At 42.8% G+C, this 72089-nt stretch overlaps 1 protein-coding gene and 1 long non-coding RNA gene across 3 annotated transcripts; both read right to left on the bottom strand.

Annotated features, from left to right (window-relative positions):
- Positions 1-36917: 36917 nt before the first annotated feature.
- LOC122464914 lies at positions 36918-56294 on the bottom strand. 2 transcript variants are annotated; one of them, XR_006289349.1, is made up of 3 exons: positions 56091-56294; positions 47268-47273; positions 36918-36929 (listed from the first exon to the last, which is right to left on the bottom strand). It is a non-coding gene; the product is annotated as an uncharacterized LOC122464914 (long non-coding RNA). The 2 variants fall into 2 exon arrangements; XR_006289350.1 differs by lacking the exons at positions 36918-36929; positions 47268-47273 and adding exons at positions 40213-40224; positions 46483-46488.
- A 6360-nt stretch (positions 56295-62654) lies between these two features.
- RDH14 (retinol dehydrogenase 14) lies at positions 62655-68563 on the bottom strand. The gene is made up of 2 exons (XM_037894023.2): positions 68107-68563; positions 62655-63565 (listed from the first exon to the last, which is right to left on the bottom strand). The coding sequence occupies exons 1-2, from the start codon at positions 68461-68463 to the stop codon at positions 62948-62950; spliced, it is 975 nt and encodes a 324-aa protein (XP_037749951.1). The 5' UTR covers positions 68464-68563; the 3' UTR covers positions 62655-62947.
- Positions 68564-72089: the final 3526 nt, after the last annotated feature.

Raw genomic sequence — 72089 nt, 5'->3', positions numbered from 1 at the left:
TGCTGACGGGAGAGCGCTCTCCCATTGGCATAATTACTTTCCCTCTGCAAAAGGCAGAAGCTATGTCGGTGGGAGAGTGTCTCCTGCTGACATAGCACTGGTATGGACAGCACTTAGGTCGCGTCGCTCAGGGGGTGTCCTTTTCACACATCTGAGCTATGTAAATTAGATTGACTTTAGTACTAATGTGGAACTACCCTTAGAGTGAGAGAAGAGTTCAATCTGGTTTGCCTATCAAAATGAAGATTGAGAGGTGACTTGCTTACACTGTCTAAGTACCTTAATGGAGAGAAAACACAGGGTACTACAGAGCTCTTTCATCTAGCAGAGGACCGAACAAAAGGAACCAATGGCTGAAAGCTGAAGCCAGACAAATTCAAATTAGAAATAAGGCACACAGTGCACACAGGCTCCCACTGAATGTTGTTAGTAATGAAGGTTATTAGCCTTTGGAATAATTTGGAATCCACCACTACCAAGAGAAGTGGTGGATTCCCCATCTCTTGATGTCTTCAGATCAAGACTGGAGGCATACTTTCCAGAAAGGCATTAGGCAAACACAAGTTATTGAGCTCAATGCAGGGTAACTGAGTGAAATCTAATGGCCTGTAATATACAGGAGATCAGACTAGATGATCTAACGGTCTCTTCTGACCTTAAACTATGAATCTATGATAAAGAAACTGACAGTAATAAGTGAAAACTAGCTAGCTAAAGCTTTGCCACTGATTATATATTTAAAGAACATAAATAGAAAAAAATGCTATTAAATATATTAAATTAAAAGGACCAGGTGCCCAATATTAGGTTCCTATTAGGTCGATGGGACCTTGGCCATTCACTTCAGTAGAAGCAGGAATAGCCCCTAAACCACAAACAACTTGTAACACTAACTTCAATTTCCCACTTGAAACATTTATTGAATTCCAACATGTAGTTTGTTAATGGCCAGATTCTGATCCCCTTATTCACTTGAATATTACTTTACTCCTTGAATGGTTCCATTGAAGTCAATGAGTACTTAAGTAAAAGGATCAGACTCTGGCCCAACATGAATAGTGGTATCTAGCCCCAAATTATTAGATAATAGCAAACTGGCCATTGGGCTAACGGGAAGTGTCACACACGCAATATTTGCACGATTAGGGCTAATGGTTCTGACAGCTGATCCTACAGGATGCAATGGTAATCTAGATTTTAAATGTAAAATTATTAGAATACCACTGAGAGAGACTTCAAGACATCATACTAGCCAAACGCAGGGGGCATTAATTCTCCAGAAGTGTCCTGTCAAATCTGCATCATCATCAACAAAAATTATACTACGCCCATACTTTTTAAGCTTATAATAGCAATAATGACCCTGGCACAGAGCATTTTGTGTGGGGTGGGGGGAATTAATGGCTAGTTGAGCTAATGGCTCTCGGCTGAATCCTAGGCCCCAACTACTCTCAGGCAGTCATTAATCTTCAGGAAATAACCTGTTCTTCAGTCGTGATTGCTTAAATATCTCTGCATTTTTAACTGCATTTTCTGTGCCATATCTAACTTCAGCTATACAGCAAAACATCTGGTCAGAAACTGACTGGAAAAAAATTCTAAAACTCCAACATTAACTCATTCCATACTCACTTTTGTACTTGTAAGACTGTTCTCTTAAGGCCCTGCCCTGCAGTCCTTACTCCTGAAGAATTCTCATTGAACCTTCAGTGATTGGCCCCTTGGTGGAGTTCTCAAAAATTAAGCTTTCAAAATGCTCCCAGAATTGGTCTAAGTCTGTTCTCACTGAATTCAATGGGAAAACTTCTATTGCCTTCTGTGGGAGCAAAGTTGGGCCACTGCTGAACACTTTGGGAGAGAGGGGGGAACCAAAATAATGCCCACAATAAATCATAGACTACTCATATGAAACCGCTAACATTCACTGATGTTAATCATGGGGTATGCTACGCTCTCCCCATCATTACCCCTATGAAATCAGATGATTGACTCAAACAACACTTCCACAAAAAATACCCAAATCCAACAGCCATGCTTTTTGTCTCATTTGTCATGGCCCTCAGCAGAACACACAGGGACTTCAGGGACATAAGAGAACCATAAAGTGTTATTTTTCCATCCAGCATAGTGCTCTGAAAATAAGTTTTGGGAGTTAAGGAGAATCAGGAATTTATCATAAGGCAGAAGAGGCATTTTTGAAAATTTGCCATTTAAAAGAGAAATAATAAATGAAACTGTGAATTTTTGATACAAGTTTGACAAAAAAGTTTCCTAAATGGAAATGTTTTATATATAAATTAAATTAAAAAGGGGCTTTTTTTCTTCTTCCTTTTTTTTTTTTTTTTTTTTTGGAGAAGGAAGCATTTTCCATTTGAAATATTTCAACCGGCTAGTATTATTTGCTTTGTCACTTTATACATTGAAAATTCATAAAATAAAGGATTTACTTAAATAGAAAGAGAATGGTTATACTGAAATCTGCTGAAAGTAGCCATCTTATATGCATCATACTGTAACTTAAAAGTGAATGCTCAAGGCATCACCAGATATCACCGTGCAGCCTACCGTGGCCACCTCTATCTGTCTTGTCTACTTAGATTGTAAGCTTTTCAGGGCAAGGACCGCCTACTATTGGGTTTGTACAGTGCCTAGCACAATGGGGACCCACTCTTGGTTGGCCCTTAGGCAAATAATAAAATTGCACTAGTGAAGAATGAATGTCCTGTAGCAGCAGTATTATTAGAGCACATGGTACACCTGAGAAGATCTGATGTTCTAGGCAGCAGAAAGGCCAATAATGCATGTAACCAGGTTCTTGTAAAAGGAAAGAAGTATTGGAGAGGGAAGGGCAGAGGAATTTCAAAGGCACAAGTGACAGGCATTTAACTGTCATTGACTTTCAATGACAGGTAGGCACCTAACTGCCAGTGATAGTTTTGAAAAACTCCCCATAAGTAACCACTTGGTGCATATTAGTCATATTAATTCTTAAAAGAAGATAAATTGAGTTTTTTTCCTGTGGCTGTTAATGTACTGTTCCTTACACAACTAACTATTTGAGAGGAGGGCTCACAGAAGAGAGATTGCCTCCTAGTCTCAAACCTCCAGCCTAGAAAGTTTGAGCGAAGTATAACTAACAGCATATATCAGTTCAGTATTTATTTTTGCTTCTTCCAAAATTATACATGGTTCTCAGGGCAGCTCCCACTGAATGACAAACCCATTCATTAGTCCAGGCAATGGCCAATTTTAAGGGAATTACCCCTATCAAAAACAGTAATCCATGGTTTACAACAGCAATATTTTTTAAAGGTTGTGGAGGGAACAGCTGCTTCATAAAGTTATTAATTTCCTGAAGAGAATACTGAACACTGAGCAATCAAAATACAAGACAGGATGTAGTTATAGAATCATATTATGTACATAAATGCTGTATGGAACTCCCATTCCTTTTAAATGGTAGATATTAGTTCTGCTATCAGGACCCGTATTTTGGCTTAACTGGACCCTGTATATTTTATGTCTGTACTGCACAAGTCCATATTATATCACAGCCCATGGTAGTTAGTTTGGGGTGGGGGAAATATTGGCTGAACTGAGCTTTTTATTCAGGTTGGTAAATATGATTGATGAGAACTTGTTTTCACAGCAGTCAGGCCTACAACATGCAGCCATACTATCTCTGACTGATTATTCTCTGATCTCAGAAGCTAAACTGGTGTTGCTGTTCTCAGTTAGGCTCAAATCCTGCCGAGTACCTGGATCAGTGGTCCGGTAGGAATCCTCCCCATCCCCATAAACCATGGAGAGGCTGCAGAGCAGCTTCACAGAGGTCATTTCAGTTTGAAGGTTATTGGAAACCTACACAGACCTTTATGTGGTTTGTAAGATCTGTGCCTCAGCCCTCCCCCTGCATGCTCCCATATGGACCTGTGATGGCAGCCTTCCTCTCTTGAGGCTTGTGCTTGTGTATTCACATCTAGGGTTGAGTCTACACTACTTGGTGGATGCTTATTGATGGGGCACCTGTACATGGCCCACAGTTAATCTTTCCATGGTCTAAATTTAGCATAACAATTCAGTCCTCATCCAAAGTAGTTTCCACAAATCTTGGACACTCTTCCCCATACCATCAGGTACATTCTCTGTCTTCATCTATCTCTTGTAAGGGGACTGTTACCCCCGTACTGGCATTCAGTGGGGGTGTTTTAGTTGCTAGCTCCCAGTACTAAAAGGGGGAAGGGTCGATAAGGAATCAGGACCCTGAGACTGCCAGTCCCTGGGAGCAATGGGGAGAGGCCAATGCTCCAGGTCAGCCTGAATGACAGGGCAAGCAGGCTAATCAGGGAGTCAGGAGGCCAGGGAGGTCCTGTCCTCCGTGTGAGCTGGATTTGGCTGGGTCAGACAGGTGGGGCCGAGCTAAGGAGAAAGCAGGGGCCCAAGCTAAGCTGGGGTGCAGAGCTGTGCCAGGGCCAGAGGGACCAGAAAAGCAGCCCAGAGAGAGCAGACCCTGTGCTGGGAGCAGAGCTGCAGCCCCAAAGCCAGAGGCACAGCCCAGAGAGAGCAGACTTGCCCTGGGAGCAGAGCTGCAGCAACCAGAACCAGAGGGGCCAGAGAAGCAGCCCAGGGAACTGGAGGCAGAGCAGCAGCCGTGCTGAGGCAGAGTGGAGCTGGAGCTAAGACAGAGTGGAGCTGGGGCTGGAGCAGTCCGGGGCCGGGTGTCATGAGCAGCTGGGGAGAGCAAGGGGGGACTCTGGGCAGCGGGCCCAGCACAGGGAGACGCCTCAGCCAGGAGGCTCTGCAGGCCAGATTCGGAACGGGATTGGTAACCCTGACAGGGCGGGGCAACGCTGGGAAGAAGGGCCCTGCCACTTAGAGCCTGAGAGCGTGTGGCCACCACCAGAGCGAGTGTCCAACCTGCAGCATCCCTACAGCACAGCCAGGGCCGGAGAAGGAGGCCTGGGACTTACAAGGAATAGACTGTGAACTGCCCTGACATTCCAGAGACACTGTTTGTGATGTTCCCTGCCACAGAGCGGGTTGATGTGTTTCCTTTAACCTTTCCCATTTTTCCTTATTCTTTTTAAAATTAATTGTTGATTAAATAACTTGCATTTGCTTTAAATTGTATGTAATGATCAGTGGGTCAGAGAAGCGCCCAGTGCAGAGAGAGTACCCCGGAGTGAGGACACCCTAGCCCCTGTCCTAGGTGACCACAGCAGGGTTGGGGGTCGAGCCCCCCAGGAATCCTGGGCCCAGCCTTGTTGGGATTACGAGGACTTTGCCAGACAGGAGAGTGGAAGGGGAGTCCTCAAGGGCAGGGAGGCCACTGGGTAAAGGAAGTGGGAGTGAGGACTCAGATCCTTTCGCTAGCCCACTTCACCGGGGTAGTGCAGAAGCCAGGAAAGTTCCCCACCATAGTGGGACTATCCCCCCGCTTACATATCTCTTTTCCACCACAGAATATTATATGTGAAAATGTGTGCATTTAAATAATACATTCCCCTCACTTGCTGGCCCATTCTCTTTGCAGAGGATTATTGCCAGATGCCTTCATCCTAAATGAGTATGACAGCACTAAAATAAAAGGAGCTCCTATCTCCCCTTGTATATATATGGGGAACTGAGGAAGAAAACATTCCCTTTTGTCCCTCTGATGGGAGATCTGCTCCTCAGCCTTGTAGTAAGTGAGCAGTTCTATTGCAAGGTTCTGTTCCCACCTGATCCACTAATGAGCATTCCACTCCTTTTCCTTCTAGCTCTACTTGCTATTTACAATGGGGGACAGGCAGCACTAGACCACAGCGGAAACAGGTTCAGTAGTGCCTGGGCCAACTACTGAAGGGATATTGCTTATTTGCTGCATTGGTAAGGATGGGCATGTTCTTTCCTGCAGAAGAGAAAGTGTGAGCACTATGAGATGAAAATTACAGCTGGTAAGGACATGGGAAGGGAAGGACAAGTAAGGCAGAGACTCAGATTCAGAGAGGGGGGAAACTGAAAGGGGAAAGTGCTCAAGAACTCGAGGAGTTCTCGACTGAGAACAGAACTTCATACTTTTTAAAAGCTTGAATTGAGTCTGACTGGGAATAATTTCCACACTGTAATGCCCCGTTATTCTTAGCAACAAAGCAGGACTAACTTGTAAACATAACTTTATTGTTTGCATGGGACTGACTTCTGTTTAGCTGGGAAAATATGTGTTAATTAAAATTATATTTCTGATGAAAATAATGGTTTAGATTAAGAGAAGCAGCTAGAGAGATTAATTCAGCCTGTTAAACCACAAATCCTAGATTGCTAAAGTTAAATTCTCCATGGTGTTCCATCTGTTGGGTGGTGTTGTAACAAGACAAAGAAGCTGAAAATCAGTCAGATCTGTCCACTTAACAAATCCTCCCGGTGTGGGAGCTCTCAGTGGGCACAAAGACAGCATATATGGCTCCTGCACCACCATCATCCCACTTAGACCTGGCATAGGGCATGTGCCACAGATGGGGAGGAGGCATAGCTGACTATGCTCAGCTGGCATGTGGTCCATAAGGGATCATAACTAGCTGGGGGAAATAAGATGCCCACAAATGGCTTTAACCCACATTGGGGCAGATCCACCCCAAAACCCAAGGACTTGTAGTTGGTTCTCTGAAAGTCCCCAGCCCTGCAGTTGTGCTGAGCAGAAGCTTAATGAAACAGAGAATTTGGGCCCCAATATCTTTGGCTGGATTGCTCCAGACACTAAGGGAATGCAAGTGTTGTGCTCATTTATCCTTTTTTTCTAGGTTATCCCTAAAAGCATTTTAAATGAAAAGAAGAATCCAAGGCTGGCAGGAGAATGGACACAATACTAAATAGGTCTTATACTTCTTTTACTGCTATAGTTCTGTGACAACCTCCTCTCCTTTCCTCCTCTCCTAGGACTTCATGGATGTTGTTTGTCATTGCCATTAATGTCTCAGCAATTAGCTGGCAAGCAGCCTGCTGCAGTTGAGACATCTTTGATCTGGGAACAAAAAACATCACCACTTGAAAGAACCCACAGTTGGGCCAAAGTCTGCTCTCAACTTCACTTATGTAGCACCACTGACTTTGATGGCAGGGTAAATTCATTAGTGTCATTTGAGGTGCCCAAGTACTATGGCAGCTGATGTGGGCCATAGAAAAGCCTGTAAATATATTGACTACAGTAAGGTGCATGAGGTGAAAGTCAGAGCAGAGTTTAGCATGGATTGTTGGCCTGTGATTGTTTTTGTTTCCCCAAGTAAGTTGAGCCTTTTCTGTGGGGTAGCTGGAATGGAAGGAAGAGTGTTATTGTGCTAGTTTTGGATAAATCAAGCAAGCATGCTGAAATAAGCATTATGCCTGGCCCCTCTGTTTCCAATTTCTCCTTGCAAAACAGAAAGGGGCCCCATAACGTCACAGCACCATAAACATGTTTTAACACCGCACCCATAGCTATCATTGCAAAAACGCCTGGCTCAGAAGGACAGTTCTAAAATGAGAATGGAATTTATTGTAGCCATGGTAGTAAAACACCCCTACTAATCTAACTTGTCAGCCTCCTAGAAGTGCAGCACTCAAATGCACATAGATGAAAAGATATGTGAAACGTGTAAATACGTAAGACTAGTCTAGAAGTGTGAAAGGATATTCAGCATAATTGTATGATTATCTGATCAGGGTAAGTGAAGGAGAGGTGAGGAAAAAAACCCTTAACTTTATTAATATTATGTATTATTATTTAATAGTGACATCTCAAAAGGCCTTTTCCTGTTACCATTGAAGTCCAAGGGAATTTTGCCACTGACTTCACTGGGAGCAGGACTGGTCTCTAATTATGTATAAAAACTAAGGGGTTGCTTTTGAAAAACAGCAGAGCTATTAATCAGTTATTTTCCAGACTGAGAAATGAAGTTGACTTGACATTTAATCAGAATTAGACTCACCCAGTGCTGTTTTTGCACAAATGTTTATGCCTGTGTAACTCACCAAGTTTTTATAATCACTATCTTGGTCAAGTTAAACATCCACAACTTAAAAAAGAAATCTGTGATAGCTTGAGCTAAAAGATTAGCTTCTTTTAGCTGGAAGCTGTAGCAGACTCATATCTTCTGTGGATTGGACACACGACTGGAGGGAAGCATAACACGCAAAACAGAGGGTTACATTTGTGTGATATTTCAAATCCATGTTTTCAAAAGTCCAGAGGGATAGATGGTGTGGTGTCAACCCTGATCAAGAGGTTATGCATTAGCTACACCACTTCAAGAACTGCCCAGGCGGTGTTGTGAGACTTAGAGAGACTACTCTTCCCCTGCTTCCTCCTTGCTTCTGAAGGGTAGTTATGTACTGCTAGGAAACCCCAGCAGTATGTTACTACCCCACCACTTCACTGCACTGGCCCAGCTACATTCAACAGCAAGCACAGGGAAATTGAGCCCTGGTCCACACATTCCTCACCCAGCTGCTCCAAGGAGAGTGAGCAGTCAAGTAATCCTAGTCCTGTGCAACCAGTCTCAAGGACTTGATAGCTCAAAAAAGGGGGCAGAGGATTATGACTTCTGACCCCTATGCAGGTGCATTGTCCGAGTCACAATCTAGTCAGAATTGGACAACCGCAATTTGTGAGAAGCACTGAAGTCTATAGAACCTAGTGCTGTCTTCTGAGTTAGTATGTTCCTGTGTCCAGTATCAACGGGAATGGCCACTTAATCCTTCAAAGCATTAAATATTTTGACTGTAGTATGCATTACTGTGAATAAATGACAGAGTTGCAGGTGTCCTGTGTACATATGTCCCTCTGATGAGGGACTCATAACATGTGGCTCCCAATATTCAAGACGATGTAATCCTTCACTTGTCAGCACCATACTAGAGGTCAGTCTGGTTTTTCTCACTTTACAAATTTCCATCTGTCAAGGGATGCTTAATTCACAGCTTATTTTCACATCTACCCCAAGACTGTCTAAATTTAAAAACAGCCATTTGTTTATCATGATCTGTTTAAAGTGAGCTGATATCTTGTCCATTGGTTTGTCTGAGAAAATTGTTTAAAATAATCATTAAAAGTATAGGAGAAACAGATAGCTACATCACCTTTGTTTGATAGAGGACAGAGCAATTTTGATACATAACACAGAGCAGTGAAAAAAGCCATCAGCCTAAAGTACCTGAAATGTATAATACCTAGCTCTTATGCACTGCAGTGATCTAAGGTGACAAAGGCCTGGCTGATGACAATGACATGTATTTCCGAAATAAAGGATTGAAGCATGCTAGCCAGGAAAAACCATCCTTGCTGGTGCCATTAGCCTGTTCTCTATCAGCAGCAGCTGGGAATCTAACGAGACCCACTAGACTGTGAGCTCAAGTGAGGAAAGAACATGTATCTTCAGTTACAGTCCTTGCAGCAGTGCAAGTAGGGTGGTACCATGCAGTACACCGTCCCAGCAAGATATTTATAGGGGGTACCGCATACTGGAAAGACAGAGGAGGAGCAAAGATTGGGGCCTCTCTGGCCCAGCTGTACCGCCTCCAGCCCTTCCATGTAGGGTCTCCTCCATCTGTACAGCAGCACCGCTGGGAGACAGGGTTGGGGGCAGGGCTGGGGGAGTTACAGCCACACTGCAGGAGCTGTCGGCATGGGGCTGCCTGGTGGAGCCCTGCAGTTCAGGGCTCTCCCAGGGACTGCAGCGGGGAAAGGAGCAGAACGTGGGGCCCCAGCAGCCCCACATTCTGCTTCTTTTGCCTCTGTGGTTTCAAAGTCTCCAGCACAGCAGGAGGAGGACAGAGCCCCCTCACCCCAGGTAACGGGGGTGGATCATGGGGAGGGGACGGGGAGAGCATGGGGACCCCAGGCTGGGGAGGAGTCACGTGAGGAGGTCACGTGTCCCACATGGGGCCCGCCCGTACCGGTAAGAAATGGATTCCACTTGCACCACTGAATCCTTGACATCTTTTGCTTGTTTGTCCTGGACCACCACCAGCACCTCTGACTTACCCAGATCAAGCGACAGACAGTTAGCTTTTGCCTATGACCCTACTTCAACCAGACACGAGGTTAGGCAACCTCTAGCTTTGGCTACCTCCGGTGAAACTAAAATACAGACCTGGGGATAAACACCAAAGACAGGGAATGAATTAGAGTGATCCCAGGGGTATAACTAGAGTGAAGGGATGAAATTAAGACAATAATATTTAGGCTAAATACTGGAGAAAACAGTCCAAGATTGAAATTGACTAGGTTGTATAATAGTCTTTCAAGTGAGCAATGGACATACTCTGCTCTCACTTACACTACTGCAGTGCCAGAGTAAAACCATTGATTTCATAATTTAGCCCATGGAGGTTCCATAAACTATACAAATAACCATTAAACCTTGACCCGATGAAAACCATTTTCATTTTTATACTTTTTTTTCCATACTTTAGTATTTTTCAGACAGGCACCTGGGGCTTGAGAATAGATTTATTCGTCCCTATGGTAGCCATTGATGGCCACCTGCCTATACAGGAAGTCCCTTATCAAAGATACAATGCAGGTCAGAATAAAATGTGTACATGAAACTTCAGAACCATCACTAGTAGATGCCACCCATCTTGTGTAATCACTAAAGAGAATCTTCAAGGTTTGCAGTACAAGTTCCTGCACTGATCTCACCAAAGCCTGGTCTGAGTTTTATTCAACCTTTATTTAAAATCCTTCTATAATGGGCAACTATTTGTCTTGCTCTAATCTCCATCACATCCTCATAAACGCCTACATTTAGGTACAAAACACTGCCCCGCACAGCAGCAGGCCCTATTTTAAATTAAGGAACTGTCAAGGAAAGTCATGTTTTCACGTTTTATAGTCCCTGGGACTTGACCCAGCTGAGAAGAAAGAGAAACACAATGACAGTGCCAAGAATATACTGAGTAAGAGTCTCCATGAGAGGTTTCTATTAATCATGGGCAGAGCATTGCAACAAAATAAAGAACATCTTTTTTATGTTCTCTTTTGTTTAAATCTCCAGAGAATTTCTACAACTCTTCTGCCGAGCATGAACCAAAAAGACATATTCTTAAAAGGTCACTACCCCATCTGCAGTTAAGCACACATATAAAAATATGTAAATTAAAACTATCTTATGTTAATTTCAAGTGTTGTAAAAGAGTGCCATAAACTCCATTTCAAAGGATATTTTTTGAAAAAAAAAAACTTTCCATTTTTTGCAATACTTTCTATAGTTGTAAACAAAATGCTCTCTCCCTGATTTCATTCTTTTCCATTTGGCAAACACTGATAGCTCTGGGCTCCTCAGCTTTATGCCAAATGGGCTCATTTTATGTCCTTGCTTGTGGGTTAAAATCTGCAGTAATAAAGCTGTTTATGCTCTTGTATTCATGCAGCAGTGCCTCCTTCATACAAGTGGATTCCTTTACAAGCTTACTTGCCAACCCCAAGAGTTCAAAAGGAATTAGCCCAATTTACATGAGCTGAGGATCCTTCACTTTGTATGGGGAAAATTCACCCCTGTGAAAAGGGCCAGTACCACTTATATCCTACTTAAGCACTTAAGAGGTGGCAAATTTCACCCAATGGGACAAATTCTCCTGGAGTAGCTCTGTGTTCTTCAGGCTGAAGTGAAACTGATTATTCAGACCTAACTCTCTACGTTTTACCTCAATGTTTATTTTTTAAAGTTATACATGAAGGAAGATGTATAATAATAGCTGTTAAAGAGGAATATTAAACACCAACTCGACAAAAAAAAAAACGAGGAAGAATTTTCGCTGTGTAAGGTTGCATCCCAGGCTAGGCTCAGCTGCTGGAGTCGCACAGCAGAAAGGTGTTGTGTTAGCTAATTTAGGAACATTGTTGAAAGATCTTTAAATCCTGGTTTCGGATGGATTGTTCAGTGCTGAAACTGGTATGTGCTTCTTGAATAAGCTCTCTCCACTGATCTGGTGGTCCTTTCTGGTGCTAAACTCTATGAATCCTTTATTTACATATTCACTCCCTCCCCAAATAATTCTGTTCTTATACCACAATGAGAGCCCTAGAATCTAGGCACTTTCAAAATGCCTGTGAGCCTAGAAACTACAATGATGCAATCCAGCACTGCAGTATTATTTAGAGTAGATGGTAACCTTCCATTCTGTGTAGTTTCTTCAGACGAACCAGAGGACCTGAAGATTAATCCAGGTTAGCAACAGTAAAGTTAGAAGAAGTATCAAAGCACTTATGATGTGTTCAGCCCTTCCTAAATGAGATAAGGTCTTTGTACAAGACTCACCGTCCTGCAGTAGCCTTTCTCAGCAAGACCTGGCATTGTGACACTTCTGTCTCAGCTTCAACACCGTGCTCTTCGGCGTACTCCAGCTGTCAATATGACTTGGCCCTCTGGAGCGTTCAACCCTTTCTGTGGTAATAGAATCCTTCAGACAAAGTCCAACAACAGCATAAAACCAAAGAATCTTTGGCCCAGCTGAACTCAGTATCCAGCCCCCTTCCTTACAGGAAGGCCCCAGCTTCAACAGCCTGTCTCAACACCCACCAACAGGTACCTGGACTCTGGTCCGCTCAACAATCCAACCCAGATTCACCCTTCTACAAAGAGCTCTGGCTGGCAGCTCCTAGCCCTGAACTAGGCTTCTTGCTCTCAGGTAACAGGAGCTTGTCCACTCTCCTCCCCAGTCACCCCTCAACTGTAGAGCTTTCCTCCTCAGTCCCTAAACCTCTGACTGCCAGAAGCTGAGATTGACGACAGGTGATGGATCACTCAATAGTAGCCCTGTTCTGTTCATTCCCTCTGAAGCATTTGGCACTGGCCACTGTTGGAAGACAGGATACTGGGCTAGATAGATCATTGGTCCGACTTATTATAACAGTTCTTATATTCTTGTGTAGATGAGGAGAAGTGTCAAGTTACTAATTCAGAAGTGGTTATTCAAATGTAATGTTAGTTTGTGAAGGACTCTGCTAATGCCTGTGTTAAGCTACTGAGCATGCCTAACATGAACTAGATATTTGTGTCTGGAACACATGACCTATGAGGAGAGGCTGAGGGAACTGGGATTGTTTAGTCTGCAGAAGAGAAGAATGAGGGGGGATTTGATAGCTGCTTTCAACTACCTGAGAGGTGGTTCCAGAGAGGATGGTTCTAGACTATTCTCAGTGGTAGAAGAGGACAGGACAAGGAGTAATGGTCTCAAGTTGCAGTGGGGGAGGTTTAGGTTGGATATTAGAAAAAACTTTTTCACTAGGAGGGTGATGAAACACTGGACTGCGTTACCTAGGGAGGTGGTAGAATCTCCTTCCTTGGAAGTTTTTAAGGTCAGGCTTGACAAAGCCCTGGCTGGGATGATTTGATTGGGGATTGGTCCTGCTTTGAGCAGGGGGTTGGACTAGATGACCTCCTGAGGTCCCTTCCAACCCTCATATTCTATGATTCTATGATTCTATGATTTCCAGAAGCTTGAGTGAGCTCTCACTGATAGAGTTTGAGCAGTTAGTAAAAGTGTTTGCTCTTCTTCCTCGCAAACATGACTGTACTTGTTGATTATTTGGCACAGCTTCCGGTGTTGCTAATTCTTGTGAATTTACTGGGAGTCTGACAATATTTTGGTGGCTTATTTAAAGACCCAGCTCCTGGGGTCATTACTAGAGCTGCGTGGGAATGTGCTGACAAAACAGGTTTTCACTAGAAATGATGATGTATTGAAACCAAAATGTTTTCATGAAAACGTATCAGTTTTGATAAAATTCTGATGGAATGCTGCCTGGTTTCGTGTAGCTTGCCTGGCAGACGGCTGGGGACTGGACTTCCAGGGCCTATTGCTGTGGGGCAGGCCTGCCATGTAAACTTATTTGGGGCTGGGGCTCTCAAGCACCTTGTCACAGACCCAGGAGCCTGGAAGCCCTGGCTTTCAAGCTCCAAGTTCCTGGATCAGCTGTGGTTCCCAGGACTTCTAAGCTCCTGACTCCATCAGTCCACTAGGGCTTTATAGAAACCGTGCCAGGAGCCTTGAAGTGAGGGGGCCCAAGGCTCAATATCATTTAGAAACTTTCAAAATGATTTTTAAAAATTTTTCCTTCTACTGAATATTCCAAAATTTCTCCTTTGAGTTAGTACATTCCAAGGCCAGAAGGGACCATAGCAATCATCTAGTCTGACCTGTTCAGAAATTGCACCCTTTTTGTTTTATTTTCTCGCAAAACAAAAATTCCAACTTTGGACCAGGTCTAGTTCTAACAACTCCAGTTACACTTTTAAAAAAATGGTATCTAACCCTCCTGCTTGTGTAAAGAAACTGAAAAAATGTGAATCCTGAAAGCAAATAAAAAGCACCCAAAATTAGTATTTTTCCTGAAACTTCATATATATTTTAAGCCAATCACATGACTTGGGGGCCAAATGGAGGGGAAAAGGTTTGGTTTCATAGTGGTGAAATCCAAGGCCATCTTCACTGGTTCTGCACCAAATGAATGAGGACAGGTGTCTCAGATGGGGGAAAAGATGATCTTATGTTGTAAGTTGTAGCCCTGTTCTTTATTATTTCTTCCTCACTGGGATCTTGGAGTGCTGCCAAAACACAGTCAGGTCCCACTGCACTAGGCATGGTACAAAATACATGACCCCAGAGACTGTCCTTGCCCTGAAGAGCTTACAGTCTGAAAAACGAATTGAGAAAGGGAGCAGGATAAACTAAAGTGGTGAGGGTGATGAGAAGCCAAGTCTTCCTAATCCCCCTAAGACATTTAACTTTGAATTAGCAACACTTCAGTAATGAATAGATTTTGCAGATTTTTAGGGGATGATCTACACAGCATACTGTTTTAATTATAACTGGTTTAAAAACCTGTAATGTATCAGAATAAGGTTTAAAGACTTTTAGTCCTATAGTGACACGGTGCTGTATATCCTACAATTTTCCAGAAGCTACACAGTTATTTGGACCCAACTGTGCCTCTGTGGATCCTTCATATAACCTTCTGTTGCAAAAAGCAAGAGATGTAACAAAACCATTAGTTAAATCAGCTTAAGCGCCTAACATGAATGCAATTAAACCAATATGAAAGAAAGTATCAGAGGGGTAGTCGTGTTAGTCTGGATCTGTAAAACCGGCAAAGAGTCCTGTGGCACCTTATAGACTAACAGACATATCGGAGCATAAGCTTTCCTGGGTGAATACCCACTTCATCAGGTGCATGTCATCTGACGAAGCGGGTATTCACCCACGAAAGCTTATGCTCCAATACGTCTGTTAGTCTATAAGGTGGCACAGGACTCTTTGCCGCAAGATGAAAGAGTTAAGGTATAAACACATTTATATCTATATAGCTGCACCCACACTAGGAGTTGTACCAATTTAAAATATATCAGTTTCTAAATAAAATTACTGGTATTAGGGCTGGCTGGACAACAAGAATTGTTTTTCATGAAAAAAACTGAGATTTCTGAAATTCTTTGTATTCTGAGGCAGAATAAAAGAGACCTTCTGCATTTTTTTTGTGAAAAACAAAATGAGATAGAGACACTGGCAAGTTAGCCAGTAGCTTCTGGTGGTCAGGGCATTTATCCGGGATGTAGAAAGCCCAGATTCGAGTCCCTACTCTACTTGATTCAGGAAGTGGGGAGACTGAACCAAAGTAGTCTTTCCTGGTTTCACACTAAATAAGAGGACACTATTTCCTCCTCTTCCAATGTATTCAGAGAATCAGGCTCCTCCTTCCTCCATGTTTTAGGCCAATCCATTTCTACAACTGCATCCTATGCTATTTCCTGGATCATTAGGCTCTTTTGATACCTCATTTGAGGCTCTTTCCATTCATGTAACATATATGATCAGATATCCTTTTTCAGTGTTTTTTTTTCTGGTATAGCTGTCTCATGTGTCACTGGTCTAGCTTTCCTCAGGATTTCATAGGGTCTGGCCATTTAGCCAATGATTTGCTTTCCTGAGATGGTAACGGGGGCAACACTTTTTGTCCTGCTGCAAATCCTTTGTTTTTGCTTTTCAATTGTATTGTATCTTCTGCTTTCGCTGGGCCTCCCTTAAGTTTTGGTGGACTAGTTCTCTCCTGATTGAAGTCCTTCACTGGAATTTGTTGATTATAGACTAGTGTCTGAGAGCTTCTGGTATCCAGTAGTGCTTTTACTACGTTGCCATCAAGGTAATGAAACACATTTGCTTACCCTCCCTCTGAGGACAACCCTCCTCCCAGGATATAAAACAAAGTGGTGGGTGGGGGCCCCTTGAGTCCCCACCAGACCACGATTTGGGTTGCTTTCATTCTCTGGCACTCACAGCATCCTTCCTCCGGTCAGGATATACCAGAGTCTCTCCAAACAAAAAAAAAGCTCTTTCCTGGCTCCCTGAGGACAAGGAAGATCAAACTAAAGAAAGGAAATGTAGGTGCTCAGTCTCTTGGGCAGTACCTAGGTCACGCCTTTGGGGCCTGGCTTGTCTGTAGGTTTTTGAATATCCTGATCAGGGTTAGAGTCTGTCCTTAGACCCATCAAACCCTGCAACCAGCTGTCTCTGAGCCACAGCAGTCTTACCCCTAGTTGCCACCCTTTCTGTGGCAGGCTTTCCCTTTCTAAGCTTCCTTCCGCAAGGCAAAGCAAGCCCTCAAGGTGTGTCTGGTTATTGCTGGCTGAGCCCAGAAGACTTCTTTTGCTTCCTTCTTAATAAGGTGAGGGTATGCCCCCTCACAAACGTAGGTTAAGCAACCTTTAATTTCTTTAAGGGGCAGCCCAAGGCTTTTTGCCCCATCTGACTACAGTAATAGCACTTTTTGCCTTCTCTACTGATTTTGTCATTTTCAGTTCAACCATAAATGCTTCACCCCCTTTTCCTTTGGTCCACCACTAGCTCATAGTCTTACTTCCCTTATCACCCCCAAGGTCTGAAGAGGAACTGAAAGATTCGTAAGTGGTGGTGTTGCTTGGTGGATTTCCAAAGATGTCTCTGCCAACATCTGCACATCTGTACTGGACTGTGGCTGTTGTTCTCCACCTACTGACTGCCTTCCCCAGTATGGTCAGGAACTGTTTCTGGATCGGTTTATTGAGGATCTCTGCTTGATTCTGAGCAGGGACTTGAATCTGGATCTCCCACAAGCCAGGTAAATGCCCAAGCCACTGGGTTATTGGCTCCTGAAAAACAGATACATTTCTACAAAAAGTTTTCGTTTGGATGAATAGGCATTTTCTCATGAAAAAATGTGCCATCAAATGGTTCCTGACCCTCTCTAATTGGTACAAAAATTGTGCTTAGACAAGCCCTCAGTTACTTAACTAGTCAACTATACCTTAAATTCCTGTGTGTATCTGGCTCGTTTTCCAAGGCCACAGCTGCTACCAGAACTCACTCCATACTAATTCAATGGTGGTTTCATTTCAAGAATAGCTTGATCATGCAATGTTGGTCATAGCAGATTGCAAACTATTCTATTCTCTTTCCTCTCATTATCATCTTACTTCGGACATCCATATTCACTCCCAAACACATTAACCTAATTTTATATATAGATAGGGGGCAGAGAGCACTTCTGGTACAACTATGCTTGTTCAGATGCAAATATGCCATAAGAACTTAACCCTAGATATTCATGAAAGCAAAAATCAGCATAAGGATTTGTGTGAAAGTTAATGAAAGAGGATAGGAATTTAGTCAGACTGAAAGACAGTTTTTGCATTTCAAGGAGTTTCTCCATGAATCCATTCTCCCCACTATTTACCCACTCTAAGTATTTCCTTTTTCTCTTTTTATATATTAAACTAATCAGTCTAATTGCTATTTAAATAAAGAGATGTGTATCCTTTTAATTCTAATCCTACTCACTTCAAATCCTGTTTCCAACTATGGAATAATGAACAGAGAAATGCTGAGTATGTTTGAAGTTGTTCTAACATTCTTTCCCCCTTTGTAAGAAAAGTTATGTTTAACAGTAGCTTTAACTTTTGTGGATGCACAAAGGGATCAGCAAGTCAGCAGAAGACTTATAGCCGGTCCGAACAATATCAACGACATTAGCATCCTACTATTGACAGAGCCTTAGAGTTTAACACTAAAGATAGCGCATGCATGCTTCATGGAAGTAGCACTACTGAAATATAAACAAAACCCCTTCATCCAGACATTTTTGGTTATGTTTACAGATTAAATCTCAGGATGTGTATATTAGATGTTCTTGTTTCAGGATATTAATGGCAAAATGAACCTGTTTTTGATGTTTAAGTCACATTAATGTCTGATGGACTGTTAAAATGTTAAAGGGTACATCAGACATGCTGTAGTATGTGACATATGTTAGTCATACCATACTAGCTAGGAATTTGGATTTGTTTATAATGAACATAAATTGACTAAATTTAAACCCCCAATGGTTAAATCATATTAAGTTACATTTCCTCTGAAAGACAGTCTTGAAAAATTAAATGATACATGAAGAGGAGCTGTATTATAATTTCAAAGTAGTATATAAAATATAATCTGGTTACTGTTCCATGTGGATTTGTATTTTCTACATACAATAATAGGATGACATTAGAACACTCAAAATGTAACTTCGTCTTCTTCAAGAAACTTGAAGTGCCAGCCTTCTTAACCCTTTCATGCAATTTTGGGACTAGTAATAAATAATTAGAATAAACAATAGTTTTAATCCTATATGTGCACACACACACCCATGACTCTCAAGGGTGCCATTAAACACTTAGTATTACAATTATTAGAAAACAACAAATATTCACTAAACTGAAGTCTACAGAAGAAAGAAATGCAGGGCGTATTAAAGGGAGGAAGAAAAGGTTCTGTTGAAGGATCTAGTGCTGAGATGGCAGCCTATCATGCAGGCTATCATGCCTTACTGTTTCCTTGTTACCTCCTCCACACCCTTCTCTGGTTTGTCTGTGTCCATGTGTTGTCTCTTGTCTTATACTTAGATTGTAACTCTTTGGGGCAGGGACTGTCTTTTTGTTCTGTGTTTATACAGCACCTCGCACAGTGGGGTCCTGGTCCGTGATTATGACACCTAGTTATATTTAATAATAAAGATTGAAAATTATCTGATAAAAAAAAACCCACATCTTTGAAAAAGGTAATTTTTAAGATGTTTCTAGGAAGGGATGACCAAGACAGCTCTCAAGGGGCAGGGAGTCCCACACATTAGAGCTACTGTAGGAAAGGGATTGTAACTTGCTCTGTTAAGGCCCTGATTCTATAGGTCTACACAGAGGGACAACAGTATCTTATCAAAGTTAATGGCATTCAGCACGGGTCCAGGAGTCCAACCTACATGGCTCCAAATACAAGAACACGACCTAAGATCCAAAGTTGGGATCAGTAAGACGTAGGTCACGTCTAGGCACATGGAGGGGATCCTGAGCTCAATTCTCCATTGTGTCTAAGTTAAAGCTGTGCACAGTGGAGAAAAGGGTTCACAGAGAGCCCTTCCCAGCTCCCTGCACCTCAGCTGCCCTGCCCTGGTGCAAGCAAAACCTGCAGGGACAAGCGTTATTATGCCACTGATATAAACTCTTATGCTGGTAAGGCTAAGGCATAGTGGAGCCTTGTTCTGCCACACCCCATGCCTTTCTCTACATGGAGACATCCCTGCCCTATGCCAGGCAGTGCAATGGAGGCCGTTACAGGTCGTGGATACAGCAAAGCCGACTCTGCTAACTCGATGCCAGCCAGAGATTCCCCCTACATAGAAGGAATACTCCAGGTGGATTCTCCAGCCAGTATATGTTCACTTTGCATTGTATAATAAACAATGAGCTATGAAGTAGTGCAAAGTTTGCTCAGTGGACTAGAGAATCCGGCCCCTTGAATCTCGTTTATATTTTCATGCACAATTGCACAACACATTAACTATTAAATGCATCTGCCCTGATACCTCAGAATGCATAGCTCTATACATGCTACTTATGTAGTCTTCCATTCAGTTTCTAATACCATGCCCATCACATGGCATGCAAGGACCTCCATGGTATTTACATGCTCAGAAATTTTAATGATGAAAACCAGCAATGCAGTAACCAACAATTGGAGCAGTAACGTCCCATTCCATTCTCTGTATCCCTTTACATTTTACAAGGTACTGCACAAAAGACATAAACAATTAATCCTCAACATCTCTAGGATGAAGGTATATTAAGTATTCATATTCCCATTTTACGGATGATGAAACAGACTTCAAGTTTTGGCCCAGTAAAAGTAAAAGTCTTATTGCTCCTGAGAGAAGGTTTTTTTAAAAAAACTTGCTAACAGATCATGCCTGGCACACTTTGGGTGTTATATCTATGATTAGCAGAGATGTACACTAAATGGAATTTGTGTAACAAAAGGTTTCATTCTTTTTTTTTTTGTTCTGCTCAGAAATGAAACCCAAAAGTTTCAAAACCTTCTGTTAAAGAAAAGTCTTATTTTTTTCTTAATTGAAATGTTTACAAAATTGAAAAGTTGCATTTTGATTTTGACTTTATTTTATATTTTAATGTAACACAAACATTCAAGACAAAAAGCCACTTTGAAATGAAAAAAAAATCAACATGTTTCATTCTGAAAAATAAAATGGAATGTTTCAATGCTGTTGGAACTCTCCCCCCTCCCCACCGCGCTTTCTCCAAAATGAAGTTTCTGTGAAATCAACACAATTTTGTGAAGTGTTTCTGATTCAATGGAACTGGATTCTCCAATAAAAAGTAGTTCTCCTGAAGTTTTTCAGACCAGCTCTAATGATCCTAAGAATTAATGATGAAGTCATATGCGCCTGCATGTATCACTAGTGACCTCTAAGCTAATATTTCTGAAATACTTCTAGTCACATTTGTCTTAGGCATTGACATACAAATAGTTTGCATTTTTTTTTAAATTGTAGCAATTGAAACTCTATGGTAAGAATGTCAATAAGAACATGACTGCCAACATCTGCACATCAAAGTTGCCAAACAAGTTGAACATTAGATCAATAGCATCAAAATACAGGTCAAATAACAGCTAGGTCTAGATGCATCAGAATTTGCAGTGCTGGAAGGTTTCTATAAGGCTATGAGAGAGAATTTCCCTAGCCCCTCTTCCCTGCCTCTCCTCCTTCCCTCCATAAGCAAACTTTTCCTTTAAACTTCACTTCAAGGAAGAAACTGGGTAAATAAATACATTTGAAAATAAGCTTGAGATCATAAACCGTAGCATTCCGCGTGCAATATCATGGCCTTGATCCTGTAATGAGATGCCCCGTGCATACATGAAGTTCTACCGATTTCATTGGTGGTCTGCCTGCATCTGATTGCAGGAGCAGGGCCTAAGAACATATACGTACTTAGTTCTATGTGGACCTAAAGGTAGCTCAAAGAAAAGAAAAAAAAAAAAAGGCAGGATTAACCAAGAGTAGCAAAGCAAAGTATGTGCCAAGTTTCCAAATAAACACATCCGGGACTGGTATTAGAAAATAGACAAAACACAGTATAACCTTTTCCTTGATGTGCTCACAGTTGTTTAACTGTTCTCAGGTCACAAGCTAATGTGCCAGAGAGAGGTTAACTTCAGTGCACAGAGAGATCATTTCAGAAACAGGTTTCAAAAATTCCAAATGTGCACCGTCCAAGCTGTCTCCAAACTATGACATTCAAGTGAGTGCATTTTAAGTCTTTGTGATTTAAATGAAGTGGTGATTCCCTCTAAAATCATGGGGTGTTTGGATTCAGGATTCATTTTGTCAAACTCTGAATAGACTGCCAGGAATAGAGGTAAAATAACACACAGGCTCTATATACACTGGTATTTTTTCAGGACATCTCAGGGGAGCTCTCCTCGCAGTGCCGTTCAACCGTAGTAGTAACAGAAACACTAGTGGAAACTTAAGACAGGTGTTTTTACCACCAGCTCATCTCACCCTGCTCAGAGCTGATCTAGATTACGCAGCAGTAGAAATGTCTGTGCCACTAGTGTTTCCATCATTGATCAAGCTGCATTTTTTGTAGGCAACAATGGGAGATTTTTTTGAAAAATCACTAGTGTAGTCAAACCTATAGAGTTTTAGATAAGTTGCCTTTCCTATGTGTTCTCGCCATACATGCACTAAACTCCCCATAATGTTACATACGCTATGTGTAGGGATGAATAGACCTGAATACAAAGACTTTCTGATTTTGATAAAAAATCTGCCCTAAGTTTTATCAGGAAGCATAGTATGAAGAAGAGCCATTTTAAGATCAAGTTCTTTCACAGTGTTTCCCCCAAAAAGGAACAACATAATCCACTATCTGTTAAGACCAGTCCTTTGAAAAGAACTGGATTTAAACATAAATGGTTGTCAAATCACTCTTAGAGTCATACTGGGTATTGTAGGTTCTATGGGGATACAGTGGAAAATTTGTCTTTAAATAAATCTGAGCAGAATTTAGAGACTGTGGATCTCAAATTTGTCTTCAGGGTAAACAGCAGTTCATAAGATTGCTACTTTTTTGTGACATAGCTTTTATGGGGGTAAAGCCAAAATATTAAGCTCATTACTTCCAGATGCAAAGGTTGGACAAGACAAAAATCCTTGGCATTGGAACCATGGACAGAGTGGTGTGATATGAACATGACATATTGAAGTAATCTAGATAGAAGATATGACATTAGCCAAGGTTGTCAGATGGATACTCTTTAAAACGTTATATGGTTTGTAACAAGGTATTGTGTATCCCCTGAAGCAACTCCAGTTTGAAATCCTGGAAAGACTGTGGGGAAAATTGTGATTATTTTGCTTAAGTTACTAGAGTTCATTTTATATATATTAAGAGCTTGGCATTGTTTGCCTGCAAGAAATTTTAGGCCAGCAATTTATACTGTACTAGTAACGTACATCATGCTAGCAGCTCTTAAATGACTCCAGGTGCTCATTTGTAACTCAGGATCTTGTGTGCTCTTTTATTCGTGGGATATACTGATAATAGTGCAGTGCCTCAAATGAGTCTCAAATATATTTAATAAATCAAACTTCTGCTTACAGAGATGACCGTGCATTAAATCCTTAACATTACACTGTAGGATTTTTCCACCAGGGGGCATCTAAAGCCCACAAGATTAATCATTATGCACAGTATATTTTAATCTGGATGTTATGCCAATGGAAAATGCTCAGGGCACTTTTAGAGTTAGAATAACCATTGTAGACATTCAAAATGCAAACTACGGCCATATTATTTAAGGGGAAAAATGGGAAGAAGGAAAAGCTTTCTAAGCACTGCATGAAGGGTAGGATTTGGATCCCTTTTTCTTAACCCCTTTATCCACTCTGTCAATAATGGAACATTACATCTGCTGTGGGACCCAAATCTGCCATTCTTATACCTGAAAGTCTCCCATTTATTTCCATGGGACATTTGCACTCAAAGGCTGCAGATGCAGCCTCAATATGCCCTGTATTAAGCAAATGAGAGCAACTCCTTTGGTGCCAAGTATAAATGAGGACAGAATTTGGCCTTTTGGGTTGAATATGCAAAATATAACATTAACATGAGCAGCTGTGTGCATGTGAATTTTGGTTTAAAGTATAGAATAAGTACTCTGTGGCATTAGTTGTAGTGCTCGTATCTGTTTTATACTTGTACTTCTCTCGGTTTGTATTACATCTTTCTCTCATAGGCTGGTGTTGGCCATAGTATGGTGATTAAGTCTCAGTGAAACAATCTTGGGAAATAACACTTGTATTGAAAATGGCAAGGACAAATGAGAACAGACAGAAGCATTAGATTTCTTCAAATGACTGCAACTTCCTTATGACCTTCATAGCCTAATTGTCTCTTTCAACCCAATGCTCTAGTGGGCCAATGAAAATCCATGACCTAAATCCACAGTTCAGGAATTCATGAACCAATGCCCCAACACACAGGCAAGGACATCAGTCCTTCACCCAATCTATGTGGGATTAGGGGACACAGTCCCTCCTTCTGCCCATATAATTCTACAACCACCAAGGGATGCTAAACCCTGCTGCCAGGACAAGCCACCAGATGCACTCCTGGCCTTGCTCTTAGCTGGGGTACCTCAAATTTTGCAACTATTTCTGGATTCAAGACAGTACATCCGGATTGAAGACATCAGCTCCCACGTCCGAGAGGTGTGCGTCATTCAGATAGAAGCGTCTAGGGTGATCACAGGTAGTACTCTCCTGCTTCAGTCCATGGCCACCAGTGAAATGCACAAGTGTTGTAGTCCCAGATCTTAAAAAGGAATTCATGTGCCTCACAATGATGATAGGTGTTTAGTGGAAGCTACAAATGGACCTAAGTGAGTTAGGTGCCTAACTCTCATTGATTTCCCTGTGCCTGATCTGCCACCTCCAGTGTACAAGCACCTCTCCAAATTCATTGCTCGATCAGCTCAGGTCATGCTAGCTCAGTGGATGGGGAAATTCCTGCATCAGTCCAGTCCAGTCCTGCTTCACTGAGAGAGAACATTTCAGTGTCAGATTGCCTCATTGTTTGGCCTTGGCCTCTCAAAACCACACCAGTAGCTGACTAATGCACATCGTGGAGGGGCTTGTTGCTATTTAGAGTATGACCCGTTCATCTAAAACATTTTGCAACCTACGAATTTTTTTATTTTGCCGGGGGGCAAAAGGGTTATGATGGTTGATGACATTATAATCCTCTCATCGTAGGAAATTGTCCATCAGCAACTGCAGACCTTATTGGCCTGCTGACAAGACTGACTAACAAATTAGTCTCTGCACATTTTCATCCAGGCAAGATAATGGAGCAGCTGATACGGGACTTAATTAATAAAGAATTAAAGGAGGATAATATAATTAATGCCAATCAGCATTGGTTTATAGAAAATAGAGCGTTAGACTAACTTAGTATCTTTTTTTGATGAGATTACAAGTTTGGTCAATATAGGTAATAGAGCTGATGTAATATAAATACACTTCTGTAAGGCTCCAATGAATGTTTACTTATAAAGTGTGGAACAGCTTCAATGGGAGAAATTGAGACAAGCTCACACCAGAATATCCTGTAGCCCAGTGATTAGCTCATTGGGGAGAACCAAGTTCAAATGTCTGTTGCACATTAGGCAGAGAGGGGAACTGAATACTGATGTCCTGCATAGCCCAGGTGAGTGCCCTAATCACTGGCTAAAAGTTAGAAGGGAGGCTGCTGCCACTTTCCATCTGAATCCCCACAAATAAATACCTTTTTTGAGCTAAAACTATGTGGTGAATTAGTGTCGAGTTCATGAATACTTTCAAGTTGACTGATGCTGCATTTTTCAGTCTCTCTGTTTCTCCGCATGGCTTCACTCAGCTCTAACGCAGCGTGTTCCAAGAGTGCTCTGTAAGAGCGAGGTCTGTATATACACACAAACAGTTAACATATAATGTGACGGTAGATGGCGCTCAAAAACATGCAATGTTGTTAGGGGGTTTCATAGCACCAGTAAAAGCTACAGTTGCTGTGCCTTGCAAATGGCTTCTGGTGAGGAGTTCTTGCCCTGGAGCTCTTAACACAAAGAGGAGCAAATGTTCTGTTGCATGGTCTCTGATTCTAAGGATGTCCTTCAGCAGAGCTATCACAGAACTGGGGCTCTGCATTTCAGAGGGGGAGTACTGGTATGTGGGGCAGGAGAAGGCCGGACATTGCAGAGCATTGATAGAACGAGGAGTAATGGTCTCAAGTTGCAGTGGGGGAGGTTTAGGTTGGATATTAGGAAAAACTTTTTCACTATGAGGGTGGTGAAACACTGGAATGTGTTACCTAGGGAGGTGGTGGAATCTCCTTCCCTAGAAGTTTTTAAGGTCAGGCTTGATAAAGCCCTGGCTGGGATGATTTAGTTGGGGATCAGTCTTGCTTTGAGCAGGGGGTTGGACTAGATGACCTCCTGAGGTCCCTTCCAACCCTGATATTCTGTGATTCTATGATTCTATGATTCACGTGGTTTGGGGAAATGTGCTGGAGTCATTTGACTCGTAGTACCCAAGGTTGGTGGACACCAGAGTGTGGCTGGGATGTAACAGGCAGGCTGCTAGAATCAGAGCAGATATTCAGGGTCATGCTTGTCTGCTGGCTGTCAGTGAGCCATAGGAGCAGAGCATTCAAGGCACCCAGGGCTAGAGGGCAGGTGGTCACATGACACTCGCTGATCTGGAGTGCACCCCAGAATGTGACACCCAACTTGTGTCAGTAACCAACACCGATCTCTAAAGCATTCCACTTACAGTAACAAGCACAAGCTATAGCTTTGTCCTGGGGATGCTTTCTGCACACAGAAGGCATTAACAATAGGGATGATTTTATGAGCAGACTGTGCAGATGAGCTATTCCTGCATTTCAAGAATCCACCAAGCTTGATGTCTCCTCTTCTTGGTCTACCAGACACCTTAGGGTCCTTATCACTTGAAATAAACCACATCAAGTGGACATACACATGAGACTAGAGTCAATATTAGTATTAGCCATAAACTAAGAAAAAAGATTGTTACTTACATAGTCATAAAGGTAAGTGTAAATCCTCTCCAAAGTAGATTCTCTATTATGACTACACTGAAAATTAAGGAATCACTACAGCATATTAAAAAGCTAGAGTGAATATCTGTCCACAGCTTCCCTACTGGCACGAGAGCTTTAGCTTATTACCATATTTACATCATTTCATGTGTGACTGTCAGCACAATATGAACTTACAATCTAAACAGATAAGATGGACAAAGGGTGAGTAAGAAGAAATATGCAAACAGATGGACATCATACCAAAAGGACTAAAGGTAAAAAAATCCATTACAATCTCCATATCACACAGCCTATGCTGAGAGATTGTGCCACACACTCTCAAAGAAACTGCAAAACCACCTGATCAACATCCTACACAGCAAACAGGGAAAGATTAAGAATGAGCTCTCAAAACTGGATACTCTCATAAAAAAACAACCTTCCACCAAAATTCCTCATGGATAGATTTTACAAAAACTAGACAAGCCATTTACAACACAAACTTTGCTTCTCTGCAAAGGAAAAAGGACACTAAACTATCTAAACTGCTACATGCCACAAGGAGCCACAACAGTAGTTCCCTTAACCCACCCAACAATATTGTTAGTCTCTCCAGCCATACTCTTCGCCCGGCAGAAGAGTCTGTCCTATCTCAGGGCCTCTTCTTTTGTCCCTCCAGGCCCACAAACATGATACAGTTCTTTGGTGAGCTAGAATCCTACTTTCAACATCTCTGACTCAAAAAATATTTCCAACACACCTCTGAACAACATACTAACCCACAGAATCCTTCCTACCAATACTACAAAAAGAAGGATTCTGCATGGACTCCTCCTGAAGGTCGAAACAACAGACTGGACTTCTACACAGATTGCTTCCGTCGATGTGCATGGGCTGAAATTGTGGAAAAGCAGCATCACTTGCCCCATAATCTCAGCCATGCTGAACACAACGCCATCCACAGCCTCAGGAACAACTCTGATATCATAATCAAAAAGGCTGACAAAGGAGGTGCTGTTGTCATCATGAATAAGTTGGAATATGAACAAGAGGCTGCTAGGCAGCTCTCTAACTCCACATTCTACAGGCCATTATCCTCTGATCCCACTCAGGATTACCAAAAGAAACTACACCATCTGCTCAAGAAACTCCCTGAAAAAGCACAGGAACAGATCTGTGCAGACACACACCTGGAACCCCGACCAGGGGTATTCTATCTGCTTCCCAAGATCCATAAACCTGGGAATCCTGGACGCCCCATCATCTCAGGCATTGGCACCTTGATAGCAGGATTTTCTGGCTATGTAGACTCCCTCCTCAGACCCTACGCTACCAGCACTCCCAGCTATCTTTGAGACACCACTGACTTCCTGAGGAAACTACAATCCATCGGTGATCTTCCAGAAAACACTGTCCTGGGCACTATGGATGTAGAAGCCCTCTACACCAACATTCCACACAAAGATAGACTACAAGCCATCAGGAACAGTATCCCTGATAATATCACGGCTAACCTGGTGGCTGAACTTTGTGACTTTGTCCTCACCCACAACTATTTCACATTTGGGGACAATATATATACCTTCAAGTCAGCGGCACTGCTATGGGTACCCACATGGCCCCACAGTATGCCAACATTTTTATGGCTGACTTAGAACAACGCTTCCTTAGCTCTCCCCTAACACCCCTACTCTACTTGCGCTATATTGATGACATCTTCATCATCTGGACCCATGGAAAAGAAGTCCTTGAGGAATTCCACCATGATTTCAACAATTTCCATCCCGCCATCAACCTCAGCCTTCACCAATCCACACAAGCAGTCCGTTTCCTGGACACTACTGTGCTAATAAGCGATGGTCACATAAACACCACCCTATACCGGAAACCTACTGACTGCTATACTTACCTACATGCTTTCAGCTTCCATCCAGGACACACCACACTATCCATTGTCTACAGTCAAGCTCTAAAATACAACCGCATTTGCTCCAATCCCTCAGACAGAGACAAACACCTACAAGATCGCTATCAAGCATTCTTAAAACTACAATACCCACCTGCTGAAGTGAAAAAACAGATTGACAGAGCCAGAAGAGTACCCAGAAGTCACCTACTATAAGACAGGCCCAACAAAGAAAATAACAGAACGCCACTAGCCATCACCTTCAGCCCCCAACTACAACCTCTCCAGCGCATCATCAAAGATTTACAACCTATCCTGAAAAATGATCCCTCACTCTCACAGATCTTGGGAGACAGACCAGTCCTCAATTACAGACAGCCCCCCAACCTGAAGCAAATACTCTCCAACAACCACACACCACACAACAAAAACACTAACCCAGGAACCTATCCTTGCAACAAAGCCCGATGCCAACTCTGTCCACATATTTATTCAAGTGACACCATCATAGGACCTAATCACATTAGCCACGCCATCAGGGGCTCGTTCACCTGCACCTCTACCAATGTGATATATGCCATCATGTGCCAGCAATGCCCCTCTGCCATGTACATTGGCCAAACCGGACAGTCTCTACGGTAAAGAATAAATGGACACAAATCTGACATCAGGAATCATAACATTCAAAAACCGGTAGGAGAACACTTCAACCTCTCTGGCCACTCACTAAAAGACTTAAGGGTGGCAATTTTGCAACAGAAAAGCTTCAAAAACAGACTCCAATGAGAAACTGCTGAGCTTGAATTAATATGCAAACTAGATACCATTAACTTGGGTTTGAATAGAGACTGGGAGTGGCTGGGTCATTACACATATTGAATATATTTCCCTGAGTTAAGTATCCTCACACCTTCTTGTCAACTGGGCCATCTTGATTCACAAAAGTTTTTTTCTCCTGCTGATAATAGCTCATCTTAACTAATTAGCCTCTCACAGTTTGTATGGCAACTTCCAACTTATCTGTATGTATATATATATATATATCTCTTCTTACTATATGTTCCATTCTATGCATCCGATGCAGTGGGCTGTAGCCCACGAAAGCTTATCCTCTAATAAATTTGTTGGTCTCTAAGGTGCCACAAGTACTCCTGTTCTTTTTGCGGACACAGACTAACACGGCTGCTACTCTGAAAGAAATATTATCCCTACTTTGGGACATGGGGAACAGAAGAACTGGTACATTTTTCAAAAGAGGCTAAGTGATTTATGAAATGAAGACCCATTTTCAAAATTCACTAAAGCACACCAGAACCATTGACTTTCAATGATACTTAAGCACCTATGTCACTTAGGAGCTTCTGAACATTTTATCCGAAGTGACTGGCCCAAGGTCATCCAGAAAATATATGGCAGAGCTGGGGAATAAACCCAGATCTGATTTCCAGTGACAGTCCAATACCTTAACAACAAGACCATCATTCTTTATAAGAGGCCATAAATATGTGATGAGTTCTTTTATAGACAATTTTCTTTCCAATGCCTTAAAAGTATTCTTGCTGCAATCATTGAGCTATTAGCTGTGCACTTTAGCATTTCTGTAGGAATCCTTTCATGTCAAGCTATCTGATAATAGGCATGTATGAGGCTCTAAAGTTACTTTTTCCATATTAACCTTTCATTTACTGATTATATTTTCTCCGAGTCTACATAGCTCTCTTCCCCTCCCAGACCGTATGTTTACAATCACCTAAAACCTCTGAACAATTCCATTAGTTTCTGTTTGCCCTCAGATCAAGTTTACACATGTGGGCTGAGTTCCAGGAGAATTTGGGCAGGATTAAAAAATGGAATTGGCTTCAGTGCTTGGTCCGACATTGCTTTAAAATTTCCCTCCTGTTTTCTTATCCTTCTGTGCGCTGGCAGTCTAGGCTCTGCAGATTGTGATTAGACCCACATTTACCAATGGAGCATTAAATTGAGAGAAAGAGAAATAAAGAGGTATAAGCAAAGCAGCCTGATCCAAAGTTCACTAAAATTACCCCCACTGATGTCAGTATGCTTTGAAGCAGGCCCTATATGCATAAAGGTCAGAAGTGACAATATTTGGTGAGTTAATTAGGTACCGAGTTATAAAAAAAGTTGTTCCAGATAACAGGAGCTGGCTCCTGTTTCCAGGCTCTTGCACTACATGGGGTGAGACTATGTGACAGGACATAGTACTAGTGTGTCTGGTGCTAGACAGATAGGCTAGAGGGAACAAGATGGGGATTATAGAAAGACACAGTCTATCAGTGAAAGAGGAGCAAGTCCTTGAAGAGATTTGAAAACTAGGAAGGAATTTGTAAACTGGCTCCTGAAATGGAAGGAGAGCTAGTGGAATTGTCTGATGATGGGCTGATGTGGCTGCGCTTTATCTATATGTGTGAAGATAGACATAGCTACTGCCACCTTTCTCAGTGAATAAGTGAAACATCTTTGTAGTGCTACCAGCAATCAAACCAAACCACCTGCATTAACACACACACACACACACACACACACACACACACGCACACAGAGTAAAATATGTCCAATTTATCTTTGGCCGAGCTAGGAAAAGCTTTCCAAACACTGCTCTTGCTGTGGAACTCAGTCATCCTTCATACTATTCGTCAGGGCATAAACATATCTGAGCCCAAAATCTTACACATTGTATTTTAAATAATCAGTCAACATACTAAGTCTCCTCCTTGTCTCTAGTGCCCTTTCAGATGAGCTACGTCCTTTAGAAGAAAAACATACACGGCAAAAACAGAGAGAATTACTATCCCGTCTCCTTAATACTACTTTGAAAGAGATATGAGCTCACCCTCATAGGAGGAAGAGTTATGGAAACATGTCCTACTCTGAGACCACTATTTCATGTCACACCACCCCAGGGAAAAGGAAAGATAGTTGAACCTAGGTGAGACTTACATTGTAAGCCTTTGGAAAATTGCTGTTCACACATGCTCAGTAGAGACTTCTTAGATTTTAACAGCTAAACTCCCCAAAGATTCCACCCACACTGGACATGCTCCAGCCCAGAGCTAAGCGCGACTTTCCCTGCAGTTGGCGCTCTGGGCTGCTGTGGGCTGTTCTAGCTCCAGGCACCTGAACTGAAAGCAGAGAGCCTCAATGATCCAAGGCAGGAAACAGGATACATGGAAGAAGCAGATGCCTGATTTGAATGTGGATGGTACAAGAGCTAGGCCTGCATGGGGGGAGTAGATTGGGACAAGAAAGCCTAGAAGGAGACTGTGATTGGCTGGGCAAGGAGATTGGGCCTGGGAGCCAGGGGCAGAGACTGGAACTGGGAGCAGAAATGGGGGGGAAGGATTGGAGGCTAGAAGAAAAGATGAGAGACTGGAAACAGATGAGAAGCCAGAAAGCCAGTGGGGCAGCAGGGTGGAGGTGAAAAAGGAGGAGAAACATATTTGATGAGGAGCTGGGTGAGAGGGGAGAACTGGAATTGGCTGGGCAAAGAGACTGGGATGAGGAATTGCAGGAGGGGACACTGAGACTGGTTGAGGAGTCTGGGAAGGGAGAATGGGACTAAGAATCAGTGGGCATAAGGAACATGGGCAGGGGGAGTGCAAAGGAGGGGGAGAGACCAATCAGATGAGGAGCCAGAGGAGGTAGGGAACTGGGAATGGCTGAGCAAGGAGCCTGGGACTGGGAGTTAAGGGGAGAATGGAACCAGAACAGGGAGTCCAGAGTGATGAGATTAGGACTTGCTGTGCAAGGAGACTGCGACGGAGATGAGAAGCCCGAAGAGTGGAGAGTGGGACTGGGTAGGCAAAGAGAATGGGAATGGAACAAGGATCCAGGGGTGGAGCAGAGACAGTACTGGGGCAATGACAGGTTGGACGGGACAGGCAGAAGGGATCACGCTTGGGGACCAGAGGCAGAAGAGTCTCTGCCCACTTGAACACTCTGCCCTCCATAGCTTGAAATGGAAGCCAAGATCCCTGTGTCTCAGCATTCCTGTGCTGTTGGAAAATATCTCTGAAACCCATGAGCAATGTGTCTGTCTCATCCTCTTCTAGTGCTTGGCTAGAAAGAGGATAACAATCTACTGCTACTGTCAGTTACTCCATTAGCTTAAGTGTCAAAGGTCTTTATGGTGGATCTAAAGGTTCCAATCCTGCTGATGAACCATGTGGTCAGCAGTATGACAGCAGATGGTGGGATTTCTGTTTTTTCTGTTTTCTTTTTCTTTTTTTAAAGCACAAGAAAATTACACACAAAAATTATCTTAAAAGAACATTACGGTTGGTAAATAAAGTACCTCATTCAGCACACAGCATCAACCTACTCTGGGGATGAATCAGGGTTGTGTAGTAAAGGAGGCTGTTGTTTCTAGGACCCCCTGTTTCATTTGTTGCAGAAGCTGGAAGTTTTGTAGTGAAACGGGCTGGGGATTGCAGGAAGACAATGGATGATCTCGTGGTTAAGGCATTTGGATGCTGCCTAGAGAATTAGATTCTGTCCCTGCTTCTGCCACAGAGAGCCTTTATGATGCCAGGCAAGCCACTTAAACCAAACTTCTCAGAGGTGGTCACTAATTGTGAGTTCCTCATTTTCTGGGTGCCAAACTTGAGACCGTGGAGTCTGTTGTAATCATTGGGATCTAGCAAGTTTTTCGCAACTGTAAGCTGAACTGTTGGAAAGTGGATAAACGTGTATAAAGTGTTATAATCACCTATAACAATAAATGCCAAGAGAAAAAGGTATAAAAAGGGGGCAGAAAGACTGTATTAGTCCAAACAAGAAAGTCTACAGCTACAATCCTAAGCTCTGTGTTAAGACCATGTCTGGTAAACAGAAGAACGGAACTGGAAATTAATAGACTAAAATGTTCTGTGTGAAATTAGGCCTAGTTGGTGAACAAAAGGGCTATTCTACCCATTATGTCCTTTTTGGGGCCTTAACACGGAGCCATTGGTGGGAAAGGGAGGGACTAAATAAGGAATGGGCTATTGGGAGATACTGTCAGGGAAAAGCCAACAGGCCTCCACTCCACCCCAGAGACTTGGTGAGCCTCAGTCATTGAGATGTCTAGAGCAACACTCCAGTGAGGATGCCCGCTCATCACTGCTGGGCCAGTGAGGAGTCCAGGCAGATAACATGTGAGATTTTGCTCTGTCTTCCTTTTGCTTGTGGGTTCCTTTCCAACTACCATAGTCCCACATGAGATTCTCTAAAACAAACTAGGGAAATGTGGTCTAGATGAAATTATTGTAAGGTGGGTTGAAAAAATGGCGAAGGAACTTTGAGACATTTTTATTTGTAAGCCAGTGTTCTGAATGAGCTCTCTCCTCCCATCTGCTGGTGAACTGGGGGGAAAGACCTCAGGAGCAGACCATCTGTGCATAATCACGCCTACTTTGCCTAGGTGATTCACAGACATACCTGCTTTGCCAGCGTGATCAGTTTGGTCTGCTTTGGGTTAAAATTCACGTAAGTCTCCAACGCAGGGATAATACAATGTTGTTATCCTTATTGTCTGACTAAAAAGCGGCAGAATTGTAATTAGCATGCCTAACTGAGGGGTCCCCCTATTTCGCTAACCACGGGATAGCGTGCCATACCCAAGTGAAAGACAGAGGGAGTGGGGATTGTGTTTAAAGTGTCCTAGATGCCATTTGAATCTCTCCTTCCAGTGTTTAAAGATGGAGCTCATTGGAGACAATTGAGAGTCCTTGTTTCTTCTCAGCGATCACTAGAGCTGACATCACTGATTAGTGAGTCTAGGGGGCTGAGACTTAGACCTGGTGTGGGGACAGTGTTTTGGTGAAAGGCAATGCTGAGGAGGCAGGAGCAGAGGGGTTCTGTGAAATCACTCAGAGTTGAGATCATTAAGGAGTGGGTTACATGGAGGACAATTGGAACATGGCATCACAGCTAAAGGCATTGGTTTGGGTGAGAAAGCAATGGGAGAGGCATTATTTGACCACGATCTTCCAGGGCCATAAGGTGAACCCATCTGCTCTGGGACTTCACTGACCTTACATAATCAACCATGCGTGGGGTGAAGTGGAAGGAAAAGGGGGAGTAGCACATTAAGGAGACATTTATCCATTAGACTTTTACACCACTAAGTGGAAATCTGAGGGAAAGGACTACTGGGGAGAGGGGTTACTTATTGTTGGCATGCTACTGCATCATTGTTGTTATGTTTTTTCAAATTAATGCTGAGTTCCCTCTCTCCTTAATAAAAGGCTTTTTTTGTGATACACAGACTCAGTGCATGCCAGTGGGGGCTTGAGCTGGTTTTGTTTTGTAATATTAAGAGGAACCCCTAGGTATGGAACCCAGCCCTCATTGCTGCCGACAGCACCTGGCAGAAGGGTTACATATTAATTTTGTTTTAGCCACTCAATTTCAAAATGCTTTATGTTTGTTTTTTTATTTTTTTTTTATCGTGTGTATCCCAATCAATAAATCTCCAAACTTCGGCACGCATTTTTGGGTGTGCTTGCCATGGGACTAAGCAGGTCTCTGTACTCCAAACTCTGAACCATGCTTAACTGCTTAGTGTTGTACACTGACAGGATCACTTTAATACCTTTGACTCTCTGGGCCCACTTAGTCTGTCAAAATTAAAACAACCGGTCTGATTTGCAGAAGATCTGAATTCTTACAGCTACAGCTGAAACTGATGGGAGATATGCTATATAATGCTAAGCTCTCTGAAAAATCAGGTCCTACGCTTCTCACTGAGAAGAATTCTACGCTTCTCGCTGAGCACCCAAAATTAGTGGCTACTTTTCACTGTAATCTTTCTGTGCCTGAGTTCCCATGTGTAAAATGGGAGTAATAACACCTACTCACCTCACATGGAGTTTTCTGAAGATATATTAATTAATGTTTGTGAAACACTCAGAAACTATAGTGATGAGCATCATAGAAAAGCCCACAAGGAAGTTATCTGTATAGCAAAGTTTGAATAGTTTGCAGTAAATAAGCCATGGGGCTGCACACTGAACAAACAGGAGAAAACAAACTATTGAATAGTTGCTTATTAAGTGAGGCCTATCCATTTTATGTACTGAATGAGGCGGGGGTCTTATGGAAAAACAGCATATGAATGCTTGACTTTGCAATGTTAATAATATTTTTAACATAGGTTTTGTGTGTAATTTTATATGACAGTAAATCCTCCATCCATATATTATAAATGTTATACAAACAAAGAAGTACTGATAAAATGTTTTACAGTAGAGATGCTCAGAAAACAAAACATTTTTCCATCAATTTTTTTTTCTAAGAAATTATCCAACTTGATCTAATTTACAGTAACTTCTGCAACTGGATGTTGTAAGATACACGTCTGCAGGGCTATGCAGCTGCTACTTCTCTGTGATGCAGGTTATTCTGTAGGTGATGTGCTGGAGGGTATTGGTGGCTGCCAGCATGTCTTTTGATCTATGAGCAATCACAGACCTCTCTGAAGCTGATGGCAGTGCTAGTCACCTTTCATTCAGGCTGAATGGAAGAAGCAATTAAGCTCTTTTATGGAGTAAGAGTGTTGAAACACTAGAAGCCACTGCCCAAGTTTCTGGACCACATGGGAAGACTTAAACAAGCACTAATTCAGGGATAATAAGGGGTCTCCCTAGACTGATCGACAACGCAGGGGTTGGGACACAGATTGATGCAACCGTGTGTGTCAGAAGAAGAAAGCAATCAGAAAAACCAGGAGAAAATCAGGAGAAGCACTGGCAAGCATGACCCTAACAGGGAGCAGAGACAGAGCTCCTTGGGGCAGGAGACTGACCAGAAAGCAGGCTTAAATAATGAACAAGGAAACTACCTCCTGGTGCTTGTTCCTATTGTGTTTAGGGAAATAGGACTTTGTGTACATTTTTGCAAATAGAGGATTGCACCAAAGGAATACCTGGCTCATGTAGTCAAGGGGAACAACCAGGGGAGGCTCACTTTCTTCTAAGGGGAACAACCAGGCAAGGCTCACTACACATGCCAGTGGTGGCAACAGTAACTCTGAGTAAATATTGACTCAGTAACCTAGTATAATGCTAGGAGCCACTACTCTTGAACATTGAAAGACCCATAGCATTTTTGTAGAGGAGTAGTGGTGTTAACATTGGTGTGCTTGCAAAATTCCAACAAGAAACATCTATTTTTAAAGCTAGTTGAGGTCAATATTAAACTATGAATTTTACTATTGAATTTATAATCAAATATCTACAAGTCAGATAGGTAATGATTACCACATACACAATAATAGGTACAAAGGATGAGAAGTAGGTCCCCTAATCCAGCAGGTTGTAGAGGCCAGGGGCAGGTTGCAAGGTGAGGGAGGGGCAGCCCCTGCTCAGGTATCTATGGATACAATGGGCATGTTCTGATTTTCCCAGACAGCAAAGGTTAGCACAATTTTAGATTTTGGAGTTAGGAAGGAAGTCTCTCAGCTATTATTGCATCAAGGCCCTCTGGGGCCTTGCTACAGTAATGCCAGCCAGGTCACCATTCACTGCCCCTCTTGGACTACGCTGAATTCCCTTGCTCTTCACCCCTTACTCCTGGGCCTCCAGAGTTCTGTTCTCCTTGTGCTGAGCAGTGCCTCCCAGGCTACTTTCCCTGGAGTCCAGGTCTTCCTAGCAGGTTCCCTGCCTGCCTTGCATCCCAGCAACCTTGCTGCTTCCTGCTGTCCCTTCCTCAGGGCCTCCCACAGGAGCCAAGCCTGCTCCCTCTAATTTTGTCACAGCTTCCTCTTAACTGGGCTCTCTCAACCCTTTTTCTGAGGCCCAGGTGTTCACTGTGCTAACATTAGTCTAGCCCCCCAGGCAGTTAATTATGGCACAGATGGGGCTGATTGAACAAGGTGGGTTGGTCCAAGGCCCCCTGGCCATTAAAGCAACAGGCTGCCCTGTTATAGATCCCTTGAATAGGAAACTGAATTTTATAACCTTTTGTCCTCTAATCCATGAATGGAGTCAGTTGCAGGCAATCTATATTGAAAATCATTGTGAGGTGAAACCTTATCCTGTATAAATGAGAAAACAGCATTGGGACTGTCTTTTTCTGTGGCCCATGACTGGAGCTGCAAGACGGTACCACAATACAAATAATTAATAATATGAATATAGCCCAGGCTGTAATGGAATATAACAGAAAAAGTGGTCCTAGAAGGTGAGGAGCCCAGGAAACAAACAAAATACAGCATCCCGCCACTTTAAGGCACACAGAGTGCTCTGTGTAGAACATTTGCCCACCCCAGTGTAATGTACTGGGAGTTTGAACCAGGGTTTTCTTAAAGAAAACAACAACAAGAAGCCATAGAGAGCTGAGCCTCACTTTAGGCAGAGGTAGGAACCAACAGCCTTTTACTTACAAAGCCCCTATTAACCAGCATACAGAGGAGTGGAGCTTTGGGGAAAGAGTAACATTTTCATGGGATTTTCAGAAATGTTATACCTTTTTTTTAAAATGAACATTTTGAGGAAATATTTCGATTGTTTAAAAGATACAACCATTTCTGTAGCCAGTAGAAGCTTCTCCAAAATGGCAACAGAATGTTCCTCAACATTTTTCACAGTTACCCAAAATTGATTTTTAGATTAAAGTTCTAACTGAAAACTTGACATTTGGAAAATAGCATCCACCTCTAGATTATGATTCTTCAGTGTCCCAGTACCTCGCTGCTGACTGACCACGTGAAATGGCTAGGCTGGGACTCGGGTTTTCCATTCAGAATTCACCTCCCAGTGATTCATTAGCAGGAGAAACCGGAAGGGCTTTTGCCAATAAAGTGCTCTGCGTGTATAATTCATATGCTTAGTAATATTAATGAGCAACTATAATGAGCAATTATGAATGTGTTAGGATGCTGGAGTGGAGGGAGTGACTGGATAAATTGTGTCTAAGGAATAACAGTAACCAACTTTCCCCAAGTGTAAGCTTTATATACATATAAGCCCTGTCCTCAACAAGAGCCCCCACAAGGAATACAGCAGATCAATACTCCGGGTATTATAGAAACCAATCCAACCCCGAGTGATATGAAAGGTCAAGTGTATTGGATGTGCTAATATGGAGACAGATGGATGTCCATGGAGAATATCCATCAATTGCAAGAGTGCTGCCACCTGGTGCACATAAGTGGAATAGCAGGGATTGGAGAGAATGACAGAGTGAGGAAGCAGCATTTCATAGAATCATAGAATACCTGGGTTGGAAGGGACCTCAGGAGGTCATCTAGTCCAACCCACTGCTCAAAGCAGGATCCATCCCCAATTTTTGCCCCAGATCTCAAACGGCCTCCTCAAGGATTGAACTCACAACCCTGGGTTTAGCAGGCCAATGCTCAAACCACTGAGCTATTCTTTCACTTAGCTCAAAGAATATTTTACAGTGTTAGTAGATGAATAGACACCGTTAGCCATGGTAACAGAGCAATGTTTTAAGTGCTCCCACTGTAATGGGACTGATGGAGGAGCAACAGTATTTTCTGATGGATGAGTCTCTTCCAAAGGCCTTGCGAGCATCTTGTGTTAAAGACAATCCAAAATCATAATCCATTTGAGATTGTAAACTGGAAGTCTCCGATTCATATGGGTTTTGAAGGTGCCTGCATTCCTAATGAAAGTGAAGATGGAAAAGGCATGTCTCTGTATTGATATCAATCCCATAGGGAAGGCTAACAAAGCAGGCTCTTTGTGGGAATCGTAGGCTGACCATATTAGTAAGTAGATGCCCGTAGTAAGTATTATTATAGTATTGCCAGAATTATGGTTCTACTAGCATAACATAACAAGGTCTCAAAATGACCTAACAATGTAATTAGTACAAAGCTGGGTAAGTGTGAGAATGCCTCTCTGCATCCACTTCTATCACGTCACAGGCATTCGATCTATGAGATCTGGTTTACCAAATAGAAATGTGTCTGCATGCAGTGTGGATGGGACTTTATGAGCCTGCCTAGCTCTGCCCAGATCTTTCTGGTGGCATAGATAGCAACAGAGCTGACAGGGGTGTGACAGCAATATGCAGACCACAGTGGGACAGGATTAATCAATTCCTGTTCTATAAATACCCAGCCTGATGTCTTTGACCAACTCCTGGTTCCAGTGAAGGTCCTGCTAGAATGTAAACTATTTATATTACATTTTAGGGGCTGGTAAGTCTTACCCTTAGCTGTCAGCAAGTATGGCTTGGAGATGGACAATTTAGCCTCTCCCCCCAAAACCAGTGACTATAATAAAGTAAACTTGGAGTGTGTAGACTGGGAGGGAGTTGGGGGTGGACAGTAATCATGGCAGGTCATTCATTTGAGTATTCACCTAGACTTTAAACTGCAGGGTGTGTGCTTTCCTTTTTCAGATTATTTTATATTGTGCCCAGCAATAGATAGTTTAGGTACACTCTGGCTCAGGAAATATGCCATGACTCCCAACTGGAGTTAAACACAACAGTTGCTTACATTTGTAATTCACAGTGTTCCAAAGATGAGGGATGGAGGATTTTGGCTGGGAAAACAATAGGAAAGCATCAGCAGCCTACAACAATCATTTATGATCATTGTCTATCTTCTTAATCCCACATATGTTGACAAACGCTGATTGCTCATGATTCAAGAGCAGCATCAAACGAGTGCAGAGAAGGGAACTCTTACTTTGTGCCCTGGATGGGAGTGAACTGGCTAGAGGTAAGGTTATTCACGTGGGTAGTGGCCAACACCTCTCTGTCAAGTTAGCTGACTCAGGAAAATCATTCAAAACCATGCGTGTGAAAACAGGTACTCTTGGCCCACGCTATCAAAATCTTCCTCATTACTTGAAGAGATGTTGGCTGCTATAAGTGCTGGAAGTCTCAAGAGATGGATATCAGAGGCGAACGCCTGACCCTCTCCTGGCAAAACTTCCACTGACTTCAGTGGGGCCAGGATTTCATCCTAGATTTATGGTCAGAGATTGGCACATTCTGTATCTGTGTTTAAAGAATCCAATCTGACTGTACCCACCAATCCATTCACATGCTTCTATGTCCATCTTCACTGTAGTGTCTGAGTGCCACATAAGCCTTAGTAAAATTATCCTCACAATACCAGCAAAGGTAGGACAGTATCATTATCTCTAGTATACAAATGGGGAAACTGAGGCACAGGCAGATTTAAGTGACTTGCCCAACACCAGACAGGAATTTTGTGGCAGAGCCACATCCCAGTTGCATGCCTTAACACAAGACCATCCTTCCTCCCCAGGGAGAGCTCTCCCCAGTCTCTGTACATATTTTTGCCAATATATTAGTCAGCATTGATCAAGAATATTGGGTGGTTTCTGGCATACAGATCTGGGCTTTAGCAGTAATAAGATAGCATGGTTTACATTGTGGAAGATAGACCATCCCTTCCTAGAGACATATTAAATGTGCAGTAAAAGGGAGGCAACTGTTTCAGAAAGGTATTGGTAGAAATCTATCAAGAAGCTATCATATCCAGGAGCACTGCCAGATTGCATGTTATGAATTAGTCCCAGCTGCTACTAGTATGATGGGCCTCCAGTTTTTCTTGGTCATTCTCGGATATCAGATGGAGAGAGAGGGGATCAAAGAATTCCAAAAGGGTGATCAGAGTGGAGGGAGAACTGTTCCAGAATATAGTGATTCATCGCAGTGTGTGCATTAGGTGCACCTCACAAGTCGCAAGGTGTACAGGCTCCTTCCTGGGTTTTGGAAGGCAGGGACTGCTTTTACTTTTCCATAAAACCAGTGTTGAACAGATAGTTGGTGCAAAACAAATAATAATTAATCACTCTGCTTTGTGTAGTGTTTTGAGATTCTTAGAAGAAAGGCTAACCATGTCCTGGGAATGTAGCTGCCTTATTATGGGATACCCAGTGCTGTGGGTGAAATACATTTGCACTATCTGCAAAGTTGGGACATTGGCACCACATGGAGACTGAATACTCCACATTAAGAACTAAAACTTTCCATGAGTCTTAAAAATATTAATTTGAAATTTTAATATCTGCCCTGTAAAGTATAAGAGCTAGGAAAGGACTTATAAGAGCAAACAACTTCAATATATATATATATATATATATTTAACATTCATGTGAATTTTCCAAATTACCGTTCTTAGAATTTTACACATTGTTATAGCAGGTGGTGTATTGCAATGGAACAAGCTGAGCACAACCTTGTCATAGGGAAGCAAGAAATATCTGATTATGTGCAATAAATTCTGCATGCATCACTTTCTGGTTACGAATGGCTTTGTTTACTAGAGTATCTGGTCTGTGTTTGTCTTTTGTATCTACTGGCTTCACTGCTGCTGGCTTCATTGCTTGCACTAATTCACAGCATTCCTCCATGCCACGATATTTGTGGAAGGCTTTATCAAGGGTGACAATGATGGATTTGAAGAAAAATGTCTGCCTACATTTTGTGGTGAGGTTTGGCAAACGTTTCAATTCCCCCCTTGCCGTGTCCTCCAAGAAGGCAGGAATTACATTTAAGAGGCTCTGCAGCTGTTTGGCATATAATATTTGGAGCTTATTATTATTAGCAATTTGTGATGTCTGACCAATCAGATTGCTTGGTTCTCTAAACATTTTCTACTTTGGTTTTGTTTCAGTATATGTAAAATTTTCCTCTTTCACAGGCAGACGGGAGGTGAAGACATTTTCAATTTTAATAAAATGAATTTTATATTATTATTTCAGAGCTTGGTTGTAATATTATTTATATCTTGCAGGTGCTTCTATACATATTACAGGGTGTTTCATGTGTGATGCAGTAGGGATAGAACAGTTCCAGCTCACTTAACAGTTCTATAGCATGAACCCAATAGTTCACAGGACACTATGTAATATTAACTAAAGTTCCTCTGAGCCATGTATTCATTTATGATTTTCCATTCTGTGGTAGGTGTTTTACCAAGAGAGATTTCTATTTGCAAGATAATGGGCTACATTTCTCTCCAGCATAAACTGGCACCATTCCATGGACTTCAATAGAGTTGCAGCCTATTGCACTGGCAGATAATTAGGCCCAGTAATCTCTGTCTCTCACCAGAACTGTTGGGTGAATCTTAGTCCTGGACTTAGTTCAGTCATCCTCAGTGCAAGCTTACCCATACAGTTGAGCTAATGTGAATCAGTCATGCTGTTTCTGTCATGCAGTACACCTGAGCAAAAAGTTCCCATTTGTGCTGAGTTGTACCATACTCTATATTGGTTTTATGCCATGGACAAATAATATCATCTTGGAACTGAACTGAGATCTGCACATGTATTTTCACAAGTGAACTAAGACAAATATGAACACAGGTCTCCAGAAGTGAAAGACTACTATCGTCATAAAAACCAGTCTCTGAAATCTTGTCCCTTTTACAGTGTTGGTCTATGAGGATTTAATGAAATAAGCAGAGAAGTTACTTACACAGTATGTTTCTTAGGAAGATTCTAGACTATGAGCTTCCATTTTGTGATGGTGCCTGATACAGGTGATGAGACTAGATAATGGCAGTTTGGAATCTATGAATATTTACCACAGTATTATCACACACATCTGGTACATGCTGGAGAGTAACTACTTCAACCACTACAACTAATTATAATACTTGGCTCTAACTTAACACCTTTCATCCAAAGATCCCCCACGGGCTTTACATAAATTATTTAATCTTGAGACCATCCCTGGGAAGTAGGTATTACTCTCCCTGTTTTACATATGGGTAAATTAAGGCATAGAGCAGTCAGACAACAGTATTAGGAATACAAACTCAATTCCTAGTTTCTTGTTCTAACCACTAAACTATACATTAAGTCACAGGTATTGGGTCAAATTCTTTTCTGACTTATATCTGTGTGATTTAATGGGATTGCACTGAAGAAACTGGCTGGTTGTGTCAGTCTACCCAGTACAATGTTTACAGAGACATGCTCATATATAGTTTTGTTGACAGGGAACTTTTCTATCTGATTCTTTGTTTTGCTCCTTGACTTCACTTCCAGGACTTTTTGTTGTCTAACATGTACTAAGAGCTGGTCCTTTCAAGATGAGTCTTGAGCAGGGAACTGCTCAGATGCCCCTAATCAATTGTCAGAGGGCTTTCTGCCCATCATGCCAGCCAACAGAAAGGGAAGATTGGGGTCAGGGAAATGGCCAGTTTTCAACTGCCTGCTGGGAAAACCTGAAACCACTTCAAGAAAAGAGCACTACTTTAAAAATAAAGTTCTGGGCCCTTTCAGCTGATGGTGCAATTGAAAATAATATGTGTGTGGGAGGAAGGCTCTATTGACACCAGAAAAGAAACGATATTGACTGAATTTTAAATTAATTAGAACATGGCTCATGTTAACTATGCTAAGAGAGACACTGTGGCTCAATGCCTAATGCACGGGACTGGGACTCTGAAACTTCTGCCACTGGTCTACAGTATGACCTTGGGCCAGTATCTTGGAGCGTTAGGTTTCCCTCGCTATATGAGGGTAATTATGATACTTTACAGAGCACTTTGAGATTGACACATAACAGTTGGGTATTATTATTATATTCTATTGACGTTCTTATAATTTACCTATTGCAATGGCATGTGAATGTCATCCAAGGTAAAAATAAGCAAGGTGGCTAATATCAGTTAAGTAATGTTTTCTCCCCATTTCTCCATCACAAGGGGGGACATGCATGCTGTTTTTAATTCAATATTAACAAAACTGATGCGCTATGTGTGATGGTTCAGGAAAGCAAAGAAGAAGAAATGAGTTTTGCATTTGGACTGGAAAGTGGTGAGCTCTGTGGTCATTTTTAGTTCCCACAGGAGTGAATTCCACAGATGTGGGCCAACCCCTAAGAAAAACTGCCTCCTATGCAAATGAGCTTCACCTCAGGGGAGTCAATTCCACCATTTTTGAGTAATTGAGCTGCTGTGGGTTGCTCATGTCTGGAATGGAGAGGAAGTCGACCAGGTCTCCTGAGCCCTGTCCACAGGGGAAAGAAGGGCTTTGGCCTTCCTATGTAGGATCAATTAGTGCCTACTGATGGCCTGATCGGTGAGGAAGGATTGATATTTGACTGAAGATGGCTGCAAACTCTTCATCTGCCAAACTATAAAACCAAGTAGAATGAGGATTTTATCTGATCCTGAAGCCTTGCTCTTTGGTGACTGAGCACAATTAATGTAGTCACATATGCAGATTTTGCTTTTCTGCTGTCCAGAACCAATTTCAGTCACTTTAGTGTTCCTAGAAATACTCAGCATTTCTTGAATAAATTAAAAGAGTCACTTCCACTTTTGGGTGCATCAGACTTGGAAGAGCTCTACGTAGCAGCCATATAATATTGTGATGTGATGGTATTGCTCATTTTTATATCTAGCAAAGGTACTAATATGGCCCCCATTACAGCAGCATGTCACAATCTTTAATGTATTTATTCTCAGAATACTCCTATGAGGTAAGGAAGTGCTATTACCCTCACTTTACAGATGGGAAACTGAGCCACAGAGAAGCTATGTTCAAGGGCAAAGAAGAAGTCTGTGGTAAAGAAGGGATTTCAAGCAAAGTCTCCCATGTCATAGGCTCATGCCCTAACCACAACACACCCCCATCCTTCCTCTCTATCACAAGCCAAACAATGGTACTTTAATATTATTAGACCTCGTGTCCTGAGAGTTGAACCATGGCAATCAAGCCCCTGTAGCCAGTTACTTAGGAAGATAACCTATGTGTAGTTGGCTTTGTCTACGGGACTGAGGGGTTCGGAGGGTGGGAGGGGGATCAGGGCTGGGGCATGGGGTTGGGGTGTGGGAAGGGGTGCAGGCTCCAGCTGGGGGTGTGGGCTCTGGGATGGGGCTGGGGAAGAGGGGTTTGGGGTACAGGAGGATGCTCTGAGCTGGGATCGAGGGGTTTGGAGGGCAGGAGGCGGATCAGGGCTGGGGCAGGGGGTTGGGGCACGGGGGGGAGGCTCAGAGGTGCAGGCTCCAAGTGGTGCTTACCTCAAGTGACTCCTGAAAACAGCAGCTTGTCCCTTCTCCGGCTCCTATGCAGAGGTGCCGTTCCTGGCCAATGGGAGCAGCAGGGGTGGTGCTTGGCGTGGGAGCAGCGTGCAGAGCGGAGCTTCCTGGCTGCCCCTACATATAGGCGCCAGAGGGGGGACATGCCGCAGCTTCCGGGAGCCATGTGGAGCAGCCCCCGACTCTGCTCCCCGGCTGGAGTGGGGCAAGCCCCAGACCCCGCTCTCCAGCAGGAGCTCAAGGACCAGATTAAAATGGCTGGCGGGACGGATCCGGTCCGCGGGCTGTAGTTTGCCCACCTTTGCCATAATAAGAGCAAAAATTAGAACCACCACAGTGTCCTTCAGTAGAGAATTTCCAAATGCTCTATAAACATTTCTCAGTTAATTGAGCCCCACACATTCACCGGTTGTTAGATAAGCAGTATTATCCCCATGTCACAGATGGTGTAAACTGAGATATGGGGAAGCTGTGTCTAAGCAAATCAATGGGAGAGTAAGGAACAAAACCCAGATCTCCTGTCTTCCAGCTCTGTGCTCTATTATTAATTTTATTTATACACTACCCCTAACCCTTAGCCCCATACTATCCGTGCGGTATAATCATGAGTCACTTGTTATCTTTGAAAGAGTAACTGCTATCAGAGATTTACTCCTCATGGTTCCTACTGGCTCAATGCAGGAAAGGCTTCTGACAATTTAATTCTTAGCTTCTGCACCATCCTTTACAGTGAGTTTGGGCAGCAGTTTATGCTTCTCCAAATGACTCAGCTCCATTTGAGACATCAATAACAGTGGATAAGGAGAAGTTTTGTTATGACTCTTTCCATTCCACTACTGCACTGTGCTGAGATGGAGCTGAAATCCATTGTCTGTTCCAGACATACATTGACTAAAACTTATATCACTTCTTTTTTTTTTTTTTTTTTGGAGATGGGCTTGAATCAAACATCATGACCAAACACCACTGAACTTTGGAGAGGTTTGCACCATGATCTAAACATTGCCACTGGCCTGGTAGCACTACAATGGGCTGAATCAAACCCCATTGGTCCTGAATTTTTAGGGAAATGCAGATTGGCAGGCAAACTTTGCAGTTTGGACTCACCTCTAATTACTTCACAGCATGTAGTGCAAGTGATCATTAGCTTTAATTTAATTCAGTATTAATATTAACATCTTTACATTTGCATAGCGCCTTTCTTTCCAAAGTGATTTATAAATGACAGGTTACATCCTGGTACCAGATATACAAACATAGCTCCTCTTGATTCTCCATTGAAGTCAAAGGGAATTGGGGAACTGCACCTAAGTAATGACTGCAGAATGTGGCCCAGTATATACAGAATTCACTTCACCCATTACTGAAAAGGAGCAGATGGAAGGAAGCAACAATTAAACAGTGCAAAGCACCTGCATACCACAGTTTAGGAAAGGAAGTAAAGAAGAAGAAGGTGTCTAACTGAAAATGCAGTTATGTAGTAGACATAATAAGTTATGCAGTGTTTTGGCCCCAGGTGATTTATTTTGTTTGTATCTGTTTATTGTGTAGGCAAAAGCTGCATCTAAGAAATGATTCATTCAGGAGTACAGCAGCAAACAGGGTTTACTTGTTAAATGATAGTTGCCCCAAAATAATTGCACCACAGCTATCAAAAGGCATTCTCTAAGGTACATGCAGCCAGTTAAACAGAACTTGCAAGGCTATCTATAATAGTGCCATCCAGTAACAGACAGACAGCTAAATATAATATAGTCAGTCCCAACCTTTTAGATGAGTTAGAAGATAACTATTTTTTGAAAATGTTAATTAGCAGTCCTTCAGATGTAACACCAAAATACAAGGAAGCTATGTTTTCTGTGCAATAGTTTAAGCTTCTCCAAATGACGCAGCTCTAGAAACATCAAAAACAGTGGATAAGGAGGCAGTTTGGTTTACATTTGCTTTCTATTGCTCTATTACACTGTGTTGAGATGGAGCTAAAATCCATTGTGCATACAAAATGATATTATCCTTATAGCTACTTTGTGTCAGCCAAGCCATATGGACTGTACATTTGAAGTCTGACCTCTGTTCGGGTTATATTTTTATAAAATTTAAAAAACAACGGGATCTTTTCCTTTTGTTTATCTATTCCCTTGTTCAAATAAAAGAAGTTGAAATAATATGAAACATGTCAAGTTGTGTTATCAGTTGGACCAACTTACATAGCCCAAGAACTATTCTAAGTATTTAGAGTCTTTAATTAGTATGTTTTCATAACTGGACATTTCTAATCTCCTTGGACTTTCAAGCAGATGTTTGTGAATTAAAATCATTCTGTTTCAGAAGAAATCACTGGGCTTATTATAATATTTAAGGAATACGTTTCTTTTGATCATAGTACTGTGACATAACTCAGACATCATTGTTTGTGCTATTTCTCTAACACCAATGAAAGATGATACCATTCTGGCACTGAACCAACTGGTTATGCTGGGCACTGGTCTATGTTACATACTGCTTATTGAAACCATCCTGATAAACAATTGAAAGTTATGGTTATTACACAGGAGGCTTTTAAATTAAGTTGTGCTGACAGAGAAACTACAAATTATCTGACTTATTTCAACAGTCTGCTTGAGAAAACACTTTTTAATGATCTATTTAAAAGGAATAATCGTGTGTTACCTAGCACCTGTTCCAGAAATGACATATGAATGAGAAGGATGTTTGGCAAAAAACAAGCATTCTGGCTTTATAATCACTCTAGGAGCCAATTAGAAGCTACTGTGTACATTTCAGACAGATCTGGCAAGGTCACTTCACCTTTTACTCAGTCACCCTACAAATAAAAAAAACCCCTTCATTAATTAAAATATCAACCATGCAACATATGCTACTTTGTTCATCATTGCTACAATTCTATCCTTTTTCTTGGAAAACACAACTGAGAGTCATTTGGAATTGCTCTATGGCTGAATAGTTACCATTGCTGAATTGTCATTTGGAATACTTGCTTTACCTGCTGAAAAGCAAACATACTTTGTAATTGAAATTTTCCAGTGTCTCCTAAAGACTTTGCATTTAAACATAAAAAGAGAGATCAATTACTTTAGTATCTTGACTTTAGTAAGGCTTTTGATATTGTCTCACATGACTGTCTCGCATGACCTTCTAGGGAAATACAATCTAGATGGAGCTACTATAAGGTGGTTGCATAACTGGTTGGAAAACCGTTCCCAGAGAGTAGTTATCAGTGGTTCACAGTCAAGCTGGAAGGCATATCAAGTGGGGTCCTGCAGGGATCAGTTCTGGGTCTGGTTCTGTTCAATATCTTCATCAATGATTTAGATAATGGCATAGAGAGTAAACTTATAAAGTTTGAAGACGATACCAAGCTGGAAGAGGTTGCAAGTGCTTTGGAGGATGGGATTAAAATTTAAAATGATCTGGACAAACTGGAGAAATGGTCTCAAATAAATAGGATGAAATTCAATAAGGACAAATGCAAAGTACTCCACTTAGGAAGAACAAATCAGTTGCACACCATACATGGGAAATGACTGCCAATGAAGGAGCACTGCAGAAAGGGATTTGGGGGTCATAGTGGATCACAAGCTAAATATGAGTGAACAGTATAACACTGTTGCAAAAAAGACAAACATCATTCTGGGAGTTGTTGTAAGCAAGACACAAGAAGTAATTCTTCTGAACTATTCCATTCTGATTAGGCCTCAACTGGAGAATGGTGACAGTTCTGGGCATCACATTTCAGGAAAGATGTGGACAAACTGGAGAAAAGTCTAGAGAAGAGCAATAAAAATGATTAAAGATCTAGAAAACATGACCCATGAGGGACAATTGAAAAAATTGGGTTTGTTTAGTCTGGGGAAGAGAAGACTGAGGGGGGACATGATAACAATTTTCAAGTATATAAAAGGTTGTTACAAGGAGTAGGGAGAAAAATTGTTCTCCTCAACTTCTGAGGATAGGACAAGAAGCAATGAGCTTAAATTGCAGCAAGGGTGCTTTAGGGTTGGATATTAGGAAAAACTTCCTGTCAGGGTGGTTAAGCATTGGAATAAATTGTCTTGGAAAGTTGTAGAAACTCCCTCATTGGAGATGTTTAAAAGCGGGTTAGACAAACACCTGTCAGGGATGGTCTGGATCAGTGGTTCTCAAAGCCGGTCCGACACTTGTTCAGGGAAAGCCCCTGGTGTGCCGAACCAGTTTGTTTACCTGCCGCGTCCTCAGATTCGGCTGATCGCGGCTCCCACTGGCTGCGGTTCGCCACTCCAGGCCAATGGGGGCTGCGGGAAGCAGCGCAGGCCAAGGGACATGCTGGCCGCCCTTTCCGCAGCCCCCATTGGCCTGGAGCAGTGAACCGCGGCCAGTGGGAGCCGCGACATGGCAGGTAAACAAACCTGTCCGGCGCGCCAGGGTCTTTCCCTGAACAAGTGGTGGACCGGCTTTGAGAACCACTGGTCTAGATAATACTTAGTCCTGTCATGAGTTCAGGGATGGGACTAGATCACTTCTCAAGGTCCCTTCCAGTCCTATGATTCTATGAATGAACAGTTCATTAATTATGACTTCTTGGATCTTTGCCTCAAACAAAAATAAATAAATAAAATATAAAGGTGCCCTTTGTTGATCAAAGCTATTTTAAATACAGTATATTTTGAATCCATTTATTCCAACTCTCTAAAAAGATTAAGGGATAGATTGTGTCAGGGTTGAATTGTTACAGGGAAGCACTGTAGTACACTGGAGAAAGCACAATATGTTACACCTCTTTCTGTGTGCAGGAAAGAGTCTTAAATTTTGATGGAGAAACTGTTTACTCCGAATTTCTTACAATACTTTGCTTTATGTAGAAAATCATAAAAGGCATGTAATGTTTCAGATTCACAAAATCCATCCTTCATCTGGAAGCAACATAGCACTGCTCTTACAGGCTTGTGCCTTGATTCAGCAAATTATGCAAGCTTATTATTATGGAAAGTATGCTTAACTTGATTTCAGTGGGTCTTAAGCGTGTGCTTCAGTCCTTTGGTCTATGCCTTCACTGCAGAGTTAGTCCAGGCAAGCCTACCATCGGTGGAGCATCACCACTGTAAAGTCCTACCTGTGCCAGACCCAGGTGGTTCTGTGCAGTGGCATTATACAGGGCGCCTATGCAGAAGTGCTCTAATGAGTCTTGCTGATATCATACCACAGCTTTACTAGAAAGCTTGTGACAGCTTCTAGCTAACCAGCAGTATGGAGAAGGATTTCTTGGCCAGCCTCTCTGTTCAAATGCTATTGAAGTGCAGCAGAAATGAAGCAGGCAGATATGCGTTAAAATGCAGAGGGGAGGAACTGGAAAAAAAGTATATCCCAGGTGAAACTGTGGGATAGGATCGAAGAATTAACAGGACCTGGACTTGTTTAGCCTTCATTTTCACTGCAAAATAGGCAGGTCACCAGTCTGAGCTCAAGCCTGTACCTTCAGTTGTGCCTGCTAGCTTAAAGCACCCTCAAGCCCACGTTAGAGGTTTTTCTACATGGACGGAAGAGGTTAAGAGGCAACACCCAGGATATAACCTGGGCTAGCTCTGTAGTGAAGACATACCATTGATGAATAGGGATGCTTTTCCAATCTGAGGTCTTTGCTGTTGGAAGGCTCCTAGCTGGCTTATCTGGCAGCACTGTAGTGCTTATACAGCAGTAGGCTCCAGATTTGAGTCCCCTAGGATAGAACAAGCAGGGTACATGCATAGTGAGTTTAACCAGATGGGGAAATTTTACTAATAGGGCAAATCTATAATAGCTCAGACATTTTATTACAAATAGAGCAGTGTTGTATTCCTATGGGAGACTTCTCAAATAGGGAAAGTCCCCTCCAGTATCTGGCCTCCGTCACTTGTATTCCTATGTGCCAAGGCATTTTGCATAAACATTGAAAGGTGACTTGTAAAGAATTTTCTTTTAATTGAACTTCTGCCCTCTTTTGATTCCTTATGATGTATAAGGAGGGCCTGAATGTGTTTTTATTATTAATTATTATCATTATTTTAAAGCTGCTGTTTTCTACCTTTTTTTTTTTAACCTTAGAAATATCAAGAACAAAAAGTCTGGTTCCCCATGGCTTTGTTGGAGAGGAAGGTGACATTGCTGAATGGGTGAAAGAGTTTACTAAAGGCTTCTTTTCTTCAAAATGTTAATTAATCATTGAAGTTAAATAAGTGTCCAGAACAAAAACAACCACCATTTTAAGCAGTCTTACTCTAATTCTGTACCCTCTTTGCAGCTCAATTTTTGCTTGTAAAGCTCTTGTGACTACACCATTTCATAGAGTCTTCCAGCCTAGGTAGTATCTGAATTGCTAATGAATAAAAAGCAAGCAGAAAAAATATGTTTATATTTTAAATGTATCTATTTAAAAAACTTTGATACATCACCAAGAGGGAAAAGGGAAACAAGCTCAATTTTTTTAACTTTGCCAGTTATCTTTAAAGTCAGAAAACCCTAAATGGTGTTGCCAAGAAGCTAAGTGAACATGACAGGGAGATATTAAACAAATTTGTTTTTTCCTGGGAAACCAATTAGCTAAAACACTAAAATCAAACTGGAGATCAATGCATAGGGAGTAATGAAGCAATGTTATAATTTATGAACAAAAAGCAGAGCCGTAAGTGAAGCCTATGTACAAACATATGGTAATGCCCCACTGCAAATTTCAAACAAACAGTATGCCTTATAAGAAACAGTCAGTTTGCTTATTTCTAGGGAATTGGCAGCCACTTTGACTTGCTGAAAGATCCAAAACAACATGATTTAAGCTCTGTGTTTAAAGTTAATCTAGTTAACAAAAACCAGGACTAAATTCTCCTAGATTCAAATAGTAAATTAGATGCAAATTGACAAGAAAAGTGGCATTTTAATGAAGCACAGTATCATACATTGCATAATTCACAGAAATTGACTATAACAGTTGACACAACATTTCATGTTATGAATTTTAAACACAGAGAAAAACCCACTGGGCCTCATTGTCTACCCCCTACCAGTCCAGAACTGAACACAATGTTGGTTATTAACAAATAATCATAGAGGAGATTTTTTTACACGATTGAGGAGCAAAGATCTCATTGAAAGTCATTGGGATTTATACTCCTACATTTTGTAGATGCTTTTAAAAATCTGCTCCAATGAGAATTGGGAACTGTTGCTAACTAGAAATGTTGAAATTTGTGAATACACTTCTCTAAAATGTATAATGCTTTAGGGCTCAACTCTGGCCTAGTAAGTGTGGTGGCACAGGGGCATAAGGGGGTGCAAGGCACATCAGAGAAACATACACTGCACTGGGTACAGGGCCCAGAAATTTGCTCCCTCTCGGAGCATTAGGGGAACCAGGAAGGGAATTGTGACTTCGTCTACACTAGTACTTTTGTCGGTAAAATGTTTGTCGGTCAGGGGTGTGAAAACACACCCCTGACAAAATTTCACCAATAAAAGCGCCGGTATGGACAGCGCAATGTCAGCAAGAGACGCTCTCTTGCCGACAGAGCTGCCGCCTCTTGTTAGGGGTGGTTTCATTACGCTGGCGGGAGAGCTCTCCCCCACCAGCATGGAGCAGCTACACGGGAAACCTTAGAGCGGCACAACTGCAACTGTACAGCTGTGCCGCTGTAAGGTGTGTAGTCTAGACAAAGCCTGCGACGCCTTGAATCACAATATCCCGGTCTGCTCCTGAGGTAGCACAACAATGTTCTGCCCTTTGCTTTTCTGTTCTTTATAGGTGCTATACGGCACGCATCAAAGCCTCGATCGAGCCCTTCAGTTATATTTATTTCCATCTTTGCACAAGTCAAATCAACAGCACGACAAGTAAATTATTAAGTAAAATCAACAACACAATTGCATTTCTCTTACTAGATTAACTACATGACCACTTTGTGCTATTTTAATTCTCTTTCGGCAACAAAGCCCCTACTTGATAAGCCCGGGGTTTCCTGCTGCAAAAAGAGAGCCTAGAATAAATCCACATTTACATATGACATTACTGTTGTTCACATTGTTTTGTATGATGCATTATTTGTATTCCAAAAAGTGAGTAAGAACCTGGGGCAGTTGAGTTTCAGCGTTTTTTAACAGCAGCAGCTGAGAAGAATTTGTGCTTTTTTCCTAGTATAAAAATCTGTGTTTTCTCTTGTTTCACTTAAACAATAAAGACAATGAAGGAATAAAAGAATGTCAAAAGAGATAGGGACAAACATAAAGGAAGAGAGGGAGAGAAATAGTCCATAAAAGGGTCTTATGAGAACAGTTTTGCAATGCATATTTCTATTTCAAAATATATTACCTGTGTGCTACAGAGATCAGACCTACACTGCAGCAATACATGAGTTCCTCTGTTTTCTTTGAGCACTGCAGATTGTTTGATGAAACAACAAATATAAACATTGTTAGTATAATAAATTATACATATTACTCTGTGTGGTCTTTGCCAAAATTCCTAAATTAGTGCTCAAAGAGGCCGATCTAAGCAATCGTCTTGATAAAATGCTGAACTTATAGGGCATTAAATATAGTAGAGCATCATTAATTGCAGATGTCTGTGTGTACATTCATTTCCCTAGCAGAGTCTGGTATAGTGGCCTTTCATTGTCAGAGTTCTGTAAATCAAATTAGACCAAGAATAATAAATTTGTCAAGGACGCACTAGTTATATGTGATCTCATCACCTGGCTTGCATGCGGAAGTGCACATTAAAAATCTACAGTGGCAAAACAAACTATACAGAACAAAGGTTAACCAGACAGCCAGGTGCTAGGAAGTATTTGTTTGTCATAAAATGTTTAAACATCATACAGAGTGATGTAATAAACACTGTATGTGCCACTGAAGGGGATGATAATAAAACCTAATGAAAGCGATGATGAATCCCCACTGTGAGCCTGCAATGAGCTTTGTGACTCAGCTACCATTTCAAATGCTTTCCAACACATTTGCTTCTAGAGGTGAAAATTAACAGCAATGCTAGCCTTGCCAATATTCAACATTGCATCAGTTTAATTTTAAATTGGGACTTTCCTCCAGCCAGCGGAAGGTCTACAGTGTAGGGCTCACTGAACAGTGCTTCTGCTCCCTGCCACTGCACCAACCAGGGGAGGATCTGATCTTAAACTGATGAATGTAATGAATTCAAATCAGATATCAAAGGAATGGAAAATGAATTTGCTTCCTTTTCTCACCTCTGCGTTGTCTCTTGTCCCATTTGAAATCAAACTGATGGCAGAAACGTCCACTTCCTAATGCCAGTTGTGTGATTATTCAGTTCTTACTTACTCAATTCTTAGGGTAAAAGGCAGAGATCAGGATTAGTTTTAATGAAAATATTTAGCTTGCAGGATGAATTTTCAAAGCACCTCTGTGACTTAGGAGCACATTTTTCCCCACTGGAAAAATCCCACCGTATGTGTACGTCTCATGTGATTTACAGGGGGAAATTGCAAAGTACAGCAAAGTAATATCTACTTTTAAAAAATGTTTCCCATATACATTATATTGTCTTTATTTCCCTCCCTCCTTCCATTTGTAAGTCCTATGAATCTATAACTTTTTAATGTAGAACTGTTAAGAATCCCTTGGTAGCTAAAAAAATAGAGTAAGGTTCGCAAGGCCCATGGAGCATTTAGGACAACAAAGTGTGGGAGTAGGGAAGTGACTTTACTTCTATATAAGACAGACCGACACCTGGAGTCTGGGGCACACAGCTTCTAAAAAAAAATCAAAAACTCTGGAGAGGGTTTAGAGGTGATCCACAAAAATGATTCATGAGCTGGGGGGAAAAATGCCATAGAGAAATTTAAGGAGCTCCATTTGCTTAGTTTATTTAAAACAAAACAACAAAACACAGATCCAAAGGTGACATGATTACAATGCATAAATATCTTCACAGGGAGAAAGTATTGGGAACTAAATGGCTCTTCAGTCCACTGGAGAAAAGCACAAGAATCAATGGCTGAAAGTGAAAGTCAAATTCAAACTGGAAATAAGACAGTTTTTTAACAGTGCGGGTGTTGGAACAAAGTACCAAGGGAAGGGGTGGATTCTCCGTCTCTTGATGTCTTCACATCTAGATTGAATGCTTTCTAGAAGATGTGCTTTGGCTAAACACAAGTTTTTCGGCTCAACAGAAGGGTAACTGCGTGAAATTCTTTTGCCTGTGTTATTCAGGAAGTCAGTCTAGATGATATAATGGTCCCTCCTGGACTTAAAAGAGAAAAGAGAAACTGTGTAATTCTATCATCACGAGGCCCGTGCTAGTGGATCCAATTCCAAAAGCAGGGCCTTAATTTGGAAATGGAAATACACAGAAATAATGGTATGTTGATATTAATAATGGTTCGGATACTCTAACCACTTACAAAAAGAAAAGGAGTACTTGTGGCACCTTAGAGACTAACCAATTTATTTGAGCATAAGCTTTCGTGAGCTACAGCTCACTTCATCAGATGCATACTGTGGAAAGTGTAGAAGATCTTTTTATACACACAAAGCATGAAAAAATACCTCCTCTCACCCCACTCTCCTGCTGGTAATAGCTTATCTAAAGTGATCACTCTCCTTACAATGTGTATGATAATCAAGTTGGGCCATTTCTAGCACAAATCCAGGGTTTAACAAGAACGTCGGGGGGGTGGGGGGGGGTAGGAAAAAACAAGGGAAAATAGGTTACCTTGCATAATGACAGGTTTCAGATAACAGCTGTGTTAGTCTGTATTCGCAAAAAGAAAAGGGGTACTTGTAGCACCCCAGAGACCAACCAATCCACCTGAGCATAAGCCTTCGTGAGCTACAGCTCTCTCCGAAAGCCTATGCTCAAATAAATTGGCCAGTCCCTAAGGTGCCACAAGCACTCCTTTTCTTCTTGCATAATGACTTAGCCACTCCCAGTCTCTATTCAAGCCTAAGTTAATTGTATCCAATTTGCAAATGAATTCCAATTCAACAGTTTCTCGCTGGAGTCTGGATTTGAAGTTTTTTTGTTGTAATATCGCAACTTTCATGTCTGTAATCGCGTGATCAGAGAGATTGAAGTGTTCTCCGACTGGTTTATGAATGTTATAATTCTTGACATCTGATTTGTGTCCATTTATTCTTTTACGTAGAGACTGTCCAGTTTGACCAATGTACATGGCAGAGGGGCATTGCTGGCACATGATGGCATATATCACATTGGTAGATGTGCAGGTGAACGAGCCTCTGAGAGTGTGGCTGATGTTATTAGGCCCTGTGATGGTGTCCCCTGAATAGATACGTGGGCATAGTTGGCAACGGGCTTTGTTGCAAGGATAGGTTCCTGGGTTAGTGGTTCTGTTGTGTGGTATGTGGTTGCTGGTGAGTATTTGTTTCAGGTTGGGGGGCTGTCTGTAGGCAAGGACTGGCCTGTCTCCCAAGATTTGAGAGAGTGATGGGTCGTCCTTCAGGATAGGTTGTAGATCCTTAATAATGCATTGGAGGGGTTTTAGTTGGGGGCTGAAGGTGACGGCTAGACTCAATCAGGAGAAATTGCTCTGAAGTCAGTGAAGTTTCACTGCTGTAAAATTGGTGAGAGACAAATCCTGCCCAAAATATTTATTCTGAAGAATCTCTGAATTTTATTCCATGACATGTAGCTGAGACCCTCTCATGTGTATTTTTTGACACCTTCTCTTTTGCATTCTTGGATTCAATTGTACCACGTTCTCTCCAGTGCATATACATTTATGTATATCTGTAACTCCTTTCCTGTCCTTATAATATAATTCTATGCGTGACTTTTATTTCCAGGGTTAATCAAAGAATGTGGTGCTTTCATGAATTTTAAACTGGCCTTAAAATTGAAAAAGAACTAACTCACACAGAGGACAACAGTTAGAAATTCAACTATATTATTAACAAAAATATTAAACAAATCTAAAGGAGAAAGCCTTTTGAATGGTCAGCACTAAGTCCCATACATGATTCTGTTATTCCAAGGTTATGCTGGTATTGGTATTGATTTCAATGAAGTAACCTGCATAGAACTAGAATTTATGTGGTGAATCAAGACCACAGAATTGAGGCAAAATGTTGATCTGACATCAGACAGACGAGGTGGGTGAGGTAATATTTTTTATGAATATCCTGGGACCAACACGGCTACAACTGCACTGCATATAACAATCCGAATTAAGGTCAATAAAAGGGAGGATTCTTAATAAAAACACCATGAATTTGGCATGCATGTTTTGTATCATATACATTTCCTTAATACTGTGCTCATTTTAAATTATCTACAGTCCCACCATTGATAGACTTGCATGAGCCCTCTAAAGTTCAATCAACCCAGCTGCATGATCAGTAAAGAGACAATGGTTACCACACACAGGGTTATTTGGATTAGTGAATACCACACACCATTAAATCGTCTGCCAGATGGCATCAGAAGAAAGCTGCAACTCTCACACTTTCATTTCAACAGCAGCAAACAATGTTCTGTTTTTAAAATAAACTCTTCCAGATGAGCAAAAGATAAACTTTGTGGTGCTTTTGCTCAGTCTTCCCTTTTGACTCTAGCTTTAACAAGGGTTTTGATTGGTTACATTAATGTAAAACCCCAATTTAGACCACCATAGTACAAAGCTATCCCTCTAGGCTGCATCAAAATTCCACGCTCCTTATTGAATGCAATATTTTCACTCATCAACTTCTGTCAACAGAAGCCTTAAAATTGAACACCTCCCCCATTAAGCCATTTCCTGTCATTTTATGTGTTTTCCATAGCAAACATGTTGCTGTTTTGTTGAAGCAATGACCATTTACACTTTTCCCAATGCTTTAACCCCTTTTAAAAATAATAGATGTCCAAAAGCAAGCTTTATTTAAATAAATAAATAAATTCAAACAGCAAAGTAGTTTGATAGGACTTAACCTTTGTCCCAAGTATGCTTAAAGGGACATCACTGTTGCCTTTGTTTTGAGATAACAAAGGATAATGCATCATCTCCTACTCTGCTTCTACTGTGCCTGGGCCCCAGGCTTGGTTGGAGCCTCAGTGCTACAGGAAAACAATTGATTAATAACAACACATGACCATGGATACATGCAATGTTAAGAAAAGTGTTTTGAAGTTGTCCATTTTAGGGAAGTATTATGGCCAAAATTTTCAAAAGTACTCTCTGAATTCGGTGCCTCAAGATTTGGGGAGCACAATTTGAGCCACCTTTGACCTGATTTTCAGAGGGTTTGAGTAGAGCTAATTGAAAATGAGGAAAATGCAAAACATTTTGCAAAAAAAGTCCATGTTTTTCACTCAAAAACTTTGGACTCCAACATTTTCCTGGTTTCAGAGTAACAGCCGTGTTAGTCTGTATTCGCAAAAAGAAAAGGAGTACTTGTGGCATCTTAGAGACTAACCAATTTATTTGAGCATAAGCTTTCGTGAGCTACAGCTCACTTCATCAGATGCATACTGTGGAAACTGCAGAAGACATTATATACACAGAGACCATGAAACAATACCTCCTCCCACCCCACTCTCCTGCTGGTAATAGCTTATCTAAAGTGATCACTCTCCTTACAATGTGTATGATAATCAAGTTGGGCCTTTTCCAGCACAAATCCAGGTTTTTTCACCTTCCGCCGCCCCCCCCCCCCAAACTCACTCTCCTGCTGGTAATAGCCCAAGGATGATTGGTAACATGTTCTCTTCACTATGCTGTTTAGAACAGTGGTTCTCAAACTTTTTTTTGTGGACCACGTGAAAATTGCTGAGCGTCTTGGCGGACCACTTAATGATCTTTCCAAATGTTATTTGTACTGTTAGCTAACTATTGTAAAGCGCTTTGGATAAAAGTGCTATATATATAAAAAACTTAATATTTAACTATTTTTGTTCTACAAATAAAAGCATACAATGCATATTTTAATATCAGTGGTCTTACCTTTCTAATGTGATGGATGTGCCCTCTCTCCCCCACCGCGGCAGACCCCGAGCTGGGGCTGGGAAGGAGGGGGGTCTCTCCACCACCACAGCAGCCACAGAGGTGAGGCTGGGAAGGAGGGCCGTCTCTCCGTGGCAGCCCTGGAGCTGGGGAGTCACCTCTTTCTCTGGCCACCACAGCCGTGCACATCCCAAATTTCCCCCACCACCTCTTCTCACTCCACTAACCCCTCCCACCTACCCAGTATTCCCCCCGAGACTACTACCTCACTTTACATGTGCATCTTCTCCAGGGTCCAGGCATCTAATTAGTGGAGCCACACCTGCACGACTCCACTAATTAGGTGGGTGGCCCTTCATTCTCTTGGGTGCGGCTGCCCAGGAACTCATCTTAGAGGGAACAATGGTCCGCAGACCACAGTTTGAAAACCTCTGGTTTAGAACATTTGCAAACAATTAAATATTCAAATATAAGTTCTCAAATCTGAGTCCAGTCACAACAAGTGCAAGGGCACTTCTGGTAGCTGAGGGGGTGGGTAAGAAGCCTGTAGGGAGGCAGTTGTTCTCTTATGAGAAATATCAGCTCCATTCTGCGACACATCAAAAGTAACGATTCGGCTATCTAGGCCTCCTGGATCTTTTTGCCAGCCCAATAGATCCTTCAAGATTAGCTTGGGAAAATGTATATGTAAAGGGGAACAGGCCTTGTACACTAAAATTATTTGAATGACTCTTGCAAGTTATTTTCTTTATGGCCTGAGGTGGAAGTAAATCAAATGTATTTAAACTAGGAACCATCCATGTCTGCATAATCCCCTCATGCCCTTACCCTACTCCCACAGGACTCAGGCTTTGAAGCCTGTGATGCTTTCCCATAGTAGGAAGCTTACATGGGCAAAATGAGCAACCACAAACGAATGAAATGGGAGTTAAAATATTTTTTTCATTGCATCATGGAAACACTGATCATTTATCTCGTATTAAGATGGACCATTTATATTGGAAGTCTCATGCTATGTACAGCTTCCCCCTCACAGTTGTAGATTTTGGGTCTTTATAAAGCAAGTGTCCCAATGGCCAAAGACTTGGTAGTTTCTTCTGTACTCTCTTTTTAAAAATATGTACACAAGCCATGTTTGCCATGAACAAAGACAGCAAAAAATGACAACCTAGTGGCAAATTCACTTGCAGAGGTAACCATGTAGACAGGAAGGATGGTTTAGTGGTTAGGGCACCAGACTGCCATTGTTGAAATTCTAGGTTCAGTTCTGCCACTGACTCCCTGTCTGACCTTGGGCAAATCTCTTAGGGAGATTTTTCAAACATGCCTGTGCCTAAGGGATCAAGGTGCAGAATTCCCACGTAAGTGCTTTTCAGCATGGCACTTTTCTTTGCAAGCTATGCCCCGATAGGCATCCATGACTCTCTCATAACATGCACACTGGGGTTTTGACAGGGGTAGCAATGGAACAGTGGATCACACAGATCATAAATTGGAGTTCTATTTACTTTACCTTTAACTCCTTTTGATGAAACAGTAAAAACTAAGGTATCTTCTGGTCTGTAGGGGCTTGAGAGAACCCATCTTGTTTTTTTGTAAGAAGAGCTCGTGCCCTGGTGCGATTGGTCAAAACTTCGCCTTGCCTTCAGTATTATGCTGTATGGTAGTTGGTTGATGCCTTCCACTCCAGCCAGGGTTACATTTCAATGGTATTACATATTGTCATTTGGGGATTGTTTTAGATGAAAGACGCAAGATAAATGTAAAACAGGACTTCACAGGTTGAATTCCTGTTTATTCTCTAACCTATTTCCATCCTCTCTATGGGATGGCCCTTTGCATTATTTACAAACAGCATTTTTGTGTCAAACATTCAGAGTACACAATAATCACACACTTCAGCTCTACTCCTACAGGCTCTGTTGCCTAAAAGTGAGCAATATATGCTGCAATTAAAATATAGTGAGCAATATATGCTGTAACTATTGTTACAGAATCTTTAAAAAAAATGAATTTTCTCCCTTAACTTATGCACTTCTAGATTTCGCTGTCTTCCTCCCAAAAGCATGGAGCTCCTGCTATGCCTCTTTCCTATACCCACAGTACTGCATCTCTGGAAACAGGTGTGGAAGGGACTGAGCACAATACAGTGTGTGTGTGAGAACATACAGAACATGCAGTGAATATGAGTTAGAAACACACTGTAAATGATCTGAGAATCTCAAAAATGGTGTTAACTCAAGTGTTGAGCCAATAAGGATTTATCGTGGGATAGACTAAGCTTCAAACACTTCAATCTTTTATATGTATATATAAATTAGTAGTAGTAATCAAGACCCCAAAGCATTACTTTCTTCACATTCATTAAATTTACTTGTACCTTAAATTGGTGGTGTTAAATAAAATTACTAAAGAGAGACAAGCAAATCATAACTAACCAGAAAGAGTTACTGAAGTTATATATTTATTTTAAAACAATAAGGGAGACATCTTTATGTAATATCCCTATATTTATTTTTGGCCTATTTTAATTCCATTATCTCTGCATAGTAGAGACTCTCTAAGCCTATGTAGCATAGTTGCCAAGGCTAATTTTGTCAAGTGTGTAATAGTTTCTTGATCACATTTGTACCATGTATGCATTAGTGAGGTTAAGGAAATATGCACTTACACAGAAGATGACTTATCAGGAAGAACTGTTGGCCATATTAGACGGAACCTTATGCACATTTCACTATGGAAGGCAGGGTGACAAAAATCTATAAATAGACTATTCACAAAACAAACCACAGGGTCAGATCTTGGGCTCTAACACACCCTCCAGTCACAAGGACCTACTGAAGTCAATGGTGGGGCATCCACCAGCACAAGGCTTATTGCAGGAGGGGGGCCTTGGTTCATATCTCCAGAAGAGCAGGTTTGGCCCAAATAAAATAGAACCTGCTGTACAATCAAACATACATACTAGAGTAATGGCAGTGACAGATGCTAGCTTATGGAAGGCCATCTTGAAAATATCTGACTTGTGACCTACAGCTGAGTTATAATATGGCTTGATATAGTTCCTGTTCAGCCAGCCAGTGATACGAAGTTGCGGGAAAGAGTTTTTGTGCTAGGAAACAGTATTTGGAGGCTTAGAGGATCACAGAGGAAGAGTGCTCACAACTCACTGGTAAAATCTTTCACACGGTTTTAGCTTGAATTGCTCACCAACCCAACACTTATCGGTATTAGGATGGATTCACAAACCATCTACAAACAGCCACACATGTCACATACAATGCAATGCAGTGCTATGTTTGAGATCAAATAGTGGAAGACAACAAAGAAGCATATACATTACATAGCAAAGAACTTTTTATTAGTAGAACAAGTAGCTTTCAGAAGAGATTTTAACTGAAAAATATTCAAACACCCAGGCTGTTAAGACTCTAGTTCTGTATTTTTTCAAAATATGGATTTATTTAAAATAGAGAATATTCTCTATTTTAAAAGAGCTGTACACATTACTCCTAGTAGCTTTGAAATCTGTGAGCAAAGTAATTTGTGTTTCACACCATTCAAGGGGGAAATACCATTGCAGAAAGCTTCAGGGTAGCAAAATATTAGTTGTCTTTTTTCCTAGAATTTATTTTAATAATCCAACCATCACTTCACTGATATCCCACAGTTTTCTTGCAACTAAATCATCCATGGCTTTCGGCAGCAGTTCCTCCTCTTTGCAATCCCCAAAATACTTGCCTGACACACCCTCTACTTCTGCAGAGGAGGCCAAATAAATAGAAGTCTGGGCTCCTTCCAATGGGGTTTTGAAGAAAGCCCATGACACCAAATTGAAGAGGGGTTTTGCCAGCAAAGGAATATTCATGTATCTGCCTAGATTGGTTCGGACAATGCCGGGATGAAGCACGTTGACAGTGACTCCTGTGCCTTCCAATCGGCGGGCTAGCTCCCTGGTGAATAGTATGTTAGCCAGTTTACTGCGACTGTAGCCAAAACTTTTATTGTAACTTATCTCACTGTTCAAGTCTTCAAAGTTGATCTCTCCGTATTTGTAAAGTTTGGAAGAAACTACCACAATCCTGCTTGGGGCAGAACTTTTGAGGAGGCCAAGGAGAAGGTTAGTGAGCAAGAAATGACCCAAGTGGTTGACACCAAACTGCATCTCGAAACCATCCTCTGTCTTCATGTATGGACACTGGAATATCCCCGCATTATTGATCAGGACATCCAGTCTCGGCTCTTCCTTAAAATAGCAAAAATAATCAGATTTATAAACACAGCAAGCTGTTATTAAGATTAATTGTATTCATTGACCTTTATTAGGAAAAACCATTCAACTGCTCATCCTCTAAAATGGGATTTTCTAGGTCATGGTTATTTTAATGTAATCTTGGAAAAAATAAGCGTATTGGTAGTTGTCAGTAAGAGGAGTATCAAATCACATGGGATGGGGGAGGCTGTGTTACTCTGAAGATAGCTAAAATATAAACATTTTTCAAGAACAGCATTTTTTAATTGAAATCTACTGAAATTATTCTTGTAATACCAATTTCTTTCCAAAAAATGATCAGGATGTGACATTAAAGACAAGCTGACAAGTGTACTACTGGTTAGTATTTATATTGTGGTAATACCTAGAAGCCCCAGTCATGGAGCCTATTATGCTAGGCACTGTACAAACAAAGAACAAAAAGATCATCTAGCTCTTTGAGGCAGGGACTTAGGGTTAAAGAGACACTGCCAACAAATTTTAAACCCATCATTTGATTACGGAAAAATAATTAGATTTATGATGAAATTTTGAAAACACTGCTATTAATGATTTCAAACAATGGTACCTAGTTCCAAATTTGCCTGAACTGTGGTGGACCAAAATACTATGTTGTGCCAATGCACAAGAACCAGAAAGTAAAACTGGTAACAGAAAAATAAAATCTAAGGCCCCAATACCTATGTTCCAAATCCTGCATAGTCTGTGCACCCAGAACTCAGAGACAGAAAGATCTTAGGAGTTTCAAAGTGTGGTTCCACTCTGAAAAATGTCTTCACACAAGTGTCACTATAAAGTTCCATGTTTCAATTTGAATGCTCAGTTTACCAGTAAAGAATTCCCCCCTCCCCCTCCCCGAGCTTTTCCCACCAGTCCTGCAAATTTAACATAGGATCTGGAAGTCAAGTTGAGTGCCTTCTGGCTCCTTACCACCAGTAAGAAATCTTCTGCAGGCCAGATTCTATCCCCATTTACACCTTTGAAATTTAATAGTATGCACATTTTGCCATCAGTGGCACAAGTATAACTAAGAGCAGAATCTGATCCTGCATTTAGTTAATAATTAAATCAAGCTGGGGCTTGATCCGGCAAGATGCTCAGTTCCCTTAACTCCTACTGATATCAAAGGGAGTTGAGGCTGCTCAGCATCTCACAGGATTGGGTCCTTCATGTATGAGTTGTAAAGAATTCACATCTCCCCCATAGCTCCATGGTACTGAAAGATGTAACAATTTATCACTGAAGCCAGCATATTACCCTGAATACACAATGCAGTTGGTCTTTGTGCAGTGAGGCTAAAAAAGTGAAAAATGAAAATTCAGTTCAGAATTCTGGTATCTAAACACGCACAATGAAAGCCAGGCTGTGGGGGTGCCAGCTATCTCTCATCTTATCAATCTAGGAACCTCCTTTATCTTACAGACAACTTCAGAAAGGAGTCACAAGTTCAGAAAAGGAGGGGAATAACGTAAGTGCATATGTACTACAGCCCTTTGGAAGTGTTTCTAGAACTAGTCATCTCAATCATTTTGTTTCTCCATCATTTAAGCTGTGTTGAGGGTATTCTAAAACAGCAGATATCACGAGAAATAAACCCAAGAGCGGCACCGCCTTTTCCAGGCTGTCTCCAGCTCACTCCCATGTATGTCACCCCACACACGTCATCTCCTGCCTAGCTATTTTGTTCTCAATTTTTCTTGTGAAAAGACAACATTTTAATTGGTTTTGCCAATAGAGAGACTGCCAGCCTAAAAATCACATTTTTTTAAATGTATCACTAACACCTATGAGGTACTACACCAGATTAGAAAAAAGTATATATTGTTTTCCCAGTGTTTACTTTGTGCATTTCACAGCACTTTGTGTCTAGTCACATTCACAGTTTCCCCTGTACAGTCAAACAACCAGATCCTGCAACTGGATCTATGCAGGTGGCCCTAAATGGTTTCCCACTGAAGCTTTACACGGCCACAACTGTCCATCCGTGACAAACCAATTACAGAATTAGGGCTTTAGTCAATTTCCCCTGTTGTTTCTGTGGGCCTCCTGGCAAATTATGTTAAAGGCCCAAAACGGTGAAGAGAAAGAGAATATTCATCACATTATTATTAATATGAAGTTATGTTGAAACATCAAGTGTTAAGATGACATTTCATGGGTTAAGAAAATTATATCAAGAAAATATTTACCCCAAAGTTATACAGGGTGGCAGCTCCAGCATTAGCTCATTTTCTACCATTATGTACAGTCTCCCACAGCACACACCCTTTCCTCTATTTTGGAATATCCCTAAACAGTGTAAATTGTATCCATGAGATACTCAGTGAAACCATTTGTTGGCTTGCTCATGCCCTTCTACAAAATCTGTTAGGAACGTCTATAGGACCCTAGTGAGCACCTCACAAATTAGGCTTGCAGGATCCAGGATAGGTCTGACAAAGTCAGAATAATTATGGACAGTACACCCTCGATATAACAAACCCCTCAGGATCCAAGCCATTTGTTCATTATAGCCAGGGGGTCATTATACCAAAAGACCGGCACCAGGAGCGGTCAGCTTCTCCAGCCATGGAGCTGACAGCTCCTCCAGACCCGCGACTGACAGCCCCATGGCTGGAGGTGGGATCCTGGGACTGGGTTCATTATATCCAAAGATTCGTTATTATGAAGGGCATTAGAAAGAGGGTGTACTGTAATAGAAATGTGATAAATGTAGGTTGGATTCAGATGACCCCATGAAGTGATCTCTCACTGCAGCCTATCCTCTATGCTGTAGGTCGAAGGGACTCAAGCCACTTTACAGCCACAAATTCCCAGATGCCTTGAAAAATAAACTGCAGCAGATTGCAGCTGCCCTAGTTTTTTCTTTGCCCCCAGAGATAACAGGTCACCCCTTGCCTGCTGCATCTTGATATGAGCTCGTGAAGGTGATTTCTGGCTGCACTATATAACTCCATGGGCCCAGTCCCTCTTCTTACCGGTCAACACAGCTAGTGGAACAGGAAGATTTCCCTAGGAAAGGAGCTTTGGCCTAATAAGGCTTTGTTCCCTGGATTAAAAATCAATGCATAAGAATGCACCAAAATATTACATTACATCCCAAAATATTTTGGGATGTAATTTTTAATGCCCAACAAGATGCAAGAACAGCTCTGACAAAAGCTGCTAATCTCCACTCAATATCAGCATTGAAGAACCCCAAGTCACCAAAGGAGTAATTTGAAGACTGAGTAGCCCTTACTGGATGATGGAGAGAGAGACAGCCCACCCTTTCCCCTCACCCCATTCCTTCCTCTGCCCTCTCCCCCTCCCAGCCTACTCTCTCCCCATCCCTTCCTCTGTCTTCTCCCCCTCCTCACCCCCAGCCCACCCTCTCCACCTCCGCCACCCTCCTCATCCTCAGCCCACCTTCTCCCCTCACCCCATTTTCTGCCCTCTGCCCCTCCACCTCTCTCCTCCTCCTCCCCAACCCACCTTCTCCCCATCCCTTCCTCTGCCCTCTTCCCCTCCTCACCCCCCAGCCTGCCCTCTCCCCTCACCCCATCTCATGCCCCTCCCCCTCCGCCACCCTCCTCCTCATCCCCAGCCCACCCTCTTCCCCTCCTCAGTCCCAGCCCACCCTCTTCCCCTCCCCCTCCGCCACCCTCTTCCCCTCCCCCTCCGCCGCCGCCACCCTCCTCCTCCTCCTCACCCCCAGCCCACCCTCTTCTCCTCCCCCTCCGCACCCTCCTCCTCCTCCCCAGCCCACCCTCTTCCCCTCCTCACCCCCAGCCCACCCTCTTCCCCTTCCCCTCCGCCATCCTCCTCCCCAGCCCACCCTCTTCCCCCTCCCCTCCGCTACCCTCCTCCTCACCCCCAGCCCACCCTCTCCCCTCCCCCTCCGCTACCCTCCTCCCCTCCCCCTCCGCCACCCTCCTCCTCCTCACCCCCAGCCCACCCTCCTCCTCCTCACCCCCAGCCCACCCTCCTCCCTTCCCCCTCCGCCACCCTCCTCCTCCTCACCCCCAGCCCACCCTCCTCCCTTCCCCCTCCGCCACCCTCCCCCTCCTCACCCCCAGCCCACCCTCCTCCCTTCCCCCTCCGCCACCCTCCTCCCTTCCCCCTCCGCCACCCTCCCCCTCCTCACCCCCAGCCCACCCTCCTCCCTTCCCCCTCCGCCACCCTCCCCCTCCTCACCCCCAGCCCACCCTCCTCCCCTCCCCCTCCGCCACCCTCCCCCTCCTCACCCCCAGCCCACCCTCCTCCCCTCCCCCTCCTCACCCCCAGCCCACCCTCTTCCCCTCCCCCTCCGCCACCCTCCTCCTCCTCACCCCCAGCCCACCCTCTTCCCCTCCTCACCCCCAGCCCACCCTCTTCCCCTCTCCCTCCGCCACCCTCTTCCCCTCCTCACCCCCAGCCCACCCTCTCCCCATCCCTTCCCCATATTTGCCCTCCCCACTCAACCCCTTCCCTCACTCCACCCCTCCCCCGCCCCTCCGTTCCCCCGCCGGCCCCCTCTCCCCGCCCCCCCGTACCTGCAGCACCCGCTGGCAGAAGCTGCGCACGGAGCGCAGCGAGGCCAGGTCCAGCTCCCTGATCACCAGCTCCCCGCCCTCCGCCTGGGCGCCCAGCTCGGCGCGGATCTCGCGGGCCGCCTGCTCGGCCCGGCCGCGGTCTCGGCAGCCCAGGATCACCCGGGCCTGCAGCCGCATCAGCTCGGCCGCCGTGGCCCGGCCCAGCCCGCTGTTCGCGCCCGTGACGATCACCGTCTTGCCCCGCATCAGCGCCGCCGCCGCGCTCCGCGAAGCCCGGCCGGCCCCGCTCAGGTAGCGGCGGGCGATGAGCAGCAGCCCCCCGCCCAGCGCCGCGGCCAGCAGCGCCGCAGCGGCCATCGCCCAGCGCTCGGGGCCAGGAGGGAGCCGCGAGCAGGGGCCGAACGACACCCGCCCCGGCGTTTTTCCCAGGCGCCGCCGGCCCTACCCCGCCGCCGGAAGCCCAGCGCCGCGCACGGCGGCGCTAGATGCCGATTGGCCCCCGCGGCCCCCCTTCGCTTTGCATTCTGGGACTCGTAGTTTTCTCCGCCTCCCCCAGCGTCGGTTCGAAGCGCCGCCCAGGGCTGCGCGCCCGTGCGAGCTGCCTGCGCGGGGCCCTTGGGCTGGGTTAGCCCCGAGCTCCGGGACCGCGGTGTCCGGCCCCAAACGTGCCAGCTGTGCTGTGCGCTACGCAGCCCTTCCCCGGGCAGGGCAGCCCCTGAGCTGCTTGCGTCCCCGGCAGATAAAAGCGTCTCCTGCAGCCACCACCCTTTTGGTAAAAAGAAAAGGAGGACTTGTGGCACCTTAGAGACTAACCAGTTTATTTGACCATAAACTTTCGTGAGCTACAGTTCACTTCATCGGATGCATCCCAGGAAGTGAGCTGGAGCTCCCGAAAGCTTATGCTCCAATAAATTGGTTAGTCTCTAAGGTGCCACAAGTACTCCTTTTCTTTTTACAGATACAGACTAACGCGGCTGCTACTCTGCACCCTTTTCGTGTGAGTTTCCCAGCCAGGACTGGGCCTGAGCCCGAAAGGCTGAAGAGATCAAACCTCCCTTGACAATGGGGAGAACTCTGTTCTGAAAGGTAGCAGCAGTCAGGGAAGGCAGCCCGTGCAAAGTACTACCATGACAAATCAGATACACCAGGACAAATGGGGAGACGTTGGAGAAAGTCCAGAGGAGAGCAGATGATTTAAGGTCTAGAAAACAGGGCCTAGGACGGAAGGTTGGAAAAAATGGGTTCAGTCTGGAGAAGAGAAGACCGAGGGGGGACACGATAAGAGTTTTCAAGTTGTTACAAGGAGGAGGGTGCAAAATGGTTCTTTAAGCTCTGAGGATTGGACAAGAAGCCATGGGCTTAAATTGCAGCAAGGGGGAGGGGGTTAGGTTGGACATTAGGAAAAACTTCCTAACTGTCAGGGTAGTTAAGCACTGGAACGAATTGCCGAGGGCTGTTGTGGAGTCTCTGTCACTGGAGGTTTTTAAAAATAAATACCTGTCAGGAATGGAATAGTGATTGCGTAGTCCTGCCTTGAGTGCTGGGGAATGGACTAGATGAGGTCCCTTCCAATCCTACACTTCTATGATTCTATGAAAGTGGCAAAAAACTGGCTAGGCGGTAATACTGCAGAACAGGATCTGAGGGTTATGGTGGATCACAAATTAAATATAGCTGACAATGTGATGCAGTTACAAAAAAGACTGATATTCTGGGTTATATGAACAGGAGTGCCATTTCAAAGAGGGAGGTAATTGTTTCACTGTACTCCGCACTTACGAGGCCTCAGCTGGAGTACGGTGTCCAGTTCAGGGCACCCCTGCAGCTACAAGGAAATACCATGTAAACAAAAAGGCATGTTTAGTCTTGAGAAAAGAAGACTGAGGGGGAACTTGATAATAGTTTTCAGATACATTAAGAGTTGTTATAAAGTCAAGAGGTTGGTGATCAGTTGTTGTCCATGTCCACTGAAGATAGGACAAAAAGTAATGGGCTTAATGAGTAACGGAGATTTAGGTTAGATATTAGGAAAAACTTTCTAACTATAAGGACAGTTAAGCATTGGAACAGGTTTCTGAGGGAGGTTGTGGAATCTTCACTGGAGATTTTCAACAGGAGGTTAGACTAACTTTGGTCAGAAATGATCTAGCGCAGGGAGCTGGACTAGATGACCTTGTGAGGTCCCTTCCAGCCCTACGTATCTACAATTCTGTGAAGTAATACTCAGTTTTTACGCAGATCTGAGCTACTGAATGATATTACTTAACAAATTCTTCATTACAAAACATGGCTGAATGCATTTTTTATTAATGACGGGTTATGGGTGAATTTATTACATAGAACTGATAAAGAAAAAATCACAGATGCACTTATGGACATGGATTCAGCTATGTATAGACTAATCTTGAATACTCTGACAACCTTTGCTTCCTTATCTTTAGGCAGCAGTCCTTTTCTTTTGCTTAGGTTTCCCAATGCAAACTCTGGGCCAATCTAGAGACAAAAGCATGAAGGTTAGTACTATGAAAGCAAAAATGGGAGACAGAAGATAAACCATAGTGAACCTATAAATGGCTCAATTTCAAATCAATTTGCTATTGGAATATTTCTCAAAGTATCCAAAATATTTAATGTCAGGTGACTTTGAATTATCCACCCAATGAAAAATGAAACAAATTGGGTTACGAAAGCTATCTAAGGCCTCCAGAACCCTTCAAAACATGAAAGATTTTAATAGACACATGGAGAAAACTCCGTCTCTCAGTACAAAACTTAGAAGAAGGATATATATCTGTACGGATTGCTGATTTAATCTAATACATCAGGGGTGGCCAACCTGTGGCTCCAGAGCCACACGTGGCTCTTCAGAAGTTAATATGCAGCTCCTTGTATAGGCACCGACTACAGGTGCCAACTTTCCCATGTGCCGGGGGGTGCTCACTGCTCAACCCCTGGCTCTGCCCCCACTCTACCCGTTCCCTCACCTTCCCCTGAGCCTGCCGTGCCTCCCCCCTCCCACCAGAGCCTCCTGCATGCCACAGCTGATCGGGAGGGACGGGGAGGTGCTGATTAGCAGGGCTGCCAGCCGGTGGGAGGTGCAGGGAGGGAGGGGGAGGCACTGATTGGCAGGGCGGGGGAAGAGCTGATAGGGGGCTACTGACGTGTGGCTCTTTGGCAATGTACATTGGTAAATTCCGGTTCCTTCTCAGGCTCAGGTTGGCCACCCCTGTAATACATGATAAAGACGATGCTATTATTTGACCAGGCTCCTGTTTTTCTTAAGACTCATCTCAAGGGAGCACTAAAACTTGTTCTACCCTGACTTCATTGGGGTTCTATGTGGTGTAAGTCCATGGGTAGAACTTGGTCCCTGAAGATTAATTTTATACTTTCTCAAGGATCTAGCAGAGATTGGAAAAGACATTACCAAGTCCACTCAGCTGAATACTGTCCCTCAAAACACTGCCTCCTAAGACAAAGTCCCCAAGGCCAAGATTTTCAAAAACAGCAGTGATTTTGGTTGCCCATCTTGAGGATTCTTAAAACAGGGGTCTCAAAGTCCCAGCCTGTGGGCCATCTGCAGCCCTAGAACCTTCCCACTGCAGCTCGCAGAGGAGAGACACATGCAGACACGCTGCCCAATGTCTGCTGCAGGTGCCATCCCCCACAGCTCCCATCATAGGCACCGACTTCTGGTGCCGGTGGGTGCTCGACCGCTCTCTGCCCCCAGCCCCACCCTGACTCCCTACCTACGCTGCCCCCTCCTGCCCCCATTCCAACCCCTTCTGCAAAGTCCCCGCCTCCTCCCTGTCCCTATTTGACTCCTTCCCCAAATCCCCGCCCCAGCCCCGCCTCTTCCCCAGCTCCTCCCCTGAGCGCGCTATGTTCCCGCTCCTCCCCCCTCCCTCCAAGAGCTTGCTACAGCTGTTTGGCAGCGGCAAGCACTGGGAGGAAGGGAGGATCAGAGACACGGCGTGCTGGGA

Source organism: Chelonia mydas, chromosome 3 (genome assembly GCF_015237465.2).
Source record: "Chelonia mydas isolate rCheMyd1 chromosome 3, rCheMyd1.pri.v2, whole genome shotgun sequence".
Taxonomy (NCBI): Eukaryota; Metazoa; Chordata; order Testudines; family Cheloniidae; genus Chelonia; species Chelonia mydas.
This window is presented reverse-complemented; position numbering and strand designations above follow the sequence as displayed.

Bases quoted from the DNA above. Each gene is read 5' to 3' on its own strand.
- RDH14 (XM_037894023.2), bottom strand. From the start codon at position 68,463: ATGGCCGCTGCGGCGCTGCTGGCCGCGGCGCTGGGCGGGGGGCTGCTG. The intron at 63,566-68,106 runs GTACGGGGGGGC...TGCTATTTTAAG, and splicing joins TCTGCCAGCGGGTGCTGCAG to GAAGAGCCGAGACTGGATGT.